This window comes from Primulina tabacum, chromosome 17, assembly GCF_025594145.1.
Source record: "Primulina tabacum isolate GXHZ01 chromosome 17, ASM2559414v2, whole genome shotgun sequence".
Taxonomy (NCBI): domain Eukaryota; kingdom Viridiplantae; phylum Streptophyta; class Magnoliopsida; order Lamiales; family Gesneriaceae; genus Primulina; species Primulina tabacum.
The window spans coordinates 14,113,765-14,185,853 of NC_134566.1; the positions used below are offsets into that span (position 1 = coordinate 14,113,765).

The following is a 72,089-nucleotide window of genomic DNA, read 5'->3' on the forward strand; positions in this document are numbered from 1 at the left end:
CATCAATCGTTGATACGTGGCTCCGGCATTTTTGAGTCCGAAGGACATGACCACGTAGCAAAAAGTTCCTTCAGAGGTGATGAAACTCATTTTATCTTGGTCCTCCATAGCCAAGGGAATCTGATGGTACCCCTGATAGGCATCCAACATGCACATATATTAGTGTCCAGCTGTCGAGTCCACCAACTGATCTATCCGGGGAAAAGGATAATAATCTTTAGGGCACGCCTTATTGAGATCTCTGAAGCCCATGCACATCCTCCACTTCCCTGAACTCTTCAGGACTAGGACAACATTCGATAGCCAAGTAGGAAATTGCACTTCCCGAATGTGCCCAGCCTCAAGCAATTCTCTCACTTCTTTCTTTATAAATTTATCCTTCTCAGGCCCAAAATGTCTCTTCTTCTGTTTTATCGGGCGGGCATTCGGCAAGATGTTCAACCGATGCTCCGCCACATCTGGGCTCGTCCCTGTGAGCTCTTGGCTTGACCAAGCGAACCCCCCGAGATTAGCTTGTAAACAAGTAATGAGTTCTTCCCTGACCTTTGGGTCAAGGTCAAGGGCTATTCTGAGCGTCCTCTCATCGGGCCCCAATGTCACAATCTCCAGCTTTTCGTCCATCACCTCCTGAACCTCCCTCACTACCATGGGCAACCCGCTTCGCCCCCTTCTAATCATATTGACCTCCACACGTGCCCTCTTCCCCTCTTTCTTCACTATTCCTTCATAACACCTATGTGCTGGACTCCAACCCCCTTCCCTACAGGAAACTTCAACTTCTGATGATAGGTGGATGCTACCGCTCTGAAATCCTTTAGGGTTGGTCGCCCCAGAATTCCATTATAAGCGGATGGGGTGTCCACCACGGTAAATGTTGTCATCTTTGTTACTCGCCAAGGTTCATATCCCAAAGATAGAGGAAGAACAATCTGACCCAGCGACGGGATGGCATGTCCTGCAAATCCATATAGAGGAATAGAGATCGATTCGAACTCAAATCCTTCCACCTTCATCTGATCCAAGGTACTCTTGAACAAGATATTCACAGAGCTTCCATTATCAATAAAGATTCGTGCCACATCGCAATTGGCAACGGTAGTCATCACCACCAAGGCATCGTTATGTGGAGCCACAATGCCTCGGAGGTCTTCCGGCCCAAAACTGATGACAGGATCCTGGGGTAGGTCCGCACCCTTAAATATTTCAAAATTTCCAACCTCCTCCCATGCGCTTTCCGAGCTCGCCCGGAATCTCCATCAGTAGCACCCCCGAGATCGTATGAATAATTCCTCTCGTAGGGTGGTTATCCTCATTCGTTCTCCTCCTCGGTTCAACGGGCTCCCGAGAGACATCCTGATCTCGACCTTCTCTCCTCGGCTCCTCGAACCTCTGATTTATCCATGGAGGGCCTCGACCCCGCCTAGAAGACAGGCGAGATCTCAGTTCACTCCCAGACGAGGATCCTTCTTGTCTGCCCCGTGGCGGAGGCCGAGCACTGCTCTCAACCCTCTGCGACTTCTCCCCCCTCTCCCCTGACTCCCTCACTTCCATCACTTTATCCCAATTCCTGTTCAGAGGAACATGTGATGAGAATTTTCCTCTACTTCTAGTTATGTCCTCCTTCCTCCTTTCTCCACTCCCTCAACTCTACTCCCTCCGGGCCGATTCTCCATCCTTCTGTACCGTTGGGAATCTTCCAAGTTTACATATTTCTCAGCTCGAGCCAACAGATCATCATAGCTCGACGGAGGCTTCTTGACCAGCAACTTGAAAAACTCCCCTCCCCTCAGTCCTTGTGTGAAGGCACTTATCATGATGTCAGGGGTAGCCGCTGGTATTTCCAATGCTGCACTGTTGAAACGCTGGACAAATTCTCGCAAAGTTTCATTCTCTTGCTGTTTTATCACGAACAGTCTCAAATAATTTTTCTGGTGTCTTTTGCTACTAGCAAATCGGTGCAGGAAAGCCATAGAAAAATCCTCGAAAGACTGTATGGAGTTGGGCTGCAGGGTATTAAACCATTGCTGAGCTGACCTCACCAACGTGCCCAGAAATACCCTGCACCTGACTCCGTCCGAATATTGGAGCAAGCCGCATTCTCAAATCTTCCCAAGTGTTCTTCGGGGTCCGTATGTCCGTCATATTCTCCTACATTTGACTGTCGGAAATTTGGAGGAAGTCCTTCTTCCAAGATGGACAATGAAAAAGGACTTCCTCTCTTGGGTACCGACGCTCGGCTTCCTACCTGCTGCCTCAACATCCGTATCTCCTTCCACATCTCCCCTATCTCACTAACTTCCCTACTTTGGAGGGGCTGCTCTCTTCAACCAGTCTCTGGTGGCGCTCCACATTCTCCTCTCGCTCCTAGCGAGCGGCCTGCTCTTCTGCAAACATAGACTCTTGATTCCTCTTCATTGCCTCATCCACTGTCCGGGTGATAAATTGGCCCAACTGTTCCAGGGTCAAATTGCCAACATTCTCATTGGGACGGGTTTGCTCGACCCTTGTCTCATGAAGGGGCTGCTCAGCTCTTGTCTCTTGACGAGGTTGTTCCTGTCTCGTCTCAAGATGATGTCTTGTCTCAATATGATATTGTTCGGGTCCCCTCTGAGGACGCAATTGTGACACCCTAAAAACAAAGGTGCATAATACATTTTTATCAGTATAAATTTTACTATTTTTATTTTTAAAATTTTATCACATTATTTGTCGGTACCAATTTTATTTATCTAAAGTATCTAGAAATACATTAAAATACATCACAATACACTTAAAAAATTCATCAAGCACTATGAGGTTTCCATTTCAAAATCAAATACCCAAAATATAATAAAATATTATGATTAAGATCAACATATATGTTAAGTAATTAAGTACAATAATTATTAAGTTCAATATAAGATAATTTATAATTAGGTTCAATACATAGGTTTAATATAATATAATAATTAGATACAAGAATATAATAATATTAAGTTTGGATAAACATAATATTTTTCCATTTAATAAATAAATAAAAATAAAAATAAAAAATTAATAAAAGGATAAGCATGGAATTGGCTATATATATATAGCTGAACACTTCATTTTCAAACCACCGAAGAAAGAAACAGAGGGTGAAAGAAGAAAGAAGAAAGAAGAAAGGAAGAAGGGAAGAAGAGAAGAAAATAAAAGAAAGATCTATATCATTTTCCGAAAAATCCCAATAAATCACCAACTACTCACCTCATATCGTAAAGCAACATAGCATTGGAGGTGACATAAAAGGATCGCTCAAAAACCAAAAAATCAAACAAAGATATTCCGAGAAACGGTATCGGAATTCTGTTTCAAGCAAGGTAATCTACGCTTATCTTTCTTATAGCTACACACCAAACTAGAGGTCGGCTTGAACATAAAAGTTGTACCTCTTGTTGCATAGATGAGGTACATACCGCCCGTCGTTCCAAAATATTACCGAAACTAACATTTTCGGAATGCCGGAGTACCTTAGTTAACCATACGACGATAATTAAATCTGGTATTGATCGGGTAGGAATTTGAAAATACTTTCAACATAAAAATTCAAGATCATAAAAAGTTACATATTCTGGAAAAAGGCCGGCCGCGCGTGGCTGCCGGAAGGCCAGTCACGCGCCGGAACCATCGGCACGTGTACTGCATGCGCCGCCGTATCGACGATTTTCCGACGGCCGAACTTTTCTAGTGATATTTCCAATTTTTTGGCCAACTTTCGTAATGTTTAGAGGTGTTTTTTAATTAATATGAATTTTGCAAACTTAAGTAAAATCAACCGGGTTAAATTTTAAACAAAAAATAATCTGGAAATGATCAGCTAGTTATTTAAAAACTCTAACTTATAAATATTATTCATAACATATTTTTAGGACTTGCTCCAGCAACTTGGATTATTAATCAAGCCTAAACTATAAATTATCAGGTGAGGAAATTACTATTCATTCTTCTATTAAAGCCTTTGGCATTTGGCCTGGAAATTTCAATAGCATTTATTTCATGTTCAAATATTATCTACAATTCATTTCGATTACTGATATATTTTCGTTCATATTTATTAATGGATTGATATACCATTAATGAATGGAGTCATGGACAACGGATTTCGGTTCGGAAATTGAGTCCACTGGACAACGTGGCTTCGGCCCGGAAAATGAGTCCAATGAACAAAGGGTCAAAAGTCCCGGGTATATGGTTCATTTGAACAACGCGCACCGAATATTTCGGTCCGGAGAATGGTTCACCTGGCTCGTAAAAAGTGCTCAATTAGAGCCACCAATGTTAATTTATGGAATTTTCATTTATCTATTATTCCTTTGCATAGCATTCATAACATCTAAATTGTTATGCCTATTACTTCATGCATAATTATAACGAAGCGCTATTTTAATTTATTTAAAAGCTATATATTAATTTAAACTCACTAAGTTCTCAAAGACTTAACCCTCTGTTTCTTTTCGTCTATTGTAATTTTCAGACACAGGAACCCCAGAATTGGAACAAGAGGAAAATAACTGAAGCTAAAATAAGAGCATTTGAAAGTTGGGATGATCTGTTTATAAATAAATGTTAAACTTTCGCTGTAAAATAATTGTACATATTTGAAATAAGAATGTAAATATTTGTAGATGATCTTTAAATGATAGTAGAAAATATTTAAATTTCTATCTACAATGTCTTTTTAATAATAATAATGGTAAAAATAAAAATAGCAGTTCAATAAAGAAAGATTGTAGAAAATGTGGCACTTAGTAAGGGAATAATTATGAATTCCTAAACCGGGCGTCACAGAGGTGGTATCAGAGCCTAGGTTTCTTAGAACCTAGAGATAGGAGCCTAAGGTTTATTATAATGTCATACGTTAATCTTTATGTTGTCTTCATAACTGAAATGTTTTCCTTTCAGGATGACGGAGTCTAGTGGGACATCAAGAAATAAACAAACTATAATCATCAAACAAATGGAGGAAGAAATAAAAAAATTAAGCAAAGAAAACTCGGATTTGAAATGCCTAGTGAACATGTATCGGGAGCATTTTGAAACCTTTGGAACAACTGAAATTTTTCATGGATTTATTGAAGAACGGATGAGGGCTGATAATCTAGCATATCAGGGAGAATTAGGTCATGTACTGTATGAAAGAGACCGCACTCTTATATATACTTACTAGACATGCATGAATTCTATGACCGATGTTTGATTAGTTTCTTAAAGGGAGTATCACATCCTTCGATCCACATTGACCACTTAATCATGCATGGGCGTGAATTGGTTTATCAATCTATCCAAGGAATGTAACCTGGTGTTATCGGTCCATATTACACAAATCAAGCTAATCAGACCACAGCACCTCCCATCACTAACACATTTGAAACCGGAGGTAGTAGTATTCCAGAGTATGTACCAGCCCCTTTTGCAGAATATTCTGGAATCATGAACACAACAATAGATCAAGACTCCTTTATGATAAAAGATTATCTGTTGCAGTCACCAGAAGTTGAATTTCTTCATGACCCCATGTGGGAAAACTTTGTATTTTGAGTAGATGAACTTATTCCAATGACTATCCTACCTGAAAGAGAAAATGAAAATGAGCTTAGTTACGAACCGGACCCAGTTGAACCACATACATCACTGCCGAATACGGATCAAAATGTTACCATGGGAACCACAGGCACAAATGAAGGCTCGAGCCACACAACTTTTATAGATCTCTCAGACGACGAATGAAGACAATGACTATTTTGCACTAGTATATAACTAGTATTAATAATCATCATCTTTTGTAGGTATGATGATTATCAGGGTCATCATCTTTTGTAGGCGTGATGACTCAGTTTGCTTGTTCTGTTTGTATTATGATTGGGTATTGTAAATATTTGAAACATGTCCTGTTTATAAATAAAACTGACTGTTTACCCTCTGACATAACTATGTACATTTATGATATAAATATAGTGCAAGATATGTTCATATTTTATATTTATGTGTTTAGAATGACGTCTTCACAAAATAGTACTCAAGCCAGAATCGGACAAGACATTCCCCCTCAAGATGACCACAACTCGGCAACTGGTGGAAATTCCAGAAACGCTCAACACAATCTCCCCCAAGAACAAAACATACAAAATATGTTTGAAATAATGCATCAATTTGTGCAATTTTGTCAGCAAAATCAACCACGACCTCATGATCAAGCTCAAGAACATCATATTGAGGCAAATGATCGAGCTCTTGAGAGATTTTTGAGATTCAAACCGCCAAAGTTTGAAGGCAAATCAGATGCGTATCAAGCAGAATCTTGGCTAAGCAAAATCAACAAAATATTCTCTATTCTCAATTATTTTGAAGAACAAAAGGTGAATTTTTCCACCTACTTATTTGAAGAAGCAGCTCACAACTGGTGGCGTATGGTGGAATATAAGTGTACAAAGAATCACACCCCAAAAACTTGGGACAATTTTCTGCAAGAGTTCGAAGGTAAATATATAACTCAAGTTATATTAAATACCCGAGAACGTGAATTTATGGATTTAGTCCAAGGTGACATGACCGTAGCTCAATATGAGGCAGAATTCCACCGTCTTATACATTATGCACCACACTACATGGAAGATGAGGTAAGAAAACAAAAAAATTTGTTCAATGATTAAATCTAGATATTCGTTGGGCAACATTGTCCACAGAAGTTGCCAGTTATGTCTCTGCTGTCAATCAAGCTCTACGAGTAGAAGAAGACATCAAGGCACTTCTGAAAAAAGAGAAAGAAGAAAAGAAAATCAGGAAGCCCAGCCCTTTAGAAGATAACAATCGGAAAAGAAAATTTGAAAAAAAGAAAACAACCAGTCAAGCAAGGAGAAGCTGTCAAAGGAAAAGTTCCAAGAAACAACAATAAAAAGTGTGGATATTATGGATTACCAAATCATGAAGAAGAAAAGTGCTGGAGAAAAGGTGGAAAATGTCTTATTTGCGGAAGTGAGCAACACCGTATTCAAGATTGTCCAAAAAGAACGCAGAAGACTCAACCCACAACAAAGCCAAAGATACCTGCTCGAGCCTATGCCCTCTTAGGAAACAAAGAGGAGGAAGTCGACCCCACTGCAGTCGTAGAAGGTACTGTTACCATATTATCCAGATCTGCAAAAACTTTATTTGATCCAGGAGCTACTCATTCTTTTATCTCAAAAGTTTTTGTACATAAATTACCACTGTTATCGGAGCAGCTGCCATATAGCTTCGAAATTAGCTCACCTCTAGGGACAACGAGGATTACTGACATCATTTACAAAAACTGTCCCTTAAACTTCCAAGAAAAAGAATATCTAGCAGATTTGATTGAATTATCTATCAAGAACTATGATATTATTCTTGGAATGGACTGGTTATTTAGACACCAAGCCCAGCTCAACTGCTACACAAAAGAAGTTTATCTTCAAACTTCTCATCCAATCATTTCCAGAGCTAACCATACCATGGGAATAGTATCAACAACATCCAATCATTTCCAAAGCTAACTATGCCATGGGAATAGTATCAACAGCAGAAGCTAGGGCTATACTAAAAGACAACGGACATGGATTTCTATTTTATTTGATAAATAAGCCAAAGGATCAACTCAAGATCTCAGAAATCTCAGTTGTAAAAGAATTTCCAGAGGTTTTTCCTGAAGAGATCAATACTTTACCTCCTCAGAGAGACGTAGAATTTTCCATTGATCTAATACCTAGAGCACAACCCAGATCTAAAACTCCATACCGAATGGCACCTTCAGAGTTAAAAGAATTAAAACTTCAATTACAAGAGCTTATGGACAAGAAATATGTCCGGCCTAGTACATCTCCATGGGGTGCTCCTGTATTATTTGTCAAAAAGAAAGATGGAACTCTAAGGATGTGCATTGATTATCGAGAACTTAACAATGTTACCATCAAAAACAAATATCCTCTACCGCATATCGAAGAATTGTTTGATGTCTACAAGGGTCTCAAGTATATTCAAAACTTGATTTGCGACAAGGATATTACCAATTCAGAATTAAGGAGAATGACATCTCCAAAACGGCTTTTAATACCCGTTATGGACACTATGAGTTTGTGGTATGCCATTCGGATTAACCAACGCTCTTGCAGCTTTCATGGATATGATGCATCGAATATTCCAACCATTCTTGGACAAATTCGTTGTCATATTCATAGATGACATTTTGATATTTTCAAGAAGTAATGAGGAACATGCTCAACATTTACGATTGATTCTCAAAACTTTGAAAGAGCATCAATTGTACGCCAAATTCAGTAAGTGTGAATTTTGACTAGAAAAAGTATCATTTCTTGGCCACTTTATCTCTAAGAAAGGACTGGAAGTAGATCCTGCAAAAAGAGAAGCCATATCTCGCTGGAAACAACCAATCAACATCACAGAAATTAGAAGTTTTCTTGGCTTAGCAGGATACTACCGAAGATTTATCAAAGATTTTGCGAAAATTGTTGTTCCCCTGACACAGCTAACTCGCAAAGACAACCCTTTCTTGTGGAATGATGAGTGCGAGAAAAGTTTTTGCAAATTAAAAGAAATGCTTACCAGTGCACCTATATTAGCTTTACCAGAAGGAACAGAAGGATTTGTGGTTTACACAGATGCCTCAAAAGAAGGCTTTGGATGTGTACTGATGCAAAACGATAAAGTTATTGCATATGCATCTAGAAAATTAAAGAATCACGAGTTAAATTATCCCACTCATGATCTGGAATTAGGAGCAATAGTGTTTGCATTAGCAAAATGGAGACACTACTTGTACGGTTCCACTTTTGATATTTATACAGACCACAAAAGCTTGAAGTATTTATTTACTCAAAAAGAGCTGATATTGAGGCAAAGAAGATGGATTGAGTTTTTGGAAGATTACGATTGTTCCATTCTTTATCAATCAGGTAAAGATAATGTAGTAGCTGATGCTTTAAGTAGAAAGGTTAGCATAGCTTGTTTGGAAATGAAAGAAGTAAAAGAATGGGTACACATCCATTCTCGTGGTCACTTGGCCGGATTGAGAATTGAACTTGAATTTCATACCAGAATTAAGCAAAATCAAGAATTGGACCAAGAAGTTTCAAAACTCCGTACTGATACCAATTTTGTCACCAATTCACAAGGAATACTATTCTATCATAACCGTATTTGTGTGCCTAGCTCAATGAAAAAGGAAATAATGGAAAAATCACATCAATCTCGGATCAGCATTCATCCAGGAGGATCTAAGATGTACCAAGAGATTAAAAAACACTTCTGGTGGAAAGGAATGAAACGAGATATTGCAGATTTCATTTCACAATGCCTATCTTGCCAAATGATAAAGGCTGAACATCAAAGACCAGCAGGTCTTTTGCATCCACTTCCTATACCAGAATTGAAATGGGATCAAATAACTATGAACTTTGTGACCGGATTACCCCAGCTCCCAGAAGATTTTAATAGCATATGGGTGATCGTTGATCGCTTAACCAAGTCAGCACATTTCATACCCATAAGTCACAAATATGGGGTGGAAAAACTGGCTGAACTCTATCAGAAGGAAATTATACGGTTACATGGTATCCCCACTACCATAGTATCTGCTAGAGATCCGAAGTTTACGTCAAGATTATGGAGAAAACTTCAGGAATGCCTTGGTACCAAATTAAATTTTAGCACAGCAGTACATCCACAAACTGATGGTCAGTCTGAACGAACCATTCAAATATTGGAAGACATGCTTCGCGCATGCGTGCTGGATTTTGGGGCAAACTGGGGAAAACATTTGCCTCTAGTTGAATTTTCATACAATAATAGTTATCAATCCTCAATAAAAATGGCACCATATGAAGCATTATATGGAAAAAAATGTCGCTCTCCTCTTAATTGGGATATGGATGAATGGAGAGGCACAAAGAATGGACAAGAACGAGCAATCAGGCCTGACATTATACAAGAAGCTATCGACAAAATACAACTTATCAGGCAACGAATACAAACAGCTCAAAGTCGACAGAAGAGTTATGCAGATAAAAGGCGGAAAAATTTGAAATTTGAAGTCGGAGATTACGTATTACTAAAAGTATCACCAAGAAAAAGAATCAAGCGTGCTGGAAAGAAGGGAAAGTTACGTCCTCGATTTGTTGGACCCTTTGAAGTGATAGAACGAATAGGCACTATGGCTTATCGTCTATCTCTACCTGGAAATATCTCTGGTATACATAACGTATTCCACGTATCACAATTAAGGAAATGCCAAGTAGACTCATCTCAATTGATTGACCACCAACAGATAGATTTGGAAGAAAATCTAACATATGAAGAGCAACCTGTGAAAATTTTGGACCAAAGAATAAAGGAACTTCATGGTCGACCAATTCAGTTGATAAAAGTATTATGGAAAAAACACAACATTGAAGAAGCAACGTGGGAAACAGAGAAAGATATGAGATGTCAATATCCGCATTTATTCCAATAACTCTTAAATCTAGGGGCCATATTTTTAAAAAGAGGGGATAATATGACACCTTAAAAACAAAGGTGCATAAATGCATTTTTATCAGTATAAATTTTACTATTTTCATTTTTAAAATTTTATCACATTATTTGTCGGTACCAATTTTATTTATCCAAAGTATCTAGAAATACATTAAAATACATCATAATACACTTAAAAAATTCATCAAGCAGAATGAAGTTTCCATTTCAAAATCAAATACCCAAAATATAATAAAATATTATGATTAAGCTCAACATATATGTTAAGTAATTAAGTACAATAATTATTAAGTTTAATATAAGATAATTTATAATTAGGTTCAATACATATGTTTAATATAATATAATAATTAGATATAAGAATATAATAATATTAAGTTTGGATAAACATAATATTTTTTCATTTAATAAATAAATAAAAATAAAAAAAATAATAAAAGGATAAGCATGGAATCGGCTATATATATAGCTGAACACTTCATTTTCAAACCACCGAAGAAAGAAACAGAGGGTGAAAGAAGAAAGAAGAAAGAAAGGAGTGAAGAAGAGAAGAAAATAGAAGAAAGATCTATACCCTTTTCCGAAAAATCCCAATAAATCACCAACTACTCACCTCATATCGTAAAGCAACATAGCATTGGAAGTGACATAAAAGGATCGCTCAAAAACCAGAAAATCAAACAAAGATATTCCGAGAAACGGTATCGGAATCTTGTTTCAAGCAAGGTAATCTACGCTTATCTTTCTTATAGCTACACACCAAACTAGAGGTCGGCTTGAACATAAAAGTTGTACCTCTTGTTGCATAGATGAGGTACATACCGCCCGTCGTCCCAAAATATTGCCGAAACTAACATTTTCGGAATGTCGGAGTACCTTAGTTAACCATACGATGATAATTAAATCTGGTATTGATCGGGTAAGAATTTGAAAATACTTTCAACATAAGAATTCAAGATCATAAAAAGTTACATATTCTGGAAAAAGGCCGGCCGCGCGTGGCCGCCGGAAGGCCAGTCACGCGCCGGAACCATCAGCGCGTGTACTGCACGCGCCGTCGTATCGGCGATTTTCCGACGGCCGAACTTTCCTAGTGATATTTCTGATTTTTTGACCAACTTTCGTAATGTTTAGAGGTGTTTTCTAATTAATATGAATTTTGCAAACTTAAGTAAAATCAACCGGGTTAAATTTTGAACAAAAAATAATCTGGAAATGATCAGTTAGTTATTTAAAAACTCTAACATATAAATATCATTCATAACATATTTTTAGGACTTGCTCCAGCAACTTGGATTATTAATCAAGCCTAAATTGTAAGTTATCAGGTGAGGAAATTACTATTCATTCTTTTATTAAAGCCTTTGGTATTTGGCCTGGAAATTTCAATAGCATTTATTTAATGTTCAAATATTATCTACAATTCATTTCGATTACTGATATATTTTCGTGCATATTTATGAATGGATTGATATACCATTAATGAATGGATTCATGGACAACGGATTTCGGTCCGGAAATTGAGTCCACTGGCCAACGTGGCTTCGGCCCGAAAAATGAGTCTAATGAATAATGGGTCAAAAGTCTCGGGTATATGGTTCATCTGTACAACGCGCACCGAATATTTCGGTACAGAGAATGGTTCACCTAGCTCGTAAAAAGTGCTCAATTAGAGCCACCAATGTTAATTTATGGAATTTTCATTTATCTATTATTCCATTGCATAGCATTCATAACATCTAAATTGTTATGCCTATTACTTCATGCATAATTATAACGAATCGCTATTTTAATTTATTTAAAAGCTATTTACTAATTTAAACTCACTAAGTCCTCAATGATAACCCTTTGTTTCTTTTCGTCTATTGTAATTTCCAGACACAGGAACCCCAGAATTGGAACAGAAGAAAAATAACTGAAGCTGAAATAAGAGCATTTGAAAGTGGAGATGATCTGTTTATAAATAAATGTTAAACTTCCGCTGTAAAATAATTGTACATATTTGAAATAAGAATGTAAATATTTGTAGATAATCTTTAAATGATTGTAGATAATCTTTAAATTTCTATCTACAATGTCTTTTTAATAATAATAATGGTAAAAATAAAAATAGCAGTTCAATAAAGAAAGATTGTAGAAAATGTGGCACTTGGTAAGGGAATAATTATGAATTCCTAAACTGGGCATCACAGCGATGATGCTGAGGTAGCTCTTCTACTCCCTTTCTTGCCTACCATCTCTACGTTTCAACTCAAATTTTCCACAGACGACGCCAAGTGATACTCACGGGAAATTTAGGGTTCGATTCCAGCAAGTGTCACTAGTACAGACGCAAGTTTCAAAATTGTCCCGAGCTTGAAATCACGAATAAGACCGTTAGAAGGCGGCCAGGAGGGTGTCCTGGCATAGCCCCTCCGATGCTCAAGTCAGTGACTGAGGATATGAGTGAAGAGCAGCTAAGAGTGCTGCTGAAAACAATAATATAGCGAATGAATCAACTGAACACTCAAACCCGGTATTTATAGGAGAATATCTGGGCCCTTGATGGGCTTGTCTTCCATTTGGGCTAGGGATGGGCCAGGGGTATTGGGCCCATCCCTGGGGTATCAATACATGTTAAATACTTCAAAATTACTGATGCTCGATAAACCAACGCAGCCTAGTCGAAAAACACAACTGGAAACAAAGAATCCGTGACAACCTTTAAGAATTTTGCGCAAATGAATCGGAGGAATGCGCAAATGAATCGACAAAATGGGCGCAAATGAATCCGTGACTCTCTGTCACGGATTCAAAATCTGTGACAGAGTCACTGACCACTTTTTTATTTTTTTTAAAAAAAACTTAGAATCCGTAGGAAAAAGTGCCAGATTGCACTATTTTCATAAAAATTTCAATTTTGTAATATTTTAATAAATAGTTTTTTAATTTATATTATTTTTTTAAAGAGGCCAAATACACAAGTATATCAAATTTTGTCTGTAATGGCAAAATAATTTATAGTGTGTCATGTTTCAGCGGTTGCAGTGAAGCAAACTTTTAGTATTGGAGGAAATACATTATATGAGACGTTTTAGCTTAATGCCGAAAAACTTGGAAGCCAATTGTTTGCTCAATGATTGATCAAAAGTCATTACCCAAACACAAGATGTTAAAAGTAATAAGAAAACCAAGACGAAATTTAAGGAACATCCCAAACAATGATGAGAAAAAATACGAATGATTGAACAACGTCACTCTAAAAAATAAAAGTCTAAAGGTAAATGAACTACGTGAACTTTGATTCATCTATCTAGACCTGTCGGGTTAAGGGTTGGGACCGAATCGGGCCCGACCACATATATTGAAGCCCAGTGCAAAAATGATTTGTTCGTAATTAGTGAAAGATTTCTCCATCAATTGTTTTTGTTTTTTAAAGAAAATTTTAATATGAAATTTAAACTATAATAAAATGAAACTCCTGCATTTAAATGTAAGCATTAAAAAATTATCATAATTATAAATAAATACAATTATATTTTATGTTCTTTATTTAATTCTCTGAAACCCTATTTCGATTCAAATGTTACATTTCTCCCGAGTCAAATTTCCGATTATCAGTACAAATCGTTTGAATTTTCAGGCTGAGGATCCATTTCAAATTCACGAATCATCCAATCATTGGGGTTGGATTCAAGATCGGAGATCCCGATTTGCATAGGTCGAGGTCTCACATACGCATGCGATAGGTATTCTGTATTCCATTTTGGGGAATGTTTGCCATTTTTTTGAAAGGGCATTTTGGGATTATGTTTGAATTTCTTGTTTTCGTTGATCTGTATGTACCTTTTGTTGTACTTGTTTTGATCGATTAGTTCAGTACTTTTGGAAATCGGGCGGATTTAGTTTTTAGACATATGAGTGGGTATGCCTCCTATTTGATATGAATGTGTTGTTCTTGTGTTTCGGAATTCGATCCGAATTGATCTGTCTGTGGGATGTGAAGTATTGGGGTTAGTTCTGCTGTTGCGGTTGATTAGGTTTGTCTTTTTATTTATGCACCATTTTTATTCAAGATTAGTGAAGAAAGTGAAAGAAAGGTGAATTAGTTCCTTTTCACATGACTGATTGATCTATTAAATATCTTATAGGTGTGGATCTCTTTAAAAATAAAGATGGTAAAATTGACTATGATTGCTCGTGTTACCGATGGCCTTCCTCTAGCAGAGGGATTGGATGATGGTCGTGATGTTCCAGATGCTGATTATTATAAACAGCAAGTTAAGTCTTTGTTCAAAAACCTCTCAAGGGGCCAGAATGAGCCTTCAAGAATGTCGATTGAGACAGGACCATATGTCTTTCAGTATCCTTTTGGACATTTTGGTTATTTTATGATTTTCTCTCTACTTGTTACCCGCCAAAGTGGTGCATATCTAGGTTTTAATTTGTTACATCATCACGAAAACAATATAAGTTTCAACCATGCCCTGCTTTCATTAACTTTATGTCAGTGCATTATAGAATCTTTGTGTGGAGCCATATGGGATGATCATTTCTCATATTCTTCAATATATGTTTAGAGATTTTGCCAGTGTCCCATGGGTTTTGTGTATGGATGGAAATTAATAATTTCTGTATATTCCATCCATCATTTGGTTATCTATATTGTCTATATTAAAGCAATTGATGGCTTTTGCTCTTTGGTTTCACATAGCAAAATCAGAAACTGCATCAGTTAATTTTAACCCATTACATATAGAAAGAAGCTCTCTGCTGCCAATTTTGTCCCCTTTGTATGCTTATCAGAAAAATAACTTGCTCTTAAGTGGTGATTATATGAATTCCATGAGCACCCTGAGACTCATTATCTTGTTTTTTCTTGTGCAACATATGTTTAAAGCTTTCAACTTATCCCTCTGGACAGTTTTGACCTTAAATTCAATATCCAGTTATATTATTGAAGGGCGTGTTTGCTATTTGACAATGTGTGACCGTGCTTATCCTAAGAAACTCTCTTTTCAATATCTGGAAGACCTCAAGAATGAATTTGAGCGTGTGTATGGAAATCAGATTGAAACTGCTGCTAGACCGTATGCCTTTATCAAATTTGGTGAGTTTATGCATCTCTTCTTTCTCTTTTTTTAACCCCATATTTTAGTAGTTATTTTTGTTCTGGTATACTCAAAATATGATGTGCTTTGTTCTGATCATGCATTGGATGCTTTTGCGTTTGCTAGATACATTTATTCTCAAGACAAAGAAATTATACCAGGATACAAGAACTCAGCGGAACATTTCAAAGTTAAATGACGAACTTTATGAAGTTCACCAAATTATGACTCGCAATGTACAAGAAGTTCTTGGTGTTGGTGAAAAGTTGGACCGTAAGCAATTTTATCTTCTATGTTCTCATTCCTAAGATCTACATTTTTCAAAGAATTTAGATGATTGGCTTACACTATTCTTTTATTATCTATTTGCAGAGGTCAGTCAGATGTCCAGTCGTTTGACATCTGAGTCCCGCATATATGCGGACAAGGCAAAAGATTTGAATCGCCAGGTAAGCTATCCATTTTTTTCTAACTGCCAAAGAATCTGATTTACGGTTCGATAAATGGAATATTACAATTTTCAATTTGTGTAAATGCAATTTTTTTACTGGTAATAAAAGTATTCAATGGAGATCCTTTCACACGTATGCTAAAGAATTGATTCGTTCATGTTATTCTGCTTCAAGAATTAACCTATATGTTCAGATGACAAATTCATCAGTAATGCAACATTGTTGAAATTTTGCCATGGCATTTAAAATTGTGTGAGTTTCACTCAACTGGACTTTTAGAAGTGATTCATTGATCTTCTTCTATAGGCTCTGATTCGGAAATGGGCCCCAGTGGCTATTGTTCTTGGAGTTGTTTTCCTCCTCTTCTGGGTCAAGAACAAGTTATGGTGATTGCTGCATTCATTTTGCAACAAATGAAGACATTCAGTCGTCTGCAAGATCTTTACGGTGACTTGTCTTTTTTGAATTTGTGATGAATGAAATCGATAATGGAATGTCGGAATATGGTTAAGAGACAAATAGTAACGTCTACTTTGTTCAATCATGGATGAGTACACATTTCATCTAATACATCAATTTGTTAATCATGTATTTTGGTGTTCCTTCTTTCCTCAAGTCTTTACCATTGCTGCTTCAAGAAACCAAATTTATATTGTGTATTTTTAGATTCTGCCATAGGAAGCGCTGTTTACACTTCAAAAGATATTAATAACATAGCACTTTATCTTTTAAATTTACACAAAATTACCCGTACACTACTTGACTTCTATGACAAAATTTTGCTTCAACCCCCCAAAATTCAAATGCGATAATTTTGAGTTTTAACAACAGAAATTGTCATGTTTTTCTTTTAAAAACAAGTGGTCATGATTTTTATATAAATAAATATATCATAAAATGTCCAAAGAATCTGATATTCATTTCAAATTCCAATATTAATAGATTATCCATATTCAAGTTTTGCTAGGTCTCTTGTGAGACGGTCTCTCGGTCTCACGAATCTTTATTTGTGAAACGAGTCAATCCTACCGATAATCACAATAAAAAATAATATTCTTAGCATAAAAAATAATATTTTTTTATGGATGACCCAAATAAGAAATTCGTCTCACAAAATACGACTCGTGAGACCGTCTCATACAAGTTTTTGTCCCAAGTTTTAGTTGGAGATACAAAATTTTGGTTATTAGTTGCAATGTACTTACAAATATTGAGAGCACAATTTTTGTTTAACTTTGCGAGAAAATTTGAAATATATTAGGTAAGATTTTTATGTAATTTCACACTATTTACAAAATATAAACAAACAGAAATGAACTTTATGATAACTGTAAAGTAAAAATATTATTTATGTTGTGAAAAAGTAAAAATTTATGGTAAAAAGTAAAAATCTCAAACTCTCAAAATTTACCAAACTACACACTTTATAATATTTTTGTCTCTACTCAATTGTGATTTTCTTCACAAATGAGAGATCTATTTATAGGAAATCTTTACAAATAATCCAAAAATAAAATACATCATTACTTACATCATCACACACTAATTTTCAATATTTACAACTCTTATTTTCAATATTCAAATATTCAACATTCAAATATTCAATACACACATTTTAAATATATTTTTCAACACTCCCCCTTGTGATGATGATCATAATGATTATCTTCATTACGTGTTTTTATACTGCCTCGTTAAAAACCTTACTAGGAAAAACCCAGTGGGATAAAAACCATAGCAAGGGAAAAAGAGTGCAGTCACGTAAACTCCCCCTCATGTTGACACGAACAATTCTTCACAAATTTCGTAGATTGCGCATCCCAATATTATGTATATGCTTTCTGAATATTGACGTAGGAAGCGCCTTTGTGAAGAGATCTGATGAATTTTCACTTGATTGAATGTGACGAACATCAATACATTTATTCTTCTCAAGCTCCTTGGTGAATGCGAAGAACTTAGGATGAATATGTTTAGTTCCGTCGCTTTTTATGTATCCTTCTTTCATTTGAGCAACACATGCAGCATTATCTTCATATATATCACAGGTTTCTCGTCGAATGATAATCCGCATGAGATTTGGATATGTTGGGTCATTGATTTTAACCACACACATTCACGACTTGCTTCATGTAGTGCAATAATATCCGCATGATTTGATGAAGTTGTTACGAGCGTTTGTTTCTGTGAACGCCAAGAAATTGCAGTGCCTCCACGAGTAAAAACATATCCAGTTTGGGAACGTGCCTTGTGTGGATCAGATAAGTATCCAGCATCGGCATAACCAATTATACTTGGATTAGCATCTTTTGAATACAAAAGTCCCAAGTCTGTCGTTCCTCGTAGATAACGGAATATATGTTTAATTCCGTTCCAGTGTATCTTTGTTGGATATGTGCTAAATCTTGCCAACAAATTTACGGCAAAAGATATATCAGGCCTTGTACAATTTGTAAGATACATAAGGGCACCGATAGCACTTAGATATGGTACTTCTGGACCAAGAATATCTTCATCTTCTTCACATGGACGGAATGGATCTTTTTCTATGTTTAATGATCTAACAACCATTGGAGTACTTAAAGGATTTGATTTATCCATATTAAAACGTTTAAGGATCTTTTCTGTATAATTTGTCTGGTAAACAAACATTCCACATTCTTTTTGTTCAATTTGTAAACCCAGACAATACTTGGTTTTTCCAAGATCCTTCATTTCAAATTCTTCCTTCAAGTATGACACAACTTCTTGAATTTCCTTATTCGTTCCAATGATGTTTAAATCATCAACATATACAGCAATAATTACGCATCCGGATGTTGTTTTCTTAATGAAAACACAAGGGCATATTGAATTATTTACATATCCCTTTTTCATCAAGTGATCACTTAGTCGATTATACCACATTCGACCAGATTGCTTTAACCCATATAATGATATTTGTAATTTCACAGAATAACATTCTCTGGGTTTTGAACTTTGTGCTTCAGGCATCTTAAATCCTTCAGGGATTTTCATATATATATTACTATCAAGTGATCCATATAAGTAAGCTGTAACAACATCCATAAGACGCATTTCTAAATTTTCAGATACCGCCAAGCTAATCAAATACCGAAACGTAATTGCATCCATCACGGGAGAATACGTTTCTTCATAATCAATTCCAGGCCTTTGAGAAAAACCTTGTGTAACAAGTCGAGCTTTATATCTCACTATTTCATTTTTCTCATTTCGCTTTCGAATAAAAACCCATTTGTATCCAACAGGTTTTACACCTTCAGGTGTAAGGACTATAGGTCCAAAAACATTACGTTTATTTAGCGAATCCAATTCAACCTGGATGGCTTCTTTCCATTTTATCCAATCCTGCCGATTTTTACATTCACCAAAAGATTTTGGTTCATGATCTTCATTATCATTTATGATGTCGATTGCCACATTATAAGAAAATATATCATCAATTTCTTCTATATCTTTTCGGTTCCATATTTTTTCAGTATTAATGTAATTGATAGAGATTTCATGATTCTCGTCAGTTTGTGGTTCTGACACAATATTTTCATCATCATGTGTTTCTTCAGGAACACCATTCTCTATTTTGTGATCATCATGTGTTTCTTCAGGAACATCATTCTTTATTTTGTGATAATCGTGTTTCTCTGTAAATTTTCTTTTTCGAGAATTTTTATCCTTCGAACCGACTGGCCTTCCACGCTTCAGGCGTTTAATGACATCATGAGTATCTTCAATTTGTTTCTTTGGAATTTCAATTCGAGCAGGGGCATTTGCAGCATGTATATATGATTTAGTTACCCCTTTTGTGTCAGCAAATGCATCTGGTATTTGATTGGCTATTCTTTGCAAGTGTACAATTTGTTGTACATCTTTTTCACATTGTTTTGTTCTTGGATCCAGATGTAACAATGATGATACATGCCATGTAATTTCCTTTTTCGGTATGTTTCTGTTCTCCCCCTAACATTGGGAAGATTTCCTCATTAAAATGACAATCAGCAAAACGTGCTGTGAACACGTCGCCTGTCTGAGGTTCAAGATATCGAATGATTGATGGACTATCATAACCGATATAAATTCCAACCTTTCTTTGAGGTCCCATTTTCTTTCGTTGCGGTGGTGCAATAGGCACATACACCATACATCCAAAAATTCTCAGATGAGAAATGTCTGGTTCTTTACCAAATGCAAGCTGCAATGAGGAGTATTTATGATATGCACTTGGTCTGATGCGAATTAATGAAGCAGCGTGTAAAATTGCATGTCCCCATATAGAAATAGGGAGCTTTGTTTTCATAATCATTGGTCTAGCAATCATTTGCAGACGTTTAATCAATGATTCAGCCAATACATTCTGTGTATGTACATGAGCAACAAGATGCTCAACAATGATTCCCATAGACATACAATAATCATTGAAAGTTTGGGAAGTAAATTCACCAGCATTATCAAGTCTAATTTTCTTGATTGTATAATCGGGAAATTGATTCCTCAATTTTATTATTTGAGCAAGTAATCTTGCAAATGCAACATTTCGAGTTGACAATAAACATACATGTGACCATCTGCTGGAGGCATCAATCAATACCATAAAGTATCTGAATGGTCCACATGGTGGATGGATTGGTCCACAAATATCACCCTGAATACGTTCAAGAAACATTGGTGATTCAGTTTGGAATTTGGCTGGTGATGGTCTTATAATAAGTTTTCCAAGAGAACATGCTTTACATTGAAACTTATTATTCTGAAAGACCTTCTGGTCTTTCAGCGGATGACCATGTGTATTTTCTTTAATTCTTCGCATCATTGTTGAATCAGGATTTCCCAATCGATCATGCCAATTGGTTAATATTGAAGAATTATCAACTATCATGTTTGATTCAATCGGACTTATATGTGTATAATGCAATCCAGTAGGGAGCATTGGTAGTTTTTCAATCACATATTTCTTTCCTGATTTATATGTGATAAGACACATATATTTCTTATTCCCTCCATTCATTGTTTGAGTATCATACCCATGGGAATATATATCATTAAAACTCAACAAATTTCTTTTCGATTGTGGTGAATATAAAGCATCATTGATCAAAAATTTTGTACCATTAGGTAACAAAAATTGTGCTTTACCACATCCTTTAATCAAGTCTACAGGACCTGATATTGTATTCACCGTTGTTTTTGTTGGTTTTAGTTCCAAGAAATATCTTTTATCTCGGAGGATAGTGTGAGTTGTACCACTATCGGGTATGCAAACTTCAGCTTTGCTCATAGCATTTTCCATTTTTTGAACTTCAAAAAAATATGCAATGAAATAAAATTACTGGCAATATATATTTAAATATAACACATATCATAATAAAACATTATATGGATACATGAAAAATAAATTATTGTACATATTCTACCACTATATTGTTCATTTTCAGAGAAATCATTGAGAAAATCTGCAGCATCAATATTGTTCATTTCTATCCCACCAACATATTGATCATTTCCAGAGAAATCATTCATAAAATCACCAGCATCAAAATGAGTTGAATCACTCAAATGGTCACTGCGTTCAGTGAAGTTGGTCTCCTTTTCTTTCCCCTTTAATGATTCTTTATAAAGTTTACAAAGGTGTTCAGGGGCTCGACAAATTTTGGACCAATGTCCTGGAGTACCACATCTGAAATAAGAACTTTCATATCTTTTTGAGTGATTCTCATTAACACTTGTATTCTCATGATGCCTTTTCTGTGGATGGTTTGGGACGCTCTTTTGAGATGAATTATTAAAATAACTATCTCTATTGTTTTCAAAACCACGGCCTCGACCACGACCACGGCCAATTCCACGTCCACGTCCACGTCCACGACCTCGACCTCGACCTCGACCAAAACCTTGTCTTTGAATTTGATTTTGGTTTCCAGGTTTAAATTCATTTTTACTTACAGCATTTACTTCTGGAAATGCTGTTGATTCAGTGGGTCGGGACTGATGATTTCTCATTAATAGCTCGTTGTTTTTTTCTGCCACAAGAAGACAGGCGATGAGTTCAGAATATCTCGCAAATCCACGTACTCTATATTGTTGCTGTAGAGTAATATTTGATGCATGAAACGTGGAAAATGTTTTTTCAAGCATTTCAGATTCTGTGACCTCATGTCCACAAAATTTTAGCTGCGAGATTATTCGATACATCGCTGAATTATAATCGCTGACTTTCTTAAAATCTTGGAATCTTAACATATTCCATTCATCACGGACGGTCGGAAGTATAACTTCTATTATATGTTCAAATCTTTCTTTCAATCCTTTCTACAAAGCCATGTGATCTTTTTCAATTAAATATTCACATTTCAATCCCTCGTCGAGATGTCGACGCAAAAATATAATGGCTTTTGCCTTTTCTTGTGATGTCGATATGCCATTTTCTTTTATTGTCTCACTTAGACCCAATGACTCAAGATGCATTTCTACATCGAGAGTCCATGGCATATAATTTTTTCCCGTGATGTCGAGCGCAACAAATTCGAGCTTTGTCAAATTTGACATGGTGGTACTAAAAAAAATTACGATGCATTTTATTAGTTAATGAATATTGCAATACAAAGTAATAGATAAACAACAAGTACAAGCATTTGTAAAAATAAAGAAAATACACGAGGAGGATATTCTCCGATAAATAAAAGACTCGTGAGTATGATAACCAAAATAATTAAAAATAACCTTGAGAAAGCCATCTTCTTTTTTCTTCGAAAATTTAGCGAAGAATAATTTTTAGAGAAGAAGAGAAAGTTGGAGTGATTGAATGTGTTTATGAGATCATATTTATGGGGCAAAAACTAGCCGTTTTGTTACCGTTTATGACCGTTGGTGTATAAAAAAATAAAGGTATGTATTTGTATAATTTTATGGTAATAATATGGTGTATATAATATTAGACATATTTAAATAATTATGTATATCATATCATATTATTATAATGATGTGTCATAAGATATTTTATTTAAAAATCTTATAGGCTTTTATACTTGTCGTATCCCTTACCGGGAGTGTGGGATGTCGTCTTAACATCCTCCCAGGATTTATAACAAGTTTTTGAAAAAATTATTTTTATTATTTCTAATAACATTATATTATATATTAAATATATACACAATAAATAAATAACAGTAAAATAAATATTATTACTTTTGTTACCTTTTTCTTCTGTTTGGAGCTTGGAAAAGGATGGAGGACTTTTAGAGCTTCGTGCTGATAACGTGTTGTGAAAAAGTAAAAATTTATGGTAAAAAGTAAAAATCTCAAACTCTCAAAATTTACCAAACTACACACTTTATAATATTTTTCTCTCTACTCAATTGTGATTTTCTTCACAAATGAGAGATCTATTTATAGGAAATTTTTACAAATAATCCAAAAATAAAATACATCATTACCTACATCATCACACACTAATTTTCAATATTTACAACTCTTATTTTCAACATTCAAATATTCAACATTCAAATATTCAATACACACATTTTAAATATATTTTTCAACAATTTGAACTTTATTCACTTTATATACACGCGTATATTTTGTGTTTCTATTTTGAAAAATATTTTTAATAAAATATGTTAACAATAAATTTGAAAAAAAAAAATATATATTCTGTAGTTGGTATCCATTATTTCTTTACTATATATTGTGAGTAATTTTAAAAATTAAGTTTTTTCAAGCTAAAAAAAATAAGACATGAGATAAAATATAAAACGATAAGAATCTAACCCACTTGATTTGAAAACTAGAAATAAAAACAAAATAAGATAAAACAAAAATAACTATTTTAGAGTAAAAATTAGAGTTCAGCCACTAGGATTTATTGCAGTGGTATCAGTAACCAAACTTCTTGTATGGGCCAAATAAAATAGAGGAGTTGTGACCTCCAAAGCCAAGTGAATTAGAGAGAGCTACTTTTACGTCTACCCGTTCCCTCTTGGAGCCAACGAGTATGTTTGCATCCTGAGGAAGGAGCAGCATTTCATTAGTGTATCACATCAGAGAAAAGTCGTGGGGAATGGGCGAAAAAACGAATACATACCACACCCTCATCTGGGTATTCAAGGTTGATATTTGGATGGATCCACCCAGTCTGTATGGCCTGTATGCATCACAAGAAGGACATCGGTCATATGACCTGATTGTTCGGCCAGTAAAAAGACAAACTTTATAGGATAAAACACACTCCCCTAACAAGTTTGTTCATTGCCAAACTACCTTAACTGTCGCCACAGCTTCCACAGCACCAGCAGCCCCCAATAGGTGACCAAGCATACATTTTGTGGAGTTTATCCGCAGCTGAAAATTTCAGATTTTAAAGCATTATCAACATACTTTAATAATTGACCAGATTCGGATCTTCTGAGTTGACCTCAGTATTTTGTCCAAAACATCGGAGGATAGCTTGATATTCTTTCAAGTCGGCTGATGGTGTCGAGGTAGCATGAGCATTTATATAGTTGATGTCTTCTCTAGCTACCCCCGACTGCGCCAAGGCCTTCTCCATGCAAAGAACAATTCCCGTCCCTTTAATTATCAAGAACAAGATTGTCTTTCATTCAACAAAAAACAGCTATTGAATCATGCTCACAAGTTCACAGAATATTGGATAACAAAATTAAATCCAGTAGGCTTGCTTATTTTCAAAGCGGGATGTTTTTATAATCTAAACAACATAAGAACTTAATACTCAGGTTAAGGGAGAAGTAGGGGATATTAGCAGCACATATCATGAAAACCAGTAAGCACGTATGCTCAAAATTTCAAGTTTCTAACTATTCATAATCTTGTTTCCTTCTTCAAATGACCTATTCTCAAGGGCTCAAATGTGCCTTTTGTCTCAATTAATAACCTGACATGTTTTCAGTCAATAATTGTTATAACCGTGCAAAACATCAAATCTAGAAATTATTGAACTCAAGGAAGACAAATGTCAACCATCAGGATGAGGCTCAGTTGCATGATATGCATCACAAGTGAAGCCTCCACCCAGAAACTCTGCATAGATAGTTGCATCCCTCCGCTACAATAAAGACAATTTCTTCTTGTTGGAGTCCAATTCCATTTGGGTATCTGCGGCTATTTAATTTCAAAGAAGCATACCTTGGCATGCTCTAGTTCTTCGAGGAGCAGCACTCCAGCCCCTTCTCCCATTACAAATCCATCACGTTGCTTCCTCCATTACAACATGAAACTTCATATCAGAGTTGAACTAAGGATCCGAGTTTTAGTGAATTCACTGCAACACATTTGAAAAAGATAAAACTGACTGAATACCATATCCCAGGGACGAGAAGCTTTAGTTGGATCTTCATTCCTCTGAGACAGTGATCCACAAGCTATAAATCCTCCTAATCCTGCAATTTAGTCATAATTTCAGGACAATCAATGCATGTCGTATGGGGAACATATGAAAATATTTAATGTTATTTAGATTGAATCTTACCTATGGGAATAATTGCTGCATCAGAGCCTCCACAAAGCATCATATCCTTCAAGATGCAGTGTACTTGGATTAAACCAAGGCATGGGTTCAAACATAAATACATAACATTGGGAAAAAAATGAAATATAGAAGAAAGCTTAGTTGTGCCAAATATGGGCAGTCACTTACTGTTTCACCTCTTATAATATGATTTGCCGCACTTAGTATACAAAAGTTGCCCGTCGCACAAGCTGTAGATATGGAGTAATTTGGACCCATCCAGCCCTATATTTAAGCATTAAGGCTGTTGCTCAAACTTTGGACGAATGACTTGTGATTTATCCATGACAAAACTGAATCGAACTTACCAAATCCATTGCAAGAAGGGCAGAACCCATATTAGTTGTAGCGAAAGGTATACTAAAAGGGTTCATCTTCTTGTGTGACACCTGTAAAGCTTCTACACCATCCGTAAAAACCTGTTCGAAACATAGCCAATACGTTAAAGAAGTGACAACAGCAACAACTTATATAAACATTGAATCTTTAGATATAGGCAAGTTCAGAATGTTTCATTCTTGTCACTTTAAAAGACGTAATAAAAGTACTGACAAATTTCATGAGTCTACAGACTTCATATCATGAATACCTTTAGGCCCCCAAGAGCGGACCCAATTATGACACCGCATTTAGCTTTGTCTAGCTCAGTCATGACCTCTTCCGTAATGCCACCATCTGCCAAAGCTTTTTTCCCAGCCTTGATCAAGTAGAGCATATAATTATCAGCCCTCTTTGAAAGCTTTTGGGAGACCCATCCATTGGATGAGAAATTCTTTATTTCTCCCGCAATCCGCTGTTGTGAAGAAGATGTCAAGGTTCGTACCTATAGCCCTTTGGAAAGACAATGTTTGCAATAAGAACAGTTAAGATCATACCGTGGGGAATTCTGAACAGTCAAATGCCTCGATCTGGCTAATCCCACTAATACCTTCAAGAAGATTATTATAAAATTCATCCACATCTTGTCCAAGTGAAGATACGACGCCGAGTCCTGTAACAACCACCCTCCTTTTCTTTGTAAGGACTAACTTATCTGTTGCAACTTGCTTCACCTGTTGTACAGCAGCTGCCATGGTTTTGCCTAGTGTAGAAATATATCCATTCAGAGCTCACCACATTACAAAATTGTATAACAGGTACATATGGGAAAAATTCATTAATTATTGTAATCAAGAACTCTTAGCATTCACGGACCAACTATTTTCAAAAAGAAAAAAATGCATTCTTCTTAACTCATGCAATTTCACAGCATCAATTACAAGTGATGGATCAAACAAATCTCCTTGATCTTAACAGGAGTGAATTGACTTGAGGATTCTCAGAACTTATCCAAACAAATACACTTATGCTGGGGAACTGGCTTTTAAGTCACTTCAAACTTCTTCAGGATTCCACGCAAACAATTAAAATTACTGGAACATTCATAAATACAATTCTCAATGCAACAATCAGGAAAAATCAAGTCACAAACAAGTTATTACCAGAACGAGAAGATTTACTCAACCTCCTCTGCTTGTGACTAATTGGCACAGCCTTGGATCCAAACAAAGAAAAAGAAGAAGAAATCCCCTGCGAGTTATTGTACTCTTCACAGGGCTTAAAAGGACAGAAACTCATCAAACTTCGTATCTTATAACCACAGAAAGAAGACAACGAGCTCCCACCATTTTTGCTCTCAAAATTTCTCCTTCTAGCTGTGTTACTAAACTTCTTTGAGCTCCGTGCAAATTCTGCCGACTTGGGAATACGCTCCTTTTCGCTTGGTTCATTCATGCATGTTGTTGCTACCAGCCATGTACAGAGTGGAGATGCAAAAGAGGCAGTCATCACCATCTGATAAATTCAGCTGCGCGAGAACGGAAAAAAGATTCAATCTTTAGTGAAAATGAAAAGGCCCTGATGGATAGAACTTACCTTTCAGTGGAAGAAATTTAATCAAGAATATAGTTTACAATAAATCAAGATCAGAACAAATTTTTACACATTAAAAAACTGAAACTCACACAAATATGAAGCCCTTAAATTCAGTTGTTTTAGCAGAAGCACGGCAGGAAGAAATATTTTGATCGGTAGTTTGTTACGCAACAGACATAGCGAAAAACTCACAACGAAATACGGGTTTTAACAGTGTGTGAGTTTAGTGAGAGCCATTAAATTAAACAAATTCTAAATATGAATTGTCTCTTGCCTTGAAAAAGACATTCAATGGTATATTCTTGAAAAGCTTGGAATATGACACCAAACACCATTAATATTTTCTCGAATTTTTGCATTTGATCACTAATAAAATTAAACAAACCACAAAATTTGTTTGCTAGAATATGCTTTTGTCTCGGTGGAAGCGTCGACAGTGGAGTCAAAATGCATTTTTGAAACCATATGGTTGAAAAGCACGAAAAAATTGTATGTTCTATATCAAAGTTTATTAAAGAAAATGAAATCATTTTTGTTAAAATAAATGCTCAACGAGTCAATTTCTGACTTGAGTTTTAATTATCATAATTTCCGCGAGTCTAATAGATCATGAAATTCATTAAGAAGTATACTGCATATACTAAATATGTTCCTAGTGGATTCAGCAACATAAAACAAGGATAAATGGCGCTCGAGTTTGAGACTATCATCTGTTATGAAATCGTCATATTTCATTGATAAAGACACGATGATATCCATTCATACATAGGAATGATCATTTGATGAGGCATTGAACAACTCTTCATCAGACTTTCTAAGTGGTTATCACTTATCGAGTAGATTAGTCTATGGTTATGGTTGTATAGCATTAGTCATTTGATTCGGACAACATAGAGGCTCTGCGTACTAACATGCACTTTGATTTGTTTGCCGACTCCATTGAAGGTCATCAAGTGGCGACGTTGCATGTAGTTTCGAAATACATAGAAGACAATGCACTGCAGTCAGGGATTCATCGCTCGACTATATGTGAAGATATCATATCTGATCTGATGAGTTAATAGTACAAGGAGTCTATGACTAGAGCATGTCATGTGCTTTAAGGAAATGTGTTTTCTTAGCTGCACAAACGATTTCACTATTATTATTCAAATATACATCATATTATTATCGATTTCATTTGCAACTCTCAATATACCAAGGATTTCATATTTTCGAGATATACGAGTTGAAGGGATCATACTGTACGCTAATTATAACTTACTGGTTCTTGCACACTATATCTGGGATACCTAGGTGATCGTGAGCAATGTCACTAGACGCTTTTACCATGTGCACTTAGACTTGAGTTATGATGTTTTTGATCAAGTGGTTAATGAAAAGAATGATGTTAATTAGCGTAAGTAATAAAAAATGTTGTTCTGAATCACATGAAGTTGTGAACAATGGTTAGTTATATCTCTAAGCTATTGAGGGTCACACTGGTATTGAATTATGTGTTTCTGTTGAGATAATCAAATTCAAGAAGTTGAATTTGATGACTACAGTTTGATGAAAATCAATCTACAGATTGGTTTTAGATTAGATTATAATATTAGAATTTGTGGAAGTTAGTTAACTGCTAATTAACTAAGAAGAGTGAAACTGTATGTTTCAGTGAAAGAGTTTACAAAACTGAAAGCTTCCAAAAACGGATCAGTAGAAAATTTTTATATTCGATATTTTCTTTTTTCATTATATGAACGAGATTTGTATCATCGATAGATCGAAGCTGTCTGATCGTCAATTGGTGTTATAACGAGTTCGAATTATTTATTTAGTGAATTTAAAATTTAGAATATACTAATTAAATAATATATTAGTATTGACTACTAAATATAAGATTCTCATGAAATATCTTAGAAGAGTCTAGAATTAATTAATTCACTTATAATTAATTAAAAATTAATGGTGGTTATTTATATATATATATATATATATATAAAATACATTATCAAGATTTGATCATACATAGTATTTTAAAAATGAAAAATAACATATTAAAGTTTTAAATAATGAAAATACAGAATCTTGACAAAAAGGAGAATCTTGGTAGAATTTGAATGTTGTTCTTATTAAATACAATTGACAAAACAAAAATTGCACACAAGCTTTGTTCACCCAAAATTTTGCCCACCAAAATTTGATAACGCAATAAGATCCTCTAACTCCCTCATTTGAGATTTTCAGCCACCACCCTCGGAGGAAGCACACAGCCTAGCCACCAGAGCACCCCCACTTGCTTGGAAGAATTATTATTAAAAATTAAACGTATAAAATATGATATATAAATAAAATACAATAAATCATTTATAAAAAATTTGATTCGTCTTTTTTTTTTTTGAAAACACAACTCTTAAGAACGATAAACGATTAAAATAATTTATTATTGATTTTTTAAAATTAAAAAAGAGATGAATCTAATTTTTGTGTGTGATTTATTGTATTTTGTTTATACATCATGTTTAGTGCATTTTTTTTTTTGATATTTCATGTAAAACGATGCTTGTTTGAGTAACATGTATTTAACAAAAACTTGTGTGAGACGGTCTCACGGGTCGTATTTTGTGACACGGATCTCTTATTTGGGTCATCCATGAAAAATATTACTTTTTATTGTGAATATCGGTAGAGTTGACCCGTCTCACAGATAAAATTCGTAAGACCGTCTCACAAGAGACATACTCCGTGTAGTAATATTTAATATAAGACACTAAGTGGAGCAAATGATTCCTTAGGGTGAGAGAATACAAGCATGCACATGTTTTAACCAACAAACCAGTGTTTGTTAGGAAAATGTGTTATTTCATAAGTCAGACAAGAAAATAAATTGTACGAACATATTGCGAGTATTATCAACTCTTAATGACCAAATAGATTCTCATATTCAATTTCTAATTTGTTCATCGTTCTTCATCCTTTCTGCCTTATTGCATTATAATCTCGAATTTTGAAGTTGTAGCGTTAAACTGTAGAAATTTCTATGATATGGAAACTTAAATTTGGATTTTAAAGAAATCAGTAATTAAATTCGAGCAGAAGGTTGGGGCAGAAATCAATACTTAAATTCTCCAATCACGAACATTTTTTGGGTTTTTTATATTCAACTCACGTGTATTTGACACTTATCTTCTTGATATTTTATAATTTTCGCACAAAACCATTTTTTTTCAAACATCAATATTTGTACTTGTTTCAAAGATTAGGGCTATATGGTAAATACATGCATCTCTCCCAGGGGTGTCAAAAATAAACTCGACTCGCCAACTTGACCCAAGTCGAAAAAAAAAAAAAAAAACAAAACTAGGTTAAGGTTGAGAGTTTTCGGGTTCGAGTCAAATTGGGTTGAACCCAAAATCTGACCCCAAACAAATAATTGGGGTTTGACACTCCTTTCTCACATAGGAACGTAAACAAATCACACTATTCGTGAGTAGCTCGTCAGTCAAAACTTGACTCGAGCAAGAGCTTGCTCGAATCTTTAGTCTAGTCGATCTCGAGTTTTACATGTGCGAGATATTCGATTTTATATATACATTTATTTATTATTATTTATTTAGAATTAAAATATAACTTAAATCGAGCTTTTGAACTCGAATAACTTGATATATTCTCGAATCGAGTCTTGACAAATATACTAAATTATTTTTCAGTCGTGCTCCCGACTCGATTGTACTCCCAAGTATGATATTCGAGCTCTGGCCTCAATTGCACCTAGATTCTCGCCAATACTCTGATTCACCCGAGGCCAATTAAAGGCCCAAATTTTGTTCATAATTCCGTCTGCCAACGGATACCTTTTCAAATACAGAGACCGATTCAAAAAAAACAAGAAGCTGAAAGGTGAAACCCCAAAATCTCGCAAATAAAACAACCTTTGAAGCTGTCTCAGAATTCATAGAAAACAATGGAAGTTTCTGAGCAGCAAATGCACTATGAATCCGATACTGATGGATACGATTCTGACGATACACAGGACGACCCGAGTTTCGATGTTCTTGAGGAGACTCGATTAAACTTCTCAAATTTCTCCATCAAGAAAAAGATGAAAGCCCAGTAAGCAAACGAGTTATTTTGTGGAAACCCACCAGTGAATTTTGTTTCTTTATGTGGATTCTGATTAGATGCGTGACACACACATACCCGTTCTGAAACGAGGGCTGATTTTCAATCTCAGAATATTTTTTGCTGAATTATTATGTGGGAAATGACGTTTTATTAATTTTGAGGTGTATGCTGCTTAAAATATTTATTTTTAGACCTTGACATCATTTTCCTGAAAGAATGTTTATGCGGGCATGCCTTGTTTTCGTAGCAGCTTGAAGGGAGCGAATGAAAAGAACGGGGAAGACCCTGACTTGATAACAAAGGTTGGACCCGATCTTTCTGAGCAAGACTACAAAACTTATGAAACTGTTCAGAAAATTATTGAAGGTTTGATCCGAAATCCAATAAGATCGATTGTTTTCTTTAGTTGTGTGGTTTACACATTGCCAGATTCAAGATTTTGGATGAACGGAAGTGACTTCTTGTATTTTGGAGATAAAAGTTACATTTTTTTGAGAAATTACACATAATATGATAGTTTTCATTCTTTATGTCATTATGTACATATGTACGATCTTCCTAGTTAGACTAAGTAAAATTTCGCATCACAACCTCCAGTTCTTGTATGGCAAAGGCTGTATTTTGTAGCTGTTTTTGTTATACTTTCAGGGGGTGAGATGCAGAAACTGAAAGTGGATCAGTGCAAGATTTATCTAAGGAAACATGGATTAAGATTAAGCGGCAATAAAGACACACTAATTCAGAGGATTAAAGAGCATATCGAGTAATATACTTTTCCTGTTGTTAAACTTTACTATAAAAGGTTCTTGTTCCTTCGGATTCAATCATTTCATTGCTTGTGCGCACATATCAGTATCGTCAACGGTGGTGGAGAGAGTATTTATCCAGCATCTAGTTTTCTTCTCAATTGCAAAGGTATTTCTTTGTATGCTTTTTGAACTGAGAGTTTTATGCCTAATAGTTTGTGATTCAAGAACTCGTGATAAATGATACCAATTTAATTGAGGGCCGAATCAACGTGTATGAAATTTAAATTTCAAAGAAAAGATACTAATTGTTTGGGAATTGTGATTGCATTGCTCTCCCTCTACTGAGTCTGTCTTCGCTCATATGCTTTCCATCTTCGGTTTTACCTTTTCCAATCAAATATTAAGTCCAAATTCTGCAGGTGATGCATGCATGGGAGATGTGGTTATGTTTGAACAGAATGTGTATGAACTGTAAGTATTTCGACCCACTCCCACTTGACAACTATCTTTGTCTAGTGAAGCTATTTACCTCTACAGAGCCTGTAGTATCTTTTTCCAGAGATGAGCACAATTGCATCTGATAAAGACACTAAAATTGATGCATTTTCTTCTTTACCCGCAGTCTTAGGAATCTCCAGTCGAGGGACGACAATGATATTTTCTTCCAAAACATTGAAAAAATAGATTAGTAGATTTTGAACTAAAAAGTCGAGTTTAAATAATTGCTCATGAATGGGTAATTTGTTATATATGGGTGTTCTTATATATCTTTCATGGCTCAGATTCAACATCGCATCTCGAGGTGGGAATGGCACCCCTTGTGGTACACAGGTAGTCGCGGGTCGGATTGTCAAGGAGAGCTACGGTGCCGCCAAACAGCAACACACATTTACGGTAGGTTAAAAACTATGCATAATCAGCTCCCACTAATTACACTTCCTCGTTTTTGCCAATACAATTGAAACTTCCAAATATTCATTCAAGAAGCTTAAGTATATTATGACTGATTCATTTGGATTCCGACTATAGATTATGCATCACTTTTATGTATATTTCTTTCTTTTCCAATTCGATGAAAATGAACTTAAATTTTTGGTTTTGAGCAGATCGAAGTGTTGTGGAGCAAAGGAGAGAAACCACTGCCTCCACTTCATCCCCTTCTCATTAAAGGCAGGAACCTTTACAGGTTGAAAACCTTGAGACAGGTTTGTGTTGAGTCGAAATGTTTCTTCTATTCATATGTCATCGCATTGTGTAATACGTGTGCTACCTTTTGCTTTTGTTGCGCGTCAGAAATGGGAAGACGAAGGGGAAAGGCATAAAATATTGTTGGAAAAGCATACTAGAGGAGGTACTGCTCGCTTGAATAGGGAAGCACGAATACAAAAGAAGGAACTACACAAAACACAGAAATTGAATAGGTATGGTATCTACGCAAATAAAGTTATTGATGATCCACATAGTAGTTTCTAAACAAATGAGTTTGGAAGAGAAGTATAAACATTTCTAGAATGGGGTGGTCATACCGCATTCCTTTAAACCTGCAACACTAGAAAATTATTTCTCAATAACTTGTGAACTTCTCTTTTATATTAGGGAAATAGGAAAGGAAAACCGGAACAGAAATCGGGAACTCGAGCAAAAGGGGAAGCGTGAGGAGAGTCGAAACAAACAGCATAAGGACTACAGTTCTGCAAATTGTCACATCCTAGGGCCATTTCCAAGGCAATATTGTGAAGAAATTTGGAGGCCAAGCAATAATACAAGTCCATTTCATGCCCAATCTCTTACGATCCGCAATCCTCCAAGCTATTCCCAGCAAAATCATGCTTATCATAATCAGGTGAGCTCTACTGCAGTTGGGAATCCTTTAGTTCATGAACAAAAGCAAGCGTGTCGATATTATCCTCAAGGAAGGTGCTATTTTGGTGATAGGTGTAGGTATTTGCACAAGTAATTTAAACCGAAAAAGGGTATGGAGTTTGAAGCAAGAAAAATCATTTCAAATGAAATTGAGACAACATCAATGGAATTCTCGAGGATTATGATCACTTGCACGGTTGCCATAAGTTACTTGTGTCAATTGTGAGATGCATATATTTCTGCATACATTCTTTTTGAGATCTTTCAAATACCAACTCTCTATCTATACTATCCATGCTATACCGTAATCGACACCTCTATATACTAACTACTTTTCTTGTCCGAACATGTATCAAATTTTCTCTCCCAACTACCCTTTTACACCATAGTGCCACTATTTTTAAAACTACATAGTTTTTGTGAATAATAAAACTCTACCTAGGACATATATATATATATTATTTGTATATTTTAATGATAATTAAATTAAAAATCGCAACACATTCCAAATAAAGCATAAATTGACAATCGAACAAAGACAGAAAGGCAGCTCCCCCACTACAATTTGAGCTCCAGTTGTTCATCAACCTTCCATGATGAAGAAGCAGCTTGCTCTTGAATTTGGTAAGACACTCTTCCACCAGCCCTACAACAATAACAAATACAGATTTTAGTAAATTTAAATTTGTTTAAATCTATATAAAAAAAGACCGCGATAGAGATGTCGAAGAGCTAAAAATCGTGGTGGATATGACCAATTTTAAAATCGAATGTTATATTAATGAGTAGGGTTATTGCTTAAAAGGGAGTGCATTAGATGAGAGAATAAAAAATATTTAGTTTCAGGATATCATAAATTAAAATATCTGGATAGTTTATTGTAAAAAAAGTTAAATGTTTGATGAAACAATGTTGAACAAAAGAATGACGTAGAACATCCTTGAGAAATAAAGTAAAATCTGAACCCAACATACAATGTCTCAAATAAAAATTAAATAAAGGAAAAAAGTGGAAGATAATTGATGATCACTGGTGATACCCTGAAAGAGTCCGGGTCATCTTTGCACTTGGGAAGAGTAAGAGATCGTAAAGAGAGTGCTCTTATAATAACCATCCATGTGTACGCAACAAACATGAATTAGACCAACACATACTCATACAAGCCTGAGATCTCAGCCTACTCTGGGCTATTTAAGAAGACAATGATAATGGATCACGGACCCTGTCTGTGCCCTCACTTCAGGACCACTGCCCGAGCGTCTCGAGACAGATATCGACTCTAGGTCCACAAGTATGGATCGCCATGCCTCGAAATCATTAGTATATCAATCAACGCACGTGGGGACGATGTGACAAGACTAGAAACAACATGAGTTGTCATTTGTAATACTGTCAGAGAGCAGGGCGTGGGAAACTGTCTGATGATGAGGAGTAGTCGAGTACTGAAAACAAGGTCATCATTAATTCTTCTCCTATGAATACTCAGATTTGTTCGATCATTAAGGAGATTCACTTAACACTAAATGTTCTTTAGTTTCCAAGTGTGCAGAACACTCAGCTCGGGATCCTCTTGCCTGGATCCTAGGGCTTCCAGGAAAGAAACATAAAATAAATTGGCCACTCAGCTCACACAAATTAGTTGGCCTTAATAATTGAAACCATCTATGGGATGTCAGATCTATAGACGAAGATATGGTTTCTACTCGAAAGTCAGTTCGGATAGATGATTTTGGAAGGGAGACCAAGACTCAGGGTTCCCCGAGGAAATCCTCCCCCTCACGGTCCTCTCAAGACTCACGAGTAACAATGAAATTTTGCACATTTCACCAAGAATGCTACAATGATACCAGTGAGTGCACGCTATTGAAAAAGGTCCATTCTCGACCAGATTCTGTCGAAGTCGGTCTGTCAATGAAGAAAAATATGGGATTTACATGGGCACTCTGAAACCCAGGTCTCGTCATCTCTACCGACACCCAAGGTTTCCAATCCAGACCGAAAAATCATGATAAACCCTCTCAGGGAGATAGTGTCCTAGTTGACAAAAGCTATGGAAAATCATATACTTTGGGAGTCATCAAAATGATTTCGGGAGCATCTTTTGCAGATGATGACTCTAACCGGGCTTAGAAGTCCTAGAGACGACAAGAAAGTTTGGGAGTGGACAATGGAAGCGGGAGATGGGCCAATGATCAGTTTTGGCCCCCAAGATTTGCAAAGCATCAACTTACCTCACAATGATGCCTTGGTCATCCAGGTCAATATTCCCAACTGTGATGTAAGGCGAGTGTTCGTGGAATCAGGCAATTCAGTCAATGTCATATTTCAAGAAGCCCTTGACCAGATGGATTTAAAGGGCCACAAGTTGGAGCCACCAGAGACTACTCTTTTTGTTTTTCTGGTTATATTTTATACCCACGAGGAGAGATAGTGCTTCCCCGGATAGTCGGAAGTGAGGACCCGAGAAAGTCAATCATGACAAATTTCACAGTAGTTAGTGTGCCCTCCTCATATAACATCATTCTAGGAAGGCCGACCATGAATTCTCTCATGGCCGTCGCCTCAACTTACCTTCAAAAAATCAAATTTTTCATGGGAACAGAGTGGGAGAAGTCTGGGGAGATCAATCGAGATAGTCTGGGTAGAGAAGAAGAGAACAAGGAAGGATGAGGATAACAGAAGAGTGGGAAAATTAGAAGTGCATTCAATCGGGGAGATGCAGGCCGTAATGGAGGAATAACAAGAAGAAATGGATTTGGTTTCCGTTCAACTCGGGAAAACTACTAAAGTGGCCCGAGATCTTGAACGCTCTACCCAAACCAAGTTGTTGGCTTGTTTACAGAGGAATGCAAATGTCTTTGCATGGTCCCTCTCGGAGTTGGTCGGGATCTTGTTCTATGTTGCTGAGCACAAATTAAACATTATTCTGGGTTCTCGACCTATGATGCAGAAGAAAAGACATTTTGGACCCGAGAAGGACAGGGTAATAGCTGAGCAGGTGCAAGAATTGCTTAAGGCCAAACACATCCGAGAAGTTCTGTTCCATACTTAGCTCTCAAATGTGGCCTGATCCGGAAAGCCACTGGTAAATAGAAAACGTGCATGGACTTCAGGGACCTGAATAAAGCTTGTCCCAAATATTGCTACCCCTTACCTAGATCGATTAGTTGGTGGACTCCACCTTAGGATATGAGTTGATTTGTTTCATTGATACTTATCAGGGATGCCACCAAATCCCTTTGGCCCCAGAGGATCAAGACAAGGTCAGCTTCATCACCTTGGACGATACATTCTGTGATTAGATTATGCCGTTTGTATTGAAGAATGAAGGGGTCACTTATCAATGGTTGATGGATAGGGTATTTGAGAAATAAGATGGGAGAAATATTGAGGTATATGTTGATGATATTTTTGTTAAATCTAGAGAGGAATCTTGTTTCATCTCAGATCTCGAGAAGACTTTCTCAACTCTTAGAGAATATGGGGTAAAATTAAATCCAGTCAAGCAATAGTGACAAATTTCTCAGGTTACCCATCCTAGTAAAAGCCCGAGCCATGACAGAAGTTATGGGTTTACCTGTTTGCACCGAACATGATGTCAGCTCAGTCTTTATCTAGTAAGAAGGATCTAATCAAAAGCATATCTACTATCTTAGTGAAGCCCTCAAATGACCTGAGTTAATATATATTGAGCTCGAGAAGGTAGCCATGGCCCTGGTAATCATCTCGAGAAAGTTAAGACCCTACTTCTTGTCTCATCCTATTATTGTCCTTACTAACAGGCCACTCGGAAGAATCATGACCAAACTGGATATCTCAAGGAGACTGGTGAAATGGACGGTAGATCTAGGAGAGTATGACATTGAGTATCGGCCAAGGACTGGTATTAATGCTCAAGCCCTGTCAGACTTCCTGACCGAGATGACTCAACTCGAGCAGAAAGAAGTATGGAAGATATTTGTGGATGGTGCCACCAGCAAGGAGGGTAGTGGTGAAAGAGTTATTTTGAACTCTCCAAGTGGGGAGAAGAATAAAGTTTCTATGAGGTTGGTTTTCGTTGCTTCAAATAATGAAGCTGATATGAATATGTTCCAAGAGGGATGAAAACAGCTCGAGAATCAGGAGCCATCCGGGTCATCATTTATTCAAATTCACAGTTGGTTACTCAACAGAAGAAGGGCTCTTGTGAAGTCAGAGAAGAAAGACATATGAAATTTCTGAGGGCTATTCAAGAGGTTTCAGAAAGCTTTACCGACTGGAGTGTAGATCAGATTCCGAGAGAAGAGAATATATAAGCCGATACCTTGACATCCTCTCTAACCGGGGTAAAGGAAATGAGTATTACTTATAAAACCGATCTCATATCTATGATAGAAATTGGTTTGTTGGTTCCCCAGGACGACACAGTGATAACTCCCCTGCTCGAATACATCCTGACTGCTAAGTTGCCCGAGGATCCTAGTCAAGCTCAAAAGTTCAAAAGATAGGCCCCTCATTTTGCGGTGTTGAATGGAGTGTTATATTGACGATCCTCTCAGGTCCCAATGCTCAAATGCTTGGCTGGAGAAGAAGCCGAGTATGTACTTAGAGAAATTTATGAAAAGTGTTGTGGGGAACATATCGGGGTTGTGGCGCTAATTCGCAAATCATTGTTATCATGATTTTGGTGGCTTACTATGAACTCGGATGTTGTCCAAGTGGTCCGATTTTGAGAAGGATGCCAGCGGCATGACAATTTTCATCACAGATCAGTCTCAGCCATGAAATCTATTCAATTTTCATGTCCTTTCGATTAGTGGTGCCCAGGTATTGTGGGTCCCTTTTCGATAGCCCATGCACAAAATAAGTTCTTGTTGGTCGCAGCAGAATATTTTCCTATGTGGGAAGAAGAAGAGCCCCTGGCCAGAATCACAAAAGACGAACACGTTAACAAAAAAAGTTCTTGTTAATATCTGACAATGACCGACAATTTCAAAGAAAAAAGTTGACAGTCTGGTGTGAAGAAATAAAGATTGCATAGTCCTTTATTTTGATTTCCTACCCACAAGCTAATGGGCAAACTGAAGTTACCAATCGCACCATTATTCAAGCCTTAAGAGTTGGGCAGCAAAGAGTGAGGAAAGATTGTGTAGAATGAATACCAAGTGTTTTATAGGCGTATCAAACTACTCTTCGGACTATCACTGGGGAAACTCTTTTCAGTTTGGTATAGGCCTTGAGGTTGTGTTACCTTCCGAGATAGAGCAAACTTTAGTTCAGATAGAAGCCTATCAAAACGGAAATAATGAACCCCGAGCTCAAGAGCTGAAACTTGTGGAAAAAAACAAGAGAAAGGGTTGCCATACGAATGGAGGCCTATCGAAGCCGAGTCTTGCGAACCTAAAACAAACGGGTCTGACTCAAGGATTTTCAGGTCGATGATCTTGTCCTAAACAAAGTTAACCCAACCAGAGATGTGGGAAAACTAGAAGTTTCATGGGCAGGGCCTTACAAAGTGATCCGAAAGGTCAGTTTGGGTGCATTATATCTAGAGAATGGCAATGGAAGATCCCTCAGAAGGCCCTGAAATGCTTTTCATTAAATAAATATTATTCATAAGTTGTACTAATCATCTAAGTATTAATGAAGTTTGTTTTCTCCGTTTCAATATATATGGAATTTTATATATGTCCAGGAGGCATGAGGTCCCGGCTTCCTATATAAAGCCCGCGAGTTACGAGGCCCTGACAGTTTATCTTATATAGGTCCAGGAGGTATAAGGCCCCATATTGCTATCTAAAGTGAGGCTCCGAAACTTAATCCTATATTATATAGGCAAGGGAAGCATGAGGCCTTGGCTTACTATCTAAAACCCAAGAAGTTACGAGGCCCCGACAGTTTATCATATATAGGTTTGGGAAGCATGAGGTACTGGCTTCCTATCTAAGCCTGGGAGTTACGACTTTATCTTAAGATGCCCGGAATGCATGAGGTCGCCTTGGCTTCCTACCTTAAACCTGGGAATTATGAGTTCCCAACACTTTATCTGGTATAGGCCCGGGAGGCATAAGGCCCTGGTTTCCTATCCAAACCCCGAAAGCTGCAAGGCCCCGATACTTTACCTTATCTAAATCAAGAAAATATCAGGCATCGTAAGGATCTGTGAGTAATACTTACCCGATTTTTATAAGCAACAAACACTTAAAAGTTTTTACAATTTTTTAAGATGCAATTATTAATCAAAGTGTTCGAATTATATCAGTCCAACTTGAAGGCCCGACCACTTCTCGACACTTCTAATATTTTTCACCCATAAGGAGGATTCTTGTTTTGGTCTGGTCTGCTTCCTAGTTTGAATTATAAAGAGCAAAAGGAAAGCCAAACATAGTATAAAAAAGAAAATTTTATTTATACAATAGAAAAAGAGTACAAGGAAGGGCTAGGAGGGAGGCAATAGCTCTGTTTAGATCCGAAAATTCATCCATGCCCTTGAGAAGAGAGACCAGTTTCTTCAAACTGTTCCTGACATTTGTCAAAGTCGGTCACGAAGTAGGAGTAGGCCTTTTCATCCATGACCTTTTTGAACTCATGAGAAAGGATAAAGGAAGAATGCCCCTCCTCCTCGGATTGATACTGGTCCACCAAGGCAACTACTTCTTCATTGGCCCGAGACCTTCAAGTATCTATTTCCTCTGTCATGGCTCGGACCCGCTTTTATGAGGCCTTGAGCTCGACCCTCATAATATCTGCCTTGGCACAAGAAGCCTCGGCCTCTACATTGGCCTTCTTCCTAGGTCATCCATAGCCCAATCAAGATCTCTTCGTGCAAAATTCGGGCCCGTTCCAGCTCATCCTTTACTTGGTTGTGTAGTTCACTAGCAATCCGAGCCCGACTCGCTTTTTGCTTGGCCGTGCAATGGGTCACAGTCACCACTCCTCTGTGATCTGTTCAGTTGCGGCCTTCTCTTGGCCTTAGTGGTCGATCTCTCTTTAGCTTCCCAGGTTTCAACCATTGCCCGAGATTTCTCAGCCGCCTTCTTAACCTAGGCCTTCTTTTCATCCCTCGCCTCTTAGAAAAGGCTTCTTGCATCTCGTGCTTATCTGCAATAAAAAAAAAAGTGTTAATAGCCATGTATAAATAATTAAGGGGAAGTAGAAGAAATAAAGAGCAAAAGGATGAGACATCGGGTTGAGCACCCAAGGCATCAAACTCGTCAATTACCCTATCTACAGGTTCCTCAGCTCGGACACTCAACTCGTAAGTCACCAGATTTCCTTGGAAATCAGCAGAAAAGAAGAAAATTTCCGCCCCTACATAATTTCTTGTATCTGAGTATAGGGTTCCTCAAACTTATACAATCGAGGAAGTTCAGGCTGAGAAGTAAGGCTGGATTATTAACCAATTGGACATTTGAGGGGAGGAAACTCTAACAAAGAAAAATCGACATTTCTATCCCTTCAGAGAATAAGGAATATCATCAAGGAAGCTTTTGTTGACTCGTGCGGTCAGAGAGAAGACACTCTTATTGAACCGAAAACTAAATAGTAATGAAGAATGAAGGAGGTGATCAAAATATTGTCATTTTAAAAAGCACATAGGGCAAGGGCATTATGCAAAAAGAATTGGGATGAAGTTAATTTAGAGAAACCCCGAAGAATTAGGGTATCTCCATATAGAAAGAAGGGATGAGAAACCGAAGATCACTACGAACTTGGTCCCGAAAAAAAATTATAGAACCCCTCTGGGAAGAGTGAGGAGGGAGTAGTAAGAAGGATCTGAGAAATCGAAGGTCCTTGTCAACCCCCAGACATAGAGTACTGGCCATAGTATAAAAACATTGGGTACCCGCAGCCTCGTCCTTTGTTTTGGAAGGAGGATGGACTTTGTCCTTACTCTTTTCCGAGGCACTAGAAGACCCGGCAAACTGGTGGGTGGTTTTGAGTTTTTGGGATTTATTCTCGACATGACATCATCTTCACTAGCTTTTATCTTGAACACTGTTGCGGTAGATTTTGAGTCGATTTAATCCATGGAAGACTGTTGGAAACTGAATTTCGGAAGTTTGACAAACTGAGCATTTAATGGATTGAACTAACTAATTAAGAATACTGACAGTAACTGATCTAATATACGCAAACTATCGGCTGCCTACAACTGAAGATTAATGCGAAGACAATTGAAGGCAACTGAACCAGCTGACTGAACTATGCAGACAACTGACTGATCAGTTGGAAACTGATCAGTCGTTACAAATAGTTGTGAGCTTATCAGCTATAGCCTATCAGCTGATCTTTCAGTTGTACACGTCATCAGTGAAAAGGACGTAGCTCAACCACCGATAGATTGTACAAAGAACAGCAGGAATGCCGCATTTCAGAAATGATACAGTGTACGACTGTCAGATGAACGTTGACGTGGCAAACAACAGATAGAAAGTTTCAAATCAGATTTAATATTACTATTGGAGGCAAAGCCGATAAATAGCAGAGAAGAGCAGCTGAGAAAAATAAAATCTGAATTAACCTGATTGATATACTGTTACTCTGCTGAAATCTTTGCAAACATCAAAGCTCACTCTTATTGTATACATTCATAGCATTCAAGGTTATACTTCGAGCTTACAAGAAAAAACTATTATTGTTTTTATACTTAATCTTAAAGAGGTCAGTTGTCCTAGATTACTTCAGTTCGGTTGAGTACTGTAAACTGTGTTGTGATTAAGAGTTTCAGTTTGGTATTGTTGAGTCCAAAAATGAAGTGGATCTGTACAACTCTTTGTATTGATCAAAGTCTTTTAGTGAATATCATATCTTTGAGATAGAAGGGATGATGTAGGAGTGATTGAAATGTCCGAACATCCGTAAAATCTTATGTGTTCTTATTTCAGTTTTTGTTCTATCTATCAGTCAGTTTATTTCCGCACTATTACTGTTAACTGATTGATATCGACTGACAAGATTTTTGAGTTTCATTTTATCACTAAACTGACTCATCAATATTCGAAAAGGTTGTGAAAATCATGAGCGTTTATTCAACCCCCCTTCTAAACACTCTTTCACCCCCAACTAATCCTATCAAGTGGTATCAGAGCAGTTGAATCTTGTCCCTGAATACTCCTATATACAAACTGATTACCATGTCTTCATTCAACAAAATTCCAATGTTCTCCAGAGAGGATTTCGATGATTGAAAAATCAGAATGCAGGCTCATCTAGCTGCTCAAGATGATGACATGTGATACGTGATTACAGACGGACCCATGAGAATATTGAAGGCAAACACTGATGTTGCCATAACTGATGGGGCACCAAACGTCTTTGAGAAACCCCGAGATGAATAGACATCTGAAGATTAGAGAACAGACAACTTAGACAACATGGCTAAAGACATCTTGTACAAAACGCTGGATAAAGTCACTTTCAGCAAGATAAAAATGTGCAAAACTGCCAAGGAAATTTGTGAGAAACTGATTCAACTCTGCGAAGGCAATGATCAAACCAAGGAGAATAAACTATCTGTTGTTCAAAAGTTCGACAATATCAAGACGAATATTGGAGAATCGATGCACGATTACGATGAAAGAATCAGTGGAATAATTAATGAACTGAATGCACTTGGAAATGTGTATTCAAATAAAGAGGTAGCACTGAAAGTAGTCAGAGGTTTTCCCAAAGAATGAGATGTCAAGACCATGGCAATGCGAGAATCAAAAGACCTGAACAAAGTCGAAATTCATGATTTATTTGCAGATTTAAAAGCATACGAGTTGAGTTGCAAACCAGAGAAGGTGAACCTTCTACACCAGCTGCTACAACTGCCTTAACTGCTGTCAAACTGGAACCAACTGGTTAGTTGACAAATATGCTGATCAGTTAAGTAATGATGCAATGCCATTATCTGTCAAGAAGTTTGGATGATTTATGAGAAGAAGTCAATGAAACTTTCAAAGACAATACAAGAGAAGTAACTCCAAGGAAGAACCTAATACTTGCTACAACTGTAGCAAAACTGGTCACTTTATTGCTGACTGTCTTAAGCCAGAGAAGGACAGTCGAGGCTCAACTGAAAAAGGGAAAGTAATCTTATGAGCACAAGAGAAGGACTAAGGATGATAAGAAATCTTACAGAAAGAAACATGAGGTGCTTCTAGCAGAGGAAAGCAAGTCCAAATGGGCAGAATCTGACAGTGATTCAGAATCTGAAAGCTTGAGCTGCTCCAGTGATGATGATGAGGAGGTCAAGTGTCTAATGGCTAATGACACAGAACTGGAGTCAACCAGTCAACAGGTATTTGACTTTAGCTCAACTGACGTCACACGAGATGAACTTATTTCTACACTTCTTGACATGATCAATGAATACCACAAGCTTGCCTTATCTTTTGAGAAGACCAGAGCAAAGTAAACTGATCCTAAAGACGATAAAACTGAAACTGATGAATCAGTTGATCTGTTGAGTCTTAAACAGGAGATTGCTAAACTGAATGCTGATAGAAAAGAAAGAATCAATCTATGATTCAGTAGTTGATGCTTGAGAATTCAAAGCAAACTGAGCTTATTAAGGCATTGAACAAATCATCTGTTGCACTAGCTGAAATACAAGATAAGCAAAAATCAGTTACTGATAAAACTGGTTTAGGGTTTGGCAACCAAGATGAAACTTCCACAAGTGATACTTAGCCAAAATTGAACATGAACAAAGGGAAATATATTCACTTTGTAAAATCAGTTGTGGTACGAGAACAATCTGAGCCAAGTAAACCAGTTGTACAGCCTATTAAAAATAAGAACAAGGCTAGAAGGTATGATATTGGTTATAACCCAAAAATTTCAGCTGACCCACAAAGTCAGTCACCAAAAAGGTTCAGAAATAAATACCTGAACTATTCAAAAGGCTACTCCAATTACTATAACAACAAGCCAATTCAGAAAAGATATCGGCTGAACAACCAGTTGAAAAAGCCAAAACTCATATTGCTTCATCTGCACACTACACATCAAGCACACACAAGCCGAGAAAAACTATTTGGAACACATCAACTAGAAATAAAATTAGACTGGTCCAAGTCTGGGTTCCTAAAGGACTGATTAGTTTAGGACCCAAATAGATATGGGTACCAATATCACATATTGTGTGTGATTTCAGGTGACAGGTACAAACAAAAAATCCACCTGGTATCTGGACAGTGGATGCTCGCGTCATATGATAGGGGATGAAAATTTGTTGTCCCAACTGAACAAATACAATGGTCCTAACATCAGTTTTGGAGACAACTCCAAATGTAAAATTGTGGGTAAGGGTAATCTTATCCATGATAATTTTACTATCAATGATGTTTTACTAGTTGAGAATTTGAAGTATAACTTGATTAGCATCAGTCAGTTATGCGACAATAATTTCTCAGTTCAGTCCGATAGACACACTTGTTCTGTTAGAGACTCAATTGATGAGGTCATCCTGACTGGTAATCATTATAGGAATACCTACAAAGTCAGTTGGACTGATCAACCTTATGCACCAGTTTGTTTTGTTGCTTCCAAATCTTCTAAGAACTGGTTATGACATAAGAGGTTGAACCACCTAAACTTTAAATCTATTGCTTATCTGAGTAACCATGATCTTGTAACTGGTTTGTCCAAAATAGATTTTTCAAAAGATAAAATTTGTTCAGCATGTCAGTTTGGTAAGCAAGTAAGATGTTCATTTAAAAACAGGGGTTGTAATTCATCTTCCCGATGTTAGAACTGCTACATATGGACCTTTTTGGTCCTATACCAGTCATGATCTTAGGGTGAATGAAATACACCTTAGTAGTTGTGGATGATTTTTCAAGATTTACTTGGGTTATCTTTTTTAAATCCAAAGACTAAATTGATGCACAACTGATTAAGCTTTTCAAAATATTATTAAATGAAAAATCAGTTGGGATTGATCAAATAAGGTCTGATCGAGGAACTGAATTCATCAATCAAAATCTTTCAATATTTTTAGAAAATACTGGGATCAAGCATGAGCTCTCAGCAGCAAGAACTCTACAGCAAAATGATGTAGCTGAGAGAAGAAATCGGACCCTTAAAAAAGCTGCTAGAACAATGTTTGTTGATTCTGGTATTTCTCAAAGGTTTAAACACTGCATGTTACACTCAGAACATATCAATGATTAATAAGAATCATTTGAAAACATCGTACGAGATCTGGCATGGACGTAAAAGTGTAGTTTCTTATTTCAAAATATTCGGCTGCATATGTTTTATTCTTGATAATGTCAAAAATCATTTAAAATTTTTTGATGCTAAATCTGCAGATGGAATATTTCTTGGATATTCGTCAGTGAGTAAAGCTTACAGAGTTTTTAATAAATACACTTTGAATGTAGAAGAGTCTATTCATATTGTATTTGATGAATCTGTGCTAATTGATAAGCCAACTGATCCGGTTGAGCTAGTTGATCGATTTATAGATATTAGTTTGGAGGATGATACTGAAGAAGAGAATCACATTAATCGAAATATCCTTCAAACACCAAAACTAGAAGTGCTGGATCAATCAATTGAACAAGAAATTGTTACTGATAATCAGTTGGTAGAGCAAAATGATTATTCTCAGTTACCAACTGATACAGCACCAACTGAAACTGAAGAAAATATTCAGCAGCCAACCGAAGCAATTGCTGAGATGGATGCAACAAATTCTGAGTACAAATGAAAGAAATCACATCCACCAGAATTGGTAATAGGTAATCCATCTGATCCGGTAAGAACTCAGAATCAAATGTTTAATTTATTTATTCATTCAGCTTTCGTTTCCCAACTGGAACCTAAGAAAACTGATAAAGCTCTTACTGATCCTAACTGGATAAATGCCATGGAAGAAGACCTAAATCAGTTTACCCATAACAATGTCTGAACTTAGTTTCAAGACCAGTTTCTAAAACCATTTTAAGCACAAAATGGGTATATAGAAACAAACTGAACGAAGATGGTTCAGTTGTGTGCAACAAAGATAGGCTTGTAGCACAAGGATATAGGCAAGAAGAAGGAATAGATTATTATGAAACTTATGCACCAGTTGCAAGACTAAAAGCAATCAGAATGTTCCTTGCTTATGCCTCATTCATGAACTTTAAAGTCTACCAGATGGACGTGAAGAGTGCATTTCTAAACGGTCAGTTACAGGAAGAAGTATATGTTGAACAACCACCAGGTTTTGTTAATCACTCTCTTTCTGATCACGTTTATCATTTGAACAAAGCCTTATATGGTCTTAAACAAGCTCCAAGAACTTGGTATGAAACCATTTCAAAATTTCTAACTGATCATGATTTTACTGTTGGATCAGTTGATAAGAATCTGTTCAAATTTTCAAAGAATGATTACATTTTACTTATGCAAATATATGTTGATATTATTTTTGGGTCAACTAACCCCAAATTATGTGAGAAATTTGCCAAGTTAATGAATGAAAAATTTGAGATGAGTATGATGGGTGAACTAACATTTTTCCTCGGTCTGCAAGTAAAGCAACTGGAAACTGGTATTTTTATCAGTTAGAGTAAATATACTAAGGAATTGCTTAAGAAATTTGGCATGGAAACATGTTCAGCTGCAAATACTCCCATGAGTTCATCAATCAAACTAGACAATGATCAAGGGAGAATATCAGTTGAGACGACACTTTACAGAGGTTTAATAGGTTCATTACTGTACATAACTGCTAGTCGTCCTGATATTGTATTTGATGTTTGTATGTGTGCTAGATTTCGGGCAAATCATAAGCAATCACATTTTTCAGCTGCCAAACGTATTTTAAAATATCTTAAAGGCACACAAAATGTGGGCTTATGGTATGCTAAGGATTCTTATTTCAATTTAGTTAGATATTCAGATGCAGATTATGCAGGATGTAAGCTAGATCGTAAAAGCACCAGTGGATCATGTCAGTTTCTAGGAGACAGACTGATTTCATGGTTCAGCAAGATGCAAACATCCATAGCAACTTCCACAACTGAACCAGAATACCTTGCTGATGGAAGCTGCTGTGCCCAACTGCTCTGGATTCAGCAACAACTGAAAGACTATGGAGTCTTTGCAAAAGAATCACCAATCTTTTGTGATAATACAAGCACGATTGAAATTACATAATCCAGTTCTCCACTCAAGGACCAAGCATATCGATGTCATGCATCACTTCATCAGAGATCTTGCTATGAAGAAAGCAATCAGTCTGGAATACATACCAACTGTACAACAAGCAGCAGATATCTTCACAAAGCCATTACCCGAGACTAAGTTTTCTCATTTTCACAACATTCTTGGCTTAATCGACTTGTCTGAATATAATTCGCTTTATGTTATTATCTTGTTTTTTATTCAATTGTCACCAGTTAGTATGCAGAAAATAAAAAGACAGCAAGAGTAAGACAACATTAAAACATAATAATAATTTTATTTATTGAAGGAGGAGCGTACATGGATGATTTTTTTTTAACCGCGGACCTCTTGAAATTCAACCACATGGTTAATCCTCCAGTAGAGGTCCTTAGGAAGTCCTCTGAGGAAGCGATTTTCCTCAGAGTCCTCCGCTCCTTGAAGAGGAGCAGAAGGTAGACACCTTTATCTATAAAGATGTCCACATTATCAGCGACGCGAAGGCGCCGCCGATACTTCTTCAGTGTTGCCACCCTTTTAGGGGTAGCAACCTCTCCTTTCTCAAAGGATGATTGGAGCTCCTGGATTTTCATCCAGAGCTTCAGTATCTTTTCAAAGATAATATCCTCCATCGCAGCCTCCTAGCAGCAACTACATACTTCATGAACTCCTCCGCGAGGTCTGGCTGTGTGGAACTCCCTGCTTTGTCCATTGATATTCACTTGTCTTGCTTTATCTGTTGATACTTGATGTCTAATTCTTTCACTCTTATTTATAGCTGAGATGTGAGGCATCTGAAGACACGCAATCATTATTCAGGATGATTCATCTTCTGAGAATAAGATTTCTTTCATTTTTACGCATCATTATTATAACAGTCATTTTATTTTTAAGATTAAAATATGCATTAATTTAGGGGGAATGACGAATTTAAATGGCTAACTGATAAGAAAATATTCAGTTGATCTTCGACTGAACTGACTCAGTTTTCAACTGATCACTCATCTACTGATCGAACTGATCTTATCCAATAAGTTAACTGGTGATTCGATATATATTCCAAATTAAGTGATGTGACTGATAATTACGCATTTAATTGATGTCTTTCAATGAATAGTAATTTGAAACGAGTCCCTTGTAGTCCATTTAAATCTTACACACGCTTTCATCACACGAACACACGTTATTACTCAATTTTTTTATTGGACTGACACGTGTCCAAAAATTTGAACTGTCACATACATAAGTACATCAACCCACTTCATTTCAGTTCTTCTTTATGCGCATTTCAGTTCATAGAGCCAATCTACACACAGAATTTTCTCTCGTAGATAATCAAATCTTTCAGCAATGGCAAATCAGATTACAGCATACATGTTGAACGGTATGGCAATCGACTTTGATTCAGTCCTGTCTGTCCAGGACGAGTACATTAAGAATATGTTTCTAAAACTGGAAGATGCTGGACTCAAGACATTTTTGGAACTTTCTTCCCAAGAAATCTACCCAAAAGAGATTCAAGATCTCTATGCAAATGGATTCATTTCCGCTGACGGCAATATCAAAACCTCCGTCAACAATCAGTTGCTGATTATAGAAGAAGACTCTTTCAGCATCTTCTTTCATCTGCCAACTGATGGTCTGGCCAACATCTCTGATGCGAAAACTTCTGATGTAGAGGAGATGCAGACTCTCCTATCACCTGATGGGCGGAAAATCAAAGTTTCTGATCCCAAAAAGGAACTGAAGCCAGAAATCCAGTTGCTGGCTGAAATCGTGGCCAAATGGATACTTGCCAAAGCTGGCTTCTTTGCTGCTCTCACTCTAGAGAAATTTCAAGTCATGACTGCTATCATGGCTGGAACAAGACTGCAATGGAAAGGTATTATTGTCAATCTTCTGAAAAACATGTTTCAGTCTTCAAAGCAATCAAAGGGATTTGCAGTGCAGCTCAGCTATCTGCTGAAAACCAAGGGCTTGATGGGTGACTCTTCTGAGAGGTCATCCAAATTTAAGATTTTCAACGTCAAGAACGTTCAGCTGCCGAAGCTTAGGCTAGATATCTCTCCTGAAAAGTTCATCAAGGTGAAAAAGGAGATTGGGACGCAGAGGGCTCCCAAATCAGTCAAGAAAACCAAACTGACAATTCAGAAAAAGACAACCAAACTCAAACTATTGTCGGTGAAACTAACTCTGAGAAAACCCCCTCTCCCAAAATCACCAAGAAGCCCAGAACTCTGAAGACCAAACCAGCAACTGCTCTGAGCACGCCCCCAACTGAAAGGCTGATGCAATCTGGAGCTGAACAGCCAATCGAGGCTACTCCTTTGAGAGCTATACCGGTTGAATCTTCAACTGAGGTTCAGTTACCTCCTCTTGCTGCTCAACAAAAGAAGATTATCACCGAATCTGGTGATAAGCAGAAAATTGTTGGAGTCAAGGCTCCACTGATCACTATCCATGGCCCAACTTCTTTGCAATTTGCAAGACCCAAGGGCATAGTGATTCGAGAAAATATTGATGCAACTGTATCAGGGCTGAGTATTCCTCATGCTCTGACTGACTCAAAGGGAAAGAGCAAGATGATTGAAGAGCCCAGATCCACTAATTCAATTCAAACTCATATTAACCTAATTTGGAAAGAGGTCAATGAGTTCTCTGAGACTAAGCTGCAGGCTTATGATGAATGGGTCAGATTTAGGAATGCAGGGTTTGCCAGGCAACTGCAAAAGAAATCAGTTTTGAAAAATTTTATAGCCCTGGAAACCATAGTCCTGAAGATGGTCAAAGCTGCTTCAGTTGTTCAGGCTTTGCAGAGGAAGAAGTACTTCTTTGATCAGGTACATGAAAAGAAGCTAAGAAAAATGGTTGTTCAGCTGCGCCAAAACTATGATCCCACCAATCCAACTGTCTTTAATGACAAAGCGGTTCATGATCAGCTGAACTCGGATCTTATATCGCTGCAGATGGAGATTAAGCATTGGGAACTGGATAAAGAACTGACTATTCCAGCAGAGTCCCAAGATCTTTCATCAGACGAGCAAGCTGAGCAATCAGCTCAACCGCTAAATCCATCCCAAGAACCAGTTGGTGAATCTTCTGTGCAAGTAACCAATCTTCTTCAAAGGATACGCGCCGTCAACTACTGCTCCTCAATCCTCAACTGCAGAAATGCAACTTTATACTGATGCTGAATTATCACTGACAAACATCAACGAAGTGATTAAATCAATTGCCACTGAAGTTCAGCTGATTTCTACAAAGGCAGTTGAAGAGCAAATACCAACTGAAGAACCAGTCTCTCAGGCCATTCTTCAAAAAACTAAAGAGTCAGTTCAGTCAAATGCCACGACTGAACAAGCAGTTATCTCAAGAACTGAAGACCCAGTTCAGTCATCTGCCATGACTTAACAAGTTGTTTGTCACAATAACTGAAGAGGCTCAGCTGCAATCTGAAGAGGTGCCAGCTGAAAAGCTAACCATGGGTTCAGTTGTGAAACAAACTGAAGATCTTATTTCTGGATCAGCTGTGCAACAAACTGAAGAACCATCTGCTGTTTCAGCTGATAAAAAATCTACAGAGCCGTCTTCTACTGTTGTTCCTAACCTTTCTTCTTCTCCGCAGCTTCAACAAGAAGCTATACCAAAGGATACTTCAGAAATGGTCAATCTTGAAACTGGAACAACTGACAGGGCAATGGTGATCTTCAATCAAGAGAACCAGGAGCAGGAACCAGAAGCTTCTGAGGCCATGTCTCCTGATATATCAATAGAGACTGAATCTTTGTTTGAAGAAATTCAGGCTATTTAGACCAATCTTGTCGGAGTAATGACTTCCATTTATGATATCAAGTCAACCCAATTTTTGCACACTATGAGGTTCGACTCTATAAAGGAGAATACCATGGGAAGACTACAGCAAATTCAAAAGGATATAACATCATTATTTTTCCAAATGGAAGAATTTCGGAAAGACAGAGCGTCAGCTGAAGCTAAATTCCAACTCAGGCCTTGGTCATAAGACGCCTTGACTTTTTGGAAAGCACTGTCTCTAAAAGAATGGATTTGCTGCAAAAAATCTTGTTGAATGCAGTATCAACCCTCTTCTCGGAAGTCCGTATGTTATCCAAAAAGGTAGATGGGTTTGACAAAAAGGGGGAAGAAGAAGGAAAAGAAGATCAGCAGAAGTAATCTACATAGAGACCTACTCAACCAACTGAAGAATTTTGGCAGATTTTTGAAGATTATTTTAGTCAGTTAAAAGATTCTTTTATTCTTTCATTCTTTGTACGAATTTGTACATTGAAAGAGTTATCAATAAAATATTATTTTATCTACAATGAGTTCAGTTGATCAGTTCATCTTTTCTAAGTTTTGTCAAACACCAAAAATGGGGAAATTGTTGGAAACTGAATTTTGGAAGTTTGACAAACTGAGCATTTAATAGATTCAGTAACTGATCTAATATACGCAAACTATAGGTTGCCTACAACTGAAGATTAATGCGAAGAAAATCAAAGGCAACTGAACTAGCTAACTGAACTACGCAGACAACTGACTGATCAGTTGCTACAAACAGTTGTGAGCTTATCAGCTATAGCCTATCAGCTGATCTTTCAGCTGTAGACGTCATCAGTGAAAAGGACGTAGCTCAACCACCGACAGATTGTACAAAGAACAGCAGGAACGCCACATTTCATAAATGCTACAGTGTACGACTGTCAGATGAACGTTGATGTGGCAAACAACGAATATAAAGTTTCAAATCATATTTAATATTATCATTGGAGGCAAAGCCTTTAAATAGCAGAGAAGAGTAGCTGAGAAAAATAATACTCTGAATCTCAACTTCGAATCTGAATTAACCCGATTGATATACTGTTACTCTGCTGAAATCTTTGCAAACATCAAAGCTCGCTCTTATTGTATACATTCATAGAATTTAAGGCTATACTTCGAGCTTACAAAAAAAAACTGTTATTGTTTTTATATTTGATCTTGAAGAGATCAGTTGTGCTAGACTACTTCAGTTCAGTTGAGTATTGTAAACTGTGTTGTGACTAAGAGTTTCAGTTTGACATTGTTAAGTCCAAAAGTGAAGTGGGTCTGTACAACTCTTTGTATTGATCAGAGTATTTTAGTGAATATCCTATCTTCGAGATAGAAGGGGTGACGTAGGAGTGATTGAAATCTCCGAACATCCGTAAAATCTTGTGTGTTCTTATTTCAGTTTTTATTCTATCTATCACTCAGTTTATTTTCGTACTATTACTGTTAACTGATTGGTATCGACTGAAAAGATTCCCGAGTTTTAGTTTATCACTAAACTGACTCATCAATATTCGAAAAGGTTGGAAAATCGTGAGTTTTATTCAACCCTCCTTCTAAACACTCTTTTACCCCCTAACGTATCCTATCAAAGACGAAGTAATATCAAGACAGAAAGTCGTTTTACCTTGAGCTCAACTGACTGTCAGTTTAGTTTCCTAAATTGATCCTTTGTACTTTTGGACAAACTGACCTTATCATTTAATAGACTGGTTCTTAACTTATTTTAGTTCAATATGAAATTTAAATGACGTTTGAATATCCGGTTTTCTCAAAATCAGTTTATTAATATTTCCTAAATATTTTGTTCCAATGAAAAAATGTCATTTGTTTTATTAGAGGAAATTCAAAAAGTCACCGTACATAAGTACCTCAATTTAGCCCATTTTTTTCTTCTTTCAAAACTTTTTTTGCAAACTGTTTGTAATTTTGCCTTCCGATTTTCATCGCAATCACTCTTTTATTTCCAAATTTACTAGATCTATTCTCGAAATGACATCATCTTCACTAGCTTTTATCTTGAACGCTATTCTGTAGAATTTGATTCCATTTATGTCATGGAAGACGAAGTAATATCAAGACATAAGATAGTTTACCTTGAGCTCAATTGACTGTCAGTTTAGTTTCCTAAATTGATCCTTTGTACTTTTGGACAAACTGTCCTTATCATTTAATAGACTGGTTCTTAACTTATTTGAGTTCAATATCAAATTTAAATGACGTTTGAATATCCGGTTTTCTCAAAATCAGTTTATTAGTATTTCATAAATATTTTTTCCAATGAAAAAATGTCATGTGTTTTATTAGAGGAAATTCAAAAAGTCACCGTACATAAGTACCTCAATTTAGCTCATTTTTTTCTTCTTTCAAAACTCTTTTTGCAAACTGTTTGTACTTTTGCCTTCCGATTTCCATCGCAATCACTCTTTTATTTCGAAATTTACTATATCTATTCTCGAAATGACATCATCTTCACTAGCTTTTATCTTGAACGCTATTTCGGTAGAATTTGATTCGATTTATGTCATGGAAGACGAAGTAATATCAAGACATAAGTTAGTTTACCTTGAGCTCAACTGACTGTCCGTTTAGTTTCATAAACTGATCTTTTGTACTTTTGGACAAACTGACCTTATCATTTAGTATACTGATTCTTAACTCATTTAGTTCAATATCAAATTTAAATGACGTTTGAATATTCAGTTTTCTCAAAATCAGTTGATCGATATTTAACAAATATTTTGTTTCAATGACAAAATGTCACGTGTTTTGTTAGAGGAAATTCAAAAAGTCACCGTACATAAGTACCTCAATTTAGCTCATTTTTTTTCTTAAAAACTTTTTTTTGCAAATTTTTTGTACTTTTGCCTTCCGATTTTCATTGCAATCACTCTTTTCTCTCCAAATTTACTAGATCTATTCTCAAAATGACATCATCTTCACTAGTTTTTATCTTGAACATTGTTATGGTAGATTTTGATTCGATTTATGGCATGGAAGAAGAAGTAATATTTTTGTCTATTAGAGCCATTTGAAATCAGGGGATTTTTCAACTTCTTCCCTGGATATATTTGTGATAGAGTTGCTAAGTGTTTACGAGAAGAGCTCGGTCAATGAAAAAAGGAAGATTATCATGAACATCAATGGGCGCTCACTGTTGATAGACGAGGGTTTCTTTGCAACCCTGTTTTAGTTACCTTTCGAAGGAATCAAAACTTTCTAGGATATCTCTATTGCTTACTTCGAGGAAATGAAACTGGAGTTTTCTGCGTATGGGAAGACTGTCAAACTCTCGGATGCCAAGAAATAACTCAAAATGGAATATCAGTTTCTAGCATATGTGGTTGCCAAGGGCTTAATAGCTAAAGTATGATCGTTTGCTGCCCTAACCGTTGAAACATTTCAAGTGATGATAGCCATAGTCTAAGGAACAAATATCAATTGGTCCTTCATTATGTTCAACACTCTGAAAAGTATTGTGTAGCACACCAAGCAATCATTCGGTTTTGTTGTTCAGTTGAGCAAGTTGTTTGAAGATTCTGTAATTTCACTTAATGCAGCAATGACTCTCCACAAACTCAGGATTCTTAATGCACAGGGATTTTGTCTTTGAAGCCAAAGGGTCAAGCCTTAACTATCTCACCTGCCTGTCTGTTGAAGGTAAAGAAAAAGATAAGAGAAGAGATGACTCAAGCCAAGAAGTATAAGACTTTAAAAAGAAAAGTCAATCTAGTTCTCAAGCCAAAATGCAAGAGAAAGTTAATCAAGTATGAAAGTGATTCTGACAAAGTATCTCCTTCACATGTCAAGAAGCCCAGAACAACAAAGACGTAACCAGTTCCCACCCCAAGCAAGCTAGCACCTATGCCTATTAAAAAGACAAAAGATAAGAAGGAAGGTATAGCAACTGTTAAATGGAATGTGAAGATGAAGGAAGATATTGATCAAACTGAACAATAAACAAGCAAAGTTGGACCCTCAACCAGTTCAGCTGAGGAAATTTTGGACCAAACTGAACCTTCAATTATTCAAGCACCAGAAAGTCAGATGTCAACTGAAACAATTGAAAAGATATGTCTGTTTGATGTCGATGAAATCTAGAAAGACAATAACTCATGCCATTGAAGAGGTCTATGTGGAAGAGATTGAGATGAATGTTTCATCAAGAATGGAAGCTGAGGAACCAGAACTGGAAGAACCAGTTCAGATTCAAGTAGAGACTATGGACGAGGAGATCATAGCTCATATTGAGCATTATGTTGTGAAACTGTTTCTACTCCATTAGTGGGAGTATCTGATCTATTGAGAACTGAGGAACATATTGCAGATGTAACTGAGGTGGTTAAGTCAGTAGAAGTTCAAATTCCATCAGTTGAAGTTCTTGAACCATTTTTCATGTCTGAATATGTGAAAAACCAGTTGGCTCCAAACCCTCGAGTAGTTGAACAGTTAGTTGCAGTAGTAAACCAAATGACAATTCAAGAAACTGAAAATGAAGTTGTTAAAGCAATTGAGCTATTTGATGTGGCTGGACCGAGTAGTTGTTGATCATATTTCATGATCCCAAATCGCATATCATTGTTTAATCACCAAAATTGGAGATATGAGATGATTTTCCGAAAGACAACATCCTCTCAAATCTGACTGGAATAAACGCTCTTTTGTCACAAGTCAATACAAGTCAGAAAGCGATTATCAAAATTGTTTATCATAATTTAATCTTTTGCCTAAATGGGATGTATTGATTAATTTTGTCAAACACCAAAAAAGAGAAAATTGTTAAAACAAAACATCTATGTTTTGATGTTAACAAATAATTAAGGCAAAACTGATCTAAGTTAAACTGAGCTCATCGGAACTGAATATGTTCATAAGCTAAACTGATTTACATAAACTGGCCTAATCAAGTAGAACTAACTCGAGCCTAAACTGAAATATATATTAACACTTTTATCAATTTATAATTTATCATCACTCAGTCTCAAGGACATCAGTTTGCACCAAAGAGCTAAATTGTTTTTTGGATAAGTTTTTACGTACCTTGCTGATACATCTAGAATCAACAACATTATATTTTGTACGGATGTCGGAAATGACCTGGACAAAAGACGTAGCAACGACTACATTATTTGGAACGAATCCTTTTTAAGTTTGTGACCGTTGCAGTTCGAAATATATAAATAGAGATGCGCAGGTTTAGCACAAGTTATTAGAACAAAATTGAAATACTAAGGTACACTTTACAAAGTATTGTATCAGATAATAGAGGATTATTAAGTGCTAGGAATCTCTTGTAATTCATTGTATTCAAGAACAGTTTGTACAATGTTTCTTTGTTCAATTGAGTATGCTAAGAGTTTCAATTTTAACAAAGTTAATTTCAAACTGAACTAGGTTTTCGCAAATTGCTTGTAAAGATCAAAGTCTTCTAGTGTGAACATTCCCAAAAGGAAGAAGGGGTGTCATAGGAGCTTGATTCTCCGAACATCCAGAAACAAACTTGTGTACATTTTACATTCAGTTTAACTACCATTCGGTTTACTTAGTCAAACTATTATTTGAATTGTTCTAATCTGTCAGTTTGGATTCTTTCTGTACATATTTTGTTAGCCAACTGACGTTAACAATTGAAGATACCAAGTTCAGTTTCTTACCAGACTAAATTATTTTTTAACAAAGAAATTTTAGGAAATGTTTATTCAACTCTCCTTTCTAAACACTTCAACTGATCATATCACTTACCATTCGGGACATCGAGTATGACTCTAGCCCGACTATTTAAGGAGGGAGTAGTGATGCCACGGAAAGAGCTCGAGTCATCCTAGGACTCGGACAGAGTAAGAGATTGGGAGCCTAGGGCTATCGAGGATAACCAGCCCTGATAAAGAGATTGATCTTATATAAACCATATCTGGGTATGCAACAACTAGAAGCTGATTAGACCAGCACATATTCATACAAGCATGGGCTCCCAGCCTAGTCCGGACTGTATAAGAAGCCTATGATAATGGATCAGGAACCCTGTCTGTGCCTCACATCATGACCACTGGCCAAGCCTCTCGTGACAGGCATCGACTCTGGGCCCACAAGTATGGATCGTCATGCCTCGAAATCATTAGTATATCAATCAACGCACGTGAGACCGATGTGAAGACTAGAAGTAGTATGAGTTGTTAGTCGTAACAGTGTCAGAGTTCAGGGCGTGAGCAACTATCTGCTCATGAGGAGTGTCTGTGCACTAAAAACAAGTTTATCAATACTTTCTTTTTTCTCCTATAAATACTCAAATTTGCTCGATCATTAAGGAGATTCACTCAACATTTTCACAATCACCCACTATATATTCTCTATACAATATTTTCCTTTGGGTGGATATTCGACTGACTTGAGCATCGGAGTAACAACGTTGGAAAACTTTTTGACGTCCCATTAACATTCTTTGTTTTCCAAGTGTGAGCAGAACACTCAATTTAGCCGGTATCATCAATTACCTGTCTTTTCTCTTCTCAAGAAATCGATAGAGTGAGGATCTTCTTGCGATTGGCATATCTATAATATCGTAAAAGGGAAGAAAAAATAATTAGTTTGGAATTTCAGTAACTTGGGAAAATGATAGGAGCCGTCATTTTGTTCTAATTAAATTAAATTACGCACTTTAAAAAAGAATTACCAGAACCAGTGTCCTCATTCAGTGTCGAACCAGGTTCTTTGCCTTTGGAGCTCGACTCCACGTCCTTACCCGCGTCGGCCTCCTGTTTCTCCCTAAAACTGTTCGACGAAATAACAATGTTCTTATGAGCACCAGTAGCTTGCGGCCGCGGCGGAAGCCCCACTCTCGCGCCTGCACCCCTTTTTTCTTGTGGAAAATTGCTCGAGAAAATGCCATATGACATTTGTGAGCTTCCCTTTTTTGCCAGGGCCACAAGCTCTTTGGCCCTGTCTTCCGGATAATCATCGAATATTAACACTCTGCCCCCGTAGAACATGGTAAGCTGAGCAATCTTGCGCTTCGCGGTTGCTGTTTCTTCGCTGAAATTAGTCGGATAACAGCGACTTCAATCAAACGCCCCGCAAAAGTTTCTAAATCGACGTTGTAACATGAAATGGGTTATTGAGATTGAAAAATTTACCTTGGGCTTTTCGAGGCGTAATCTGCATTAATATCAATGAAGGATTCCATCGAGGCCAGGCAGCGAAAGTGTTCATTTGATGGCCGTTGCTGTGTTCGGGGCTGAGCTGATTTTTCCTTGTTTGTCGGTGAATTCAATGCTGGTGGAGCTGAAGCAGCGTGACACGATCTGGATTTCACTGAAATCATACAAGTTTGTCCCACTTCAATTTAGAGCTGAATAATGAAGATTAAACTTTTCTTGACAGAACAGAGATCAGATCATAGCTAAACCAGAGCAAGGACTCAAAACACGAAAAAGATAGAAGTGTACCAATTGCTTCAAGGCTCTCAATCTTTCCACCAATTTCAAGATTCAAATCTCTGAGACTCCCTGTCCTCTTCACAAACTGACTCAAAAGATTGCACGTCTGCACAAAACTGGACTGCTCAGGCGCCTTTTCCGGCCCACGCCCATCAGAATCTTGCCTTGGCTTCAACATTATATTCTTACACAAAAGAACCCGCTACTAAGCACTGCAGAAACCAAGAGACCAACAAGACTTTTTTGCTGGTCGAAGAAGCTTTGATTGCTCACTTGAAGCAAATACAGAATTCACGGGTTTCCACACAGAAGAAGAAAATTGAAGATGCACCATTATTAAAGCATCGAAGCCTCTAGCTCTGGTATTAATGGCTCCATTAAGCACGTGATAATTGCGTACAAGTTGGCATAAAATTAATACAGCGGAGAGTGAGGCCTGCATGTAACGGTTTTGTTGAAACGATAAAATAAACTAATTATTAGTATATAAATGATAAAAAAACTGATTGTGATAGAAAATTAATATATGATCTAAAATAGTATTATATTTGGTATGATTTTTAAGTATGAGATAATTTTGAATTTTTTGATGAAATGACGAAATTACCATTTTCTTTATTTTTTTTTCTTTACTCCGGCGACGGCATGCGGTGGTCCGGTGACGGCCCGGCGACGGAGGTGGTCTGACAGCTGGCGGCGACAGGTCGGTGGTCGGCCGGAAGCGGCGGCTGGCGGTGGTCGACCGGAATCGTCTGGCGGTGCTCGGCCGGAATCGCGGCGACTGTCGGCCGGAATCGGCGGCGGCTGTCGGCGGTGGGCGGTCGGTGGAAGGAAGTGGTGGTGAGTTTGTATTTAGGAGAAGGGTAAAATTGGAAAAATTTGATGGATTAAGAGTGAGATAAATAATCCTATGGGGTGAGAAAGTATTATTTTAACCTATCTAATATAACCTAATCATTCATAGGAGAGATTGACCTGGTTAAATAAAAAACGTACCAAACAGGTGATTATGTGGGTTAAAAAAAAATAAACCCACCTAATCCTACAAACCAAACGCAGCGTAAGTGTCATAAATTACAAATGATTCATGGAACCCTGTCAATTCAATTGTTCGCGTTCAAATTTCAAATAAATCTTTAAACTTTGTTTCATTTAAGTTTACTCTTTCGTCCATCAAAGCTTAATTTAAGTTTCTAATATGTTTAAAATTTTACAAAATCATCTTTAAATCTTTTTTCGATACGTGAAGTTGTTATAACTATCGAATCTGTCTGAAAACATAAGATTACGCTAAATTTCACCCTTTGTACCATGAATGAAGAATTATTTTTAATAATACATGTGGTTTCATATAATAAATTAAAAAATTTATGTATTTCACCCGAAATGATTCATGGAACCCCAACCATTCAATTGGTCAAGTAAAATGGTACTTTACCGAATTTGACGTATGGTTAATTCAACAGCTACAGCCTACAAGATCCATATATATGTATTTAAAATAATTTAAAACGTATATATTTTTAAACTGATTAAATACATAATATATTGGTATTTTTCGATGTCTAACTATATTATTATTATTATTATTATTATTATTATTAAAGTAACTTCTATTTTAAAAAATAAAAAAATTAAGAAATTAAGACGCTAATATGATAAATAGTTAACATGTAGCATCAGGGATCGTGATGTGATTTTTTATATACCGAAAATACCTCCTCTCAAATTACAAAAAATTGCTCCATTTTCATTTATAAATCCTATCATAAAAACATATTTTTTATATAGATTTTATGTTATTTATATTTACCATATCCCAATAAAATATTTATTATATTTACCTACACTTGAATTTTTAAATGATCATATCATTCCTAATATAAAAAACTTAAAATAATAAAATGTTATCATATTTAAATGATTAATCTAGTTAATTATTGAAAATTTGTATAAAAATAATAATTTCTAAAGTTTTCAAGTTAATATAAATCTTTTAGATTCTTTATATAAAAATTATTTTATATCAAATAATTTAATGTATATATGGAGACTAAAACCAATCACCTGTCCGTAGATTTGATTAAATAAAGTAAAATAATAGAACAATGCTTATTTTAGCAGATGGAAGTCATTTTTCTTGTTAAAAAAACATTAATATGTAAAAAATGATCTTTATCCTAATTGCTCTTACCAACTTAATTTTAAGCTGGGGTGTATTAAATTCATAGTTTTGATGACTTTAAATGATTTTTTCACATGATAGATTTTTATTGACTTTTACAGAATCTCACAGATTTATAACCAGATTTATGTGGATTTTTTGACATGATTTTTATAGACTTCTATGAATTTTTTTTTATAAATTTTGAGCTTAATTATAACATATTATTTTTTATTAATTTCTTTGAACAAATAATTAATCGACATATATAACATATTCAGTTTGAAATAGTTTTTCAATATTTATATTAATAAATTAATTTACTAATTTAAAAATTAAATCATTTAATCCTTACATGTATATACATATGTGAGTTTGTATGCATGTTTGTAAATTTTTTAAAATACATCAATTGATTAATCTGTAACCTTGTTTTTGAATTGATAATATACACGTGAAAAGAATATTATTTAGCATTATGTGGATATAATTTCGTATAAAAATATCATAGCTTACATATTAATTGAAAATGCTAAAAAGAATTTTAAAAATCATGGTTGTTGCGAGGCTATTCAATTATTAAGAATTAAGCGACATTTTTTGGATCATCTTTTATTATTATTGAATATTACATTGATTTGTATAAATCATAAATTAAAAATCACAAAATCAATTCTAAAATTCAAAACTTCATATGATATTAAAATAAAAAATTATTAAATGAACAATCAGCCAAAAATAAAAACTTTGAAAAATAAAGATGAAAATATATATAGAGATACACTTCCAAAAATTTGAGAGAGTGACGAGATAGATGAAAGGAGAGAAGATAAGAAGAGAGGTTATGTGAAGCGATAGAGGCATGACGTTTCTCAAATAGGCATGACGAAGATTGAACAACTCTTTTGCATCTTCAGGGTGACGACCTTGATCAGTGAATTCTTGGAGATGATAACGAACACCTCTAAAAGGACCCCAGAATTGACGTTGATTTGCATATCCACAATCCACTAAAAAAATTACATATCGAACAGTATTTGTAGAATCAAGTAACCAATGGATAACAAAAATAATCTTGAAAAATTACAAAATTTTAAAATAAGTAGCATATAGAACAAAAATATAAGAACAATCTTGTAAAAAATTTATTTATCTATCACACACAGTTTGATGCAAATGATAAACACCTGAAAGCCATATACAAACTTCCCCATATCACATTATATGCAAAAATTTGGAGCACACACATAAACAGACAGAAATAAACAACGAATGAAACACAGAAAGAGATACATAAAAATCATAATATGTTTTTTTTATCAAATCAATAATGATTCAAGAAAGGAATTATACCTCTGAAATTCGAGGAACCCTCGACTTGTCTTTTGAGAAGAGAAAAGTGTCGTCTTTGAATGATGAAGAGAGATATATGGGTGAGAAATATATTTTATTCAATTAAAAGTCTACCAAAATCTCTAGGGTGAGTAGAAGATAATTTTTGAGTTCCTATAGATGTACCTAAAGTTTTAAGAATTATATTAGAATCATTGTAAATCTATAGAAATATTGGATACCTATAGATTTTTAAAAAGTCAAGTTTGAATACCACTAGACTTTTTAAGATTCTAGAAAAATCTAATTTGAATACCACTAAACTTTAATAGAGTTTATAAAAGTCCATGTTCAATACCCCTAGACTTTTAAACTTTACAAAAGTCAATGAAAGTAATTAAATTTCCAAGATTGAATACACCCCCCTAAATATAGTAAAAATTATATATTTTTTGAATTACATAAATGAAAGATAATTACAGGATACATTTCTATAAAAATCAATCAATTTAGTCAGATGTATTACATTAAAAGAAAATAAATGAGTTTGACTGTATATTACCATAATAATTTAAAATTTAGACGAAGTTAAATTTAAATTCATAAAGACTTATATTTACTTGACATAATTTAGTAATTCGATTCACATTCACGGATATGACAACGAGTAGGATCTAAATTTGACCTTGTATTAAATCTGTCCCGACCAGACAAGTTTAGACCTAGTGTAACAGGTCTACAAGCAGGTCCGGACGGATCCCGGGTTTGATCAAACCCGCTCCGAACTCACCCCACCTATATATTTAATTAAAATATAAAATATATGTGTATATATATTATTAATGATATAATTATATTTTTTTAAACTAAAGAATTAATACCTTATCCATTATTTTAGTTTATAAACATTTTGGATTGAAACTGTTTTATTTTAATATTATATGTTCCATATGAAAATATATCATTACAATTTTTTTTGTTATCAATTGAATACAAGTCGATATAATTTAACTTGCGTTAATATTTTTTTATCTCGAATATTATTAATATAAATTTCGACATATCAATTGAATACAATTTTTTATCTTGAATATTATCAATATAAATTTGGACATATAAATTGAATACAACTCGATATAAATTTGGACATATAAATATAAAATTATATATTTTAGATGGATCCAACGAGTCCATCCAGATTGGATTCACCGGGTTCGCGGGCGGATCTAAAGGAAAGCAGGACGGATTCCAGGTTTGGCCAAACTCGCCCATCCCGACCCATAGCCATCCATATAATATATAACTAGACATACAAGATCAAATACCAGTGAACTAACTACCCATGTGTTGAGGATCGGGTTGAGTTTAGAGGGGGGGTGAATAAACTCAACGACAAACTTAATCGATTTTTCAGAATGATGTGCTAGAATCCTGTTAGAGATGCTAGCGGTTTTTTTTGTTCAAGTTTAAAGACCAGCAGATCACAAGATAATGTGCGGAAATGATCTGTTGGTTAGTGGGTGAAAAATAGTAAAACAGAAAAGCAGTAGATGGCACAGGGTTTGTTTCTGGAAGTTCGAAGATGAATCTTCTGCGTCTCCCCTTCTTCTGTTTCCAGAAGGTATCAATAAAAGACTTTGGTGAATACAGTACAACAGTTGTACACACCCACTTCAACAGGACTTACCCTTCGCCTACTGAAACTCTTAGTTTTACAACTTAACTACTTGAATAATCTTAAGTTCTAGAAAGGACTCTTTTCCAGTTACAAATTCTTCTATTAATGAGATAGTGAAGTGAATAGCTTAAGAAGAGATAAAGAAAATAGCTAGCACAAAATGATCTCAAATGATCAAATGTATGCAATGAAGCGTGTGCTGCTTTTTCAGTGTTGAGCTTTTGAGATAACTGAAAGTTCTAGCGATGCTCGAATGAAATTTTTGATTGAGATTCGTTCTCTTCTCTTCTTCTTGAAAAGTGCTTCGTCTCCATATATAGGCTTCATCCAACGTTCTAAAATCTGAACGGCTCTTTTGACTTTTCAGTGGTTCAGCTTTATTGCTGAAAATGGACCCTGCATAATACATTAAAGCAATCAGTCTCAGTTCATACAAAAAATGGTAAGCCGCCTTAAATGTTCTCGTACAATATTTAATAGCATTTAATGAAGCAATAAATGCTAGTATCACGTTAATAGATTAACGGTAATATTTAAAAACTTGAGATACGCAAAATTATGCTAGTGTTTATTTCGAGTTTGTATTTCTTCTAGTTCTGGTTTTAGCTAAAAAAATCATTTGTTAAGTAGATTAAGCAGTACTTGATAAGTTCTGCTACTTGTTTTAGCGCGGTACAAGTGCTTCTGGTTATCTGCTTATTTACATCTACTGATTTTGTACTTAAGCCAGCATCTACTTGTTTACTAGCATCTCCACAACAAAATTAATTCTAACAATTTCCCCCTTTGTGGTGATGCCAAAACCTAGATGTCCCTTAAAACGTTAGTAGATTTGAGAAAACAGATTAAGAAGCAGATAAAAGCAATTATTATCCAGAAAATCAAAACAAGCAAATAAAACTAATTTGTTCCAATATCTCTGAAAATAGCTTCATCTGGATTTTGATCCCTTCCAGAAGAATGAGGTCTGTTGTTACTCGCTCCAGTTCTATCTCCAGCAGTTCTATCTCCAGCTCTATCGTCTTCCCCCTTTTTGGCATCACTTTCTTTAAATTGAGTGATTAGATCATCAACTCGGCCTGTGAGGGTTTAGATTCCCGCATTCAGCATTTCCAAGTATGGTGCTTGGCTCGAAACTCTGTCTGACATATTTGTAAGAGATTGAAGTTGAGATTCAATCTTGGTATCAAGGAGTTCCAGCTTTGAATCCAAGGCTTCGACTTTGGTAGAAACTGCTGAAATTGAGGAGTGATGATCAGATACGGTCTTGATGAGATCACTTTGACCAATCAAAATGAGACCTTGATTTTGGAAAATATTCTTCTTGAACAAACTGAATTCGATAACAAATCTCGTCAAAGAGTCACTGGTGTTTGCGACTTCTTTTGATATACGTTCTTGACTGGATTTGACGCGACCGCTATGATCACTGTGTTCATAAGAGAGCTGTTTGACAATCTCAGATAGATTATGAAGTCCTCTTTGAAGAGTTTCCATGGCATATTCAAGAGCAGAGGTCTCAGAAGGTGAAGGAGATTCTGCAAGAGAACGTTGCTTAATATCTTCCATTCTGGCGATGCGCTCAGGAGAATGCTGAGAAAAAATAGTAAGAGCAGTAGAAGGTGCAGCTTCTGCTTGAGTGATAAAAGCTGGTTCTGGTTCAGCAGAAGGACCTTCTGAAGCAGTAGTTTGATCTGTTGGCCTCGTTTCTGGTTGTTGTAAATCAGCAGCAGGTTCAGTAATAGCTCTCGGCTCAACAGCAGAAGGTGAAATAGGCAACAGAGTTGCCATTTCAGCTTGATGAGCTTCTGAAAAATGTTCAAGCTCTGGAAGAGATGAAGAAGCAGTAGCAGTAGCAGATACTGGAATGGATTGGACTGGAGGAGGATCAGCAGAAGTGGAAATAATTGGCAGTGTGTCATCCTGTGCGGTTTGAGTCTGTACAATCGATTCGATCACTTCATCAACCGATGCCAGATCATGAATAGAGATAAGTGAGGAAGATTGGGTTGGAGCTTCTTGAGGTGCAGGAGTACTAGAAACCTTGACTTCAGAAGAAGCTTTGGCCGGTTCCTCAACTGACTGAGTCTTCAATATGGCGGGGACAGTATTGACACTAAATTTTGGAGGCTGAGAAAAAGCCTTCTCCTTGGTAACAATTTGCTCAGACAAAATTGTCAGCTGCTCCGACAAAATTTGAATGACATTCTGATCATGAAAAGCAGTAGGACCAGTAGAGTCAAAATTTGACTTCAACGTTTTCAGAACAGTGTCCATATTCTGCTGTTTGGCTTGATCCAGAACGTAGTTTCTGCGATTGATGGCTTCTATCACATTTTGTGTCTTGGCAGCAGCAAAAACATTTTTCTCATTTTTCACAGTTTGAGCAAAAGAACCGGGAGTCCTCAAAAAAGTGATTGGATGGTAGACTCTTACCTTGAGCCAATCATCAAAGAATTTCATGTCTTCTCTGATTGAATTATTAATTTCTTCCAGATGAAGATCGATTGCTGTTTGAATGGTTGATGTGGCCACAAGTGACTGATACAACTCGGTAATCTTGCCTTTCCCTTTTCCAGAAGTAGCAGGGACTACTGGTTTGAAAGCAGAAGAACCAGTAGCAGATTCTCTAATGACCACTCCAGAAGTTGGTCTGAAAAATTTAGCAGTTGAAGGTCCTGATTCAATGGCTTTAGTTTTGGCGGATGGGACAGCTGATGGAAAAACTTGTCGAAGAGGAACATCTTCTAATTCAGCAAGAGCTGCTGTTTTCTTGATGCGGATGGTGGTGCGAGGCTTCTTCTTGGATGGGGTGGGAGGCAGTGAAGCTTGTCGAGTGGGTGCTGCTGATTCTTCAGATTCCGTTTTGTCAGAATCAGACAAAACTACACCTCTTTTTCTTTTGATTTTCTTATGCCCCTCAGCCTGAGATTCCCCAATCTCCTTCTTTATGGCCACAAACTCACCAACTGTTGGCTTTGGCCTTAAGGCAAGCAAACTATCAGCATCAGTCATGGTGACCGAAGAGCCATCCTCTTCTGTTGTTCTGGGAAAACCAGCATCTTGCAACATCTTACTGATTTGCACAGAAAATCCAGTACCTTTCCGTACAACCATGTCTTTCATCATTCGAAACAGAAAGCGACCCCAATCCACTTTCTTTTCTGAAGTGATGGCCACCATCACTTGAACCTTTTCTTTGGTCAGTTTGTCGAATGTTCCAGCCTTGACCAACAAGGCTTTTGCCACGATATCAGCGAGTACCTGGTACTCAATTTTCAATAGCTTCTTGAAGCAGGAAGGTGAAAGCTCTTCTCCAGTGGCTGAAAAGTTTGTCAAAGCAGTAGACATTTCTTCCTTTGTGATATCCGAAAGCTCGAAAAGTCCAGAAATTGGTAGAAAGAAAGTGGAACCGAGAAGTGCAGCATCAATGGAGATTGATGCATCTCCCTGTGTAGAGTTAATCTTTCCTTCGACAACTTCTGCTTTGGCATAGAAATCTAGAAGAGCAGACTTGTAGATAATAGCAGGCGATTCCAAGAATTTGCGTAGTCCAGATTTTTCCAAGGATTTGAACATCTTAACGAGGTTCTCATCCTTAATGGTGAGAACAGATGCAAAGTTCACCTGATAAGCATTCAAAGTATAAGCTGCGGTCATTTCTGAGTTGAAAGAGATTAGAGGTAGATTAGCAGTAGATGCGAGAAAGCAGTAGATGCAAAGTAATGATCTGAATTCGTAAAGTGCAATGAAAGAGAAAATGAACAGTTAAAATGAAATGTACAGCCGTCAGTAAACATAGGGACACGTGTCGATATGTTTATGGTTGGTAGAGAGAGAAAACAGGAGTGTCAGTTACTCTACTCATTTCAAAATTTAAAAAATTTAGTAAAAAAAATGGCAGGCTGTCCGAGGCGGTTGCTAAAAGAACAAAAGTTGATTTGTCGTTTTATGATAATATCTACTGGAAGAAGTTCAAGTGCTGAAACAAATGCAGCACTTCGACAACTTCTGGTAGATACACTGTTTTATCGAAAAGACAAATCAGTTTCTAATATAAATGCCATAACAATGTTCCCCTCTCAATGAATGCAGTAATAAAGGATATTAAACTCCAAACGGCTCTTGGAAAACTTTCAATCTGAACCATTGATAATGAACAGTCGCAAGGATCTTTATCTCCCTTGAATACCACTATAAATACATGCACAAGTTAAACAAAGTTAAGCGTACATAAGATCAAATGAAAACTAATGTGAATGAAGAAGCAGAATCTGATCCAGAAGCCAAAGCAAGAATGTTCAGAAGACAACTTGCTGCGTTTTCTAAGAAGATGTTTGAAGATATCGTTCTTTATATAATGATCCTTGGATCAAACTCCTGGAGTTGTAATGTGAACAATCAAAAAGATTGTTTGCTCTTATTAGGATTGGGATGCAGCACCATTCCCTTCCATAAGCATTCTAATGCAATAAGAGAGTGCTAGTGGATCGATGATACTGAAAAGCTTAGTAGGATAATCTGTGTAATCATTCTGCTGATATCTTCAATTGTACCCCTTGTAATGTAATGCATCTGATTATATGAATAAAAGATTTCGTTTTTCCATACCTCTTGTGCTGTTCTTATTCCTGAATATTTATACAGGATTAGAATAAAGAAACAGAAGACACATGAAAACAGAAGATAATAAATAGTAGTTATGATAAATCAATTAATCCAAGAACATTACGAAAATACGAAAACTTATTCTCAGGAAGTGGTTTGGTAAATATGTCTGCTGCTTGCTGATCAGTAGGAATGTATTCCGGATGAATATTCCTCTTTTGCACATGATCTCTAATGAAATGATGTCTGACAATGTGCTTCGTTCTGGAATGGAGTACTGGATTATGCGATATAGCAATTGCACTGGTATTGTCACAAAATATAGGTGATTTAGAGGCCTGAACTCCATAGTCTTTAAGTTGTTGTTGTATCCAAAGCATTTGAGAACAACAGCTTCCAGCAGCAAGATACTCTGCTTCTGCAGTAGACGTGGCTATAGAAGTCTGCTTTTTGCTAAACCAGGAGATCAACCTGTCACCAAGAAATTGACAAAAACCACTTGTGCTTTTCCTATCCAGTTTACATCCTGCATAATCAGCATCTGAGTATCCAATAAGATTAAACGATGAGTCCTTGGGATACTAGAGGCCTACATTTTGAGTACCCTTCAGATATTTCAAAATTTTTTTTACCAGCAATGAAATGTGATTGTTTAGGATTTGATTGAAATCTGGCACATATGCAAACAACAAACATAATATCGGGTCTACTGGCAGTAAGAGATAACAATGAGCCAATAAGACCACGATACTGACTTACCTCTACTGGAGTTCCCCCTTCATCTTTATCAAGTTTGGTAGACGAGCTCATAGGAGTGGAAGCAGCAGAGCATGCTTCCATCCCAAATTTTTTCAGTAGTTCCTTTGTATACTTAGCTTGATTGATGAAGATTCCAGTATCAAGTTGCTTGATTTGAAGTCCTGGAGGCTGTTCAATATAGACTTCCTCTTGTAGTAGACCATTGAGGAACGCACTCTTCACATCCATCTGATACACTTTGAAATTTTTGAAAGCAGCAAAGGCTAAAAATATTCTGATAGCTTCGAGCCTAGCTACTGGTGCAAAGGTTTCATCATAGTCTATTCCTTCTTCTTGTCTGAATCCTTGTGCAACCAATCTTGCTTTGTTTCTGACAACTGTTCCTTCTTCATTTAGTTTGTTTCTGAATACCCACCGGGTTCCAATGACAGCTTGGTGAGATGGTCTAGGTACTAGAAACCAAACTTTATTCCTCTCAAATTGATTCAGCTCTTCTTGCATAGCTTCTATCCAATTGGCATCCAGAAGAGCTTCTTCAATCTTCTTTGGTTCATCTTGAGAAATAAAAGCAGCATGCATGTATTCATTCATCATCTGTCTTCTGGTCCTTAGCGGAGCTGTTGGATTTCCAATCACCAAAGATGGAGGATGAGATTTTCTCCAAATAAAAGGATTTAGATTATCTTTATGGAAAGCAGTAGATTGTTTTGGAATATCAGCTGCTGGTTCTGGAATGTCTGGTTCTGGATTTTGAATATCCTTGACATTTGCTTCTGCATCATCTTCACTGTCTAGTTCCAGATGAACCCTGTCTAACCTGTTACTTAGATTAGAAATGTTAGTAATCTCGGGAGCACTGCTGTCTTCATCAAAGACAACATGAATAGATTCTTCAACATTGAGTGTTTTATTATTGAAAATTCTAAATGCCTTACTAACTGCTGAATATCCAAGAAATATTCCAGCGTCAGATTTTGAATCAAATGCAGCTAAATGATTTTTACCATTATTATGCACAAAGCATCTACAACCAAAAACATGAAAGTAAGATACATTCGGTTTACTCCCTTTCCATATTTCATAAGGAGTCTGATTATTCCTCTTGTTGATCATTGTTCTGTTTTGTGTGTAGCAAGCAGTATTAATAGCTTCTGCCCAGAAGCGCTGAGAGATATCTGCATCTGCTAGCATTGTTCTAGCAGCTTCTTTAAGTGTTCTGTTTCTCCTCTCAGCTACTTCATTTTGTTGGGGTGTCCTGGCAGCTGAATATTCATGATGAATGCCATGTTCATCTAGATATATCTCAAGAGTCTTGTTAGTAAATTCAGTACCTCGATCACTTCTGATTCTAATGACAGAAACTGATTTTTCATTTTGAATCTTTTTCAGAATTTTGATCAGGAGGCTACTGGTTTGATCTTTTCCAGCAAGAAAGATTACCCAAGTAAATCTAGAAAAATCATCAACAACAACAAGGGTGTATCTCATTCCCCCTAAGCTCATGATAGGGATTGGACCAAATAAGTCCATATGCAATAATTTTAAACATCTTGAGGATGATTTGCAGCCTTTATTTTTGAAACTAGATCTTACTTGCTTACCAAGTTGACATGCAGAACATACATGATTCTTAACAAAATTTATGTCTGGCAATCCATCGACTAAGTTCTGCTTTTTGAGATTGTTGATAGACTTGAAATTCAGGTGATTCAATCTCTTGTGCCACCGCCAGTGTTTATCACTTAGAGATGCAACTAAACATGTAGGAGCAATGATATGATCTATGTTCCATGAAATTTTATAGGTGTTGCCTTTTCTAACTCCGGTTAAAACAGTAGAGTCATCAGCATTTTTAATTGTGCAAGTGTGCTTCTGGAAAGCTACTGAAAATTCATTATCACATAATTGACTAATACTGATCAAGTT

General features: G+C 36.3%; 4 protein-coding genes across 7 annotated transcripts; 2 read left to right on the forward strand and 2 right to left on the reverse strand.

The window, feature by feature from the left end:
- The first annotated feature begins 14,050 nt into the window (after positions 1-14,050).
- Positions 14,051-16,669, forward strand: LOC142531658 (25.3 kDa vesicle transport protein SEC22-1). Its single transcript, XM_075637876.1, has 6 exons — positions 14,051-14,249; positions 14,652-14,863; positions 15,450-15,610; positions 15,738-15,884; positions 15,984-16,060; positions 16,370-16,669. Exons 2-6 carry the CDS (start codon positions 14,676-14,678, stop codon positions 16,451-16,453), a joined length of 657 nt encoding a protein of 218 aa, XP_075493991.1. The 5' UTR covers positions 14,051-14,249; positions 14,652-14,675; the 3' UTR covers positions 16,454-16,669.
- Positions 16,670-23,802: 7,133 nt separating this feature from the next.
- LOC142531031 (3-oxoacyl-[acyl-carrier-protein] synthase II, chloroplastic-like) lies at positions 23,803-27,731 on the reverse strand. Of its 3 annotated transcripts, none has more exons than XM_075637016.1 (14): positions 27,516-27,561; positions 27,083-27,447; positions 26,477-26,682; positions 26,191-26,394; positions 25,910-26,020; positions 25,731-25,826; positions 25,563-25,608; positions 25,394-25,473; positions 25,220-25,288; positions 25,055-25,139; positions 24,489-24,643; positions 24,335-24,415; positions 24,159-24,218; positions 23,805-24,079 (listed from the first exon to the last, which is right to left on the reverse strand). In XM_075637016.1, the coding sequence occupies exons 2-14, from the start codon at positions 27,432-27,434 to the stop codon at positions 23,951-23,953; spliced, it is 1,674 nt and encodes a 557-aa protein (XP_075493131.1). In that variant the 5' UTR covers positions 27,435-27,447; positions 27,516-27,561; the 3' UTR covers positions 23,805-23,950. The 3 variants fall into 3 exon arrangements, with proteins under 3 accessions (XP_075493132.1, XP_075493131.1, XP_075493130.1); XM_075637015.1 differs by lacking the exon at positions 27,516-27,561 and adding an exon at positions 27,605-27,731 and having other exon boundaries at positions 23,808-24,079; XM_075637017.1 differs by lacking the exons at positions 25,055-25,139; positions 27,516-27,561 and adding an exon at positions 27,605-27,731 and having other exon boundaries at positions 23,803-24,079; positions 24,489-24,614.
- A 3,490-nt stretch (positions 27,732-31,221) lies between these two features.
- On the forward strand, positions 31,222-34,505 carry LOC142532022 (zinc finger CCCH domain-containing protein 62-like). Of its 2 annotated transcripts, none has more exons than XM_075638323.1 (9): positions 31,222-31,610; positions 31,873-31,988; positions 32,271-32,385; positions 32,476-32,537; positions 32,791-32,842; positions 33,154-33,265; positions 33,478-33,576; positions 33,665-33,792; positions 33,968-34,505. In XM_075638323.1, exons 1-9 carry the CDS (start codon positions 31,462-31,464, stop codon positions 34,326-34,328), a joined length of 1,194 nt encoding a protein of 397 aa, XP_075494438.1. In that variant the 5' UTR covers positions 31,222-31,461; the 3' UTR covers positions 34,329-34,505. The 2 variants fall into 2 exon arrangements, with proteins under 2 accessions (XP_075494438.1, XP_075494437.1); XM_075638322.1 differs by having other exon boundaries at positions 31,223-31,610; positions 31,870-31,988.
- A 228-nt stretch (positions 34,506-34,733) lies between these two features.
- On the reverse strand, positions 34,734-59,992 carry LOC142531426 (jasmonate ZIM domain-containing protein 1-like). Its single transcript, XM_075637537.1, has 5 exons — positions 59,632-59,992; positions 59,320-59,497; positions 58,860-59,218; positions 58,681-58,738; positions 34,734-34,880 (listed from the first exon to the last, which is right to left on the reverse strand). Exons 1-5 carry the CDS (start codon positions 59,798-59,800, stop codon positions 34,793-34,795), a joined length of 852 nt encoding a protein of 283 aa, XP_075493652.1. The 5' UTR covers positions 59,801-59,992; the 3' UTR covers positions 34,734-34,792.
- Positions 59,993-72,089: the final 12,097 nt, after the last annotated feature.

Coding starts and splice junctions, on each gene's coding strand:
- LOC142531658 (XM_075637876.1), top strand. CDS start 14,676: ATGGTAAAATTGACTATGATTGCTCGTGTTACCGATGGCCTTCCTCTA. Junction 14,864..15,449: donor ACAGGACCATATGTCTTTCA/GTATCCTTTTGG, acceptor TTCAATATCCAG/TTATATTATTGAAGGGCGTG. Junction 15,885..15,983: donor TGTTGGTGAAAAGTTGGACC/GTAAGCAATTTT, acceptor ATCTATTTGCAG/AGGTCAGTCAGATGTCCAGT.
- LOC142531031 (XM_075637016.1), bottom strand. CDS start 27,434: ATGGTGATGACTGCCTCTTTTGCATCTCCACTCTGTACATGGCTGGTA. Junction 26,021..26,190: donor CCGCTCTTGGGGGCCTAAAG/GTATTCATGATA, acceptor TGTTTCGAACAG/GTTTTTACGGATGGTGTAGA. Junction 25,474..25,562: donor TGCAGCAATTATTCCCATAG/GTAAGATTCAAT, acceptor ACTAAATTGCAG/GATTAGGAGGATTTATAGCT.
- LOC142532022 (XM_075638322.1), top strand. CDS start 31,462: ATGGAAGTTTCTGAGCAGCAAATGCACTATGAATCCGATACTGATGGA. Junction 31,989..32,270: donor TGTTCAGAAAATTATTGAAG/GTTTGATCCGAA, acceptor TTATACTTTCAG/GGGGTGAGATGCAGAAACTG. Junction 33,793..33,967: donor AAAACACAGAAATTGAATAG/GTATGGTATCTA, acceptor CTTTTATATTAG/GGAAATAGGAAAGGAAAACC.
- LOC142531426 (XM_075637537.1), bottom strand. CDS start 59,800: ATGTTGAAGCCAAGGCAAGATTCTGATGGGCGTGGGCCGGAAAAGGCG. Junction 59,219..59,319: donor TACGCCTCGAAAAGCCCAAG/GTAAATTTTTCA, acceptor GACTAATTTCAG/CGAAGAAACAGCAACCGCGA. Junction 58,739..58,859: donor GAATGAGGACACTGGTTCTG/GTAATTCTTTTT, acceptor ACGATATTATAG/ATATGCCAATCGCAAGAAGA.